This window comes from Petromyzon marinus, chromosome 48 (assembly GCF_048934315.1).
Source record: "Petromyzon marinus isolate PM22_M1 ecotype Great Lakes invasive population chromosome 48, UKy_Petmar_22M1.pri1.0, whole genome shotgun sequence".
Taxonomy (NCBI): Eukaryota; Metazoa; Chordata; class Hyperoartia; order Petromyzontiformes; family Petromyzontidae; genus Petromyzon; species Petromyzon marinus.
The window spans coordinates 6,759,030-6,822,500 of NC_133714.1; the positions used below are offsets into that span (position 1 = coordinate 6,759,030).

The window sequence follows — 63,471 nt, forward strand, 5'->3', positions numbered from 1 at the left end:
ATAACCGTCACTGGTCGTGGCCATGAGCGGGAATCGAACTTGGGTTGCGCGGTTCGTAGCGCGGCACGCTAACCGCTGCACCACCGCTCCCCACGCACACTCGCACACACGCGCGCGCACGCACGCACGCGCACACACATACGCGCACGCACATGCGCGCTCTCACACACACGCACACACGCGCACTCACACACACACGCACACACGCGCACTCACACACACTCACACACTCACACACACGCGCACACACACAACAACAACAACCGCCATTCGCCACTAAGTGGCGGTGACGTCACCACGACGCTTGTGCCAGGCTATGTGCACCCTGAGGCCACGTGAAGTGTCGAACGCCCGCTGGCAGGAGGTCACGGGGCAGACCAAGGTGCTACGGGTCGACTGACTGAGATGACTGGCTGATGCACCACCTGTGCCCCCTACTGTGCCAACCTGCTGTGCTTTATTCACCCGGCGCTCCGCTCGTTGTTGTGAGCGTCGCTCCTCCGCCCTCCGTTGTTGTTGGAGGGCGACTACCTCCAACTGCCTAGTAGCGTCCTTCACGAGCCTCCTCCACAGAGGCCGATCTTGACGCCACTGGTACCAGTCATCGGCAAGTCCACTCAGCTCCACGTCCTCCTGTACCACATCACTCCATCTCTTCTCTACCCCGTGCCGCGCCCGTTTAGCCCCCTTGATCCGGCCGAACAAAAGCTGTTTCGGCATGCGGTGGCTGGGCATGCGGACTACATGACCCAGCCATCGCAGCCTTGCCCGCCGGAGGAGCTCACCGATGGGACCTTGCCCAGATCTTTTAAGAATTTGTGAGCTCCTCACAAAATCCAGTCTGGTTAAACCCAGGATGGATCGTAGGCAGGCCAGCCTAAATATTTCTAACCGGCGAAGATGTTCCATAAGGGGGGTCCACGTTTCGCAAGCGTAGAGAAGGGAGGGAATGACCGTGGCCGAGAAGACCTGAAGCTTAGTGCGGAGCGACAGACCACGTAGCTTCCACACAGCGTTACGCAACCGATGAACTGATATTGCCGCTCGACTGATTCGGAGTGAGACCTCTGCTGTTAAACTGGAGCTGGTCATAAGCACGCTGCCCAGGTATGGGAAACTCTTCACTCTCTCCACAACTGCCCCATCACCGATTGGGAGTTGTGGGGGTGGAGTGTCCGATGGTACAAAATACCCAGGCAGGTGCTTAGTTTTGGTGGGGCTGATGGTAAGGCCCCATCTCTTAGTGGCACGCTCCAGTCTCAGCAGCAGCGTCTCCAACTCCTCCTCTGAATGAGCAGCTATTACCAAATCATCAGCATACATAACGTGGTTGAGCAATAGGGAGCCATCCCTTGACCGCACCCGGGCATCGATCAGCCTCCTATTATATCTGTACCATATGGAGATTCCCCCGTACATCTATTGAAGGCTTCACGAACTACGTGGTCGAAATAGATGTTAAATAATGTGGGAGCCAGAGGACATCCCTGTCGCACCCCAAGGTGTACAGGGAATGGCTCTGACTCCCGGCCACGTAGTTTTACCCGGGCCCGCTCACCATCATGAAGGTCCTTAATGATCGTGAGCAGAGGGTCAGGTACTCCAAAAGCACGAAGAACAACCCAGAGCCCAGTCCTATTGATGGTATCATAGGCCTTGACCAGGTCAATAAAGCAGAGATGTAGGTCTTTCTGGAATTTCCTACACCTCTGCTGTAGCAGACGGACAAAAAATATGGCATCTGTGCAGGACCGCCCTTTCCTGAAACCGCATTGGGGCTCCGCAAGCCTCTCCTCAGCGTGCCTGGCAAGGCGATGTTGAATAATCCTTGCCAGGACCTTTCCCGGCACACACACGCGCACTCACACACACACATGCACACACACACATGCACACACACACACGCACACACACATGCACACACACATGCACACACACACTCACGCACACACTCTCACACACACACAAACAAAGACAAAGATCCCCCATATAGCCTTAACAGACTGTAGGGGCAAGTGCTGTTAGCGGGCACCTATGAAGGCCGGTAACGGTACACGAGGGGGTGGGTGGCCAGCACCACGCCCGACCGCCTTTGTCTCCCTAGTGGCAATGTTTACACACTGCACCAGGATCTCATTTGAGGCTGAGTCGACCTAGGGGAGGCCCGGGACAGGTTAAGATAATCGTCACTGGTGTTGGCCGTGAGCGGGAATCGAACCCGTGTCGCCGGGTTCATAGTGCAGCGCGCTAACCGCTACCCTAGGGGAGTAGAGTGAGATGAGAAGGGAGAGGTTGGAGAGTGCGTGGAGGGGAGTGGAGTGAGATGAGAGGGGAGAGGTAGGAGAGTGCGTGGAGGGGAGTAGAGTGAGATGAGAGGGGAGCGGTAGGCAGGTTCTAGTCAGTGGAGGATCCCAGCCCGTGAGTGTGATCTGGATATTGATGAGAGATTCGCGTTGGGAGGCCGGTGGAGGGAATTCGAGGTGCTGGGGCCACGTGGTCTCAATATCGGTGCGGGTGAATGAGTCAGGCAGCAGCAGCAGCATCCCGGCACGGTCTCTCGGATTTTAATGGAAAGAAGAGGGAGAGATGGAGAGAGCGAAAAGTCTCTGCAACTCTTTACTGCCAAAGGAGACCTGGTTTCCGGACGCAGCTCTTTGAAGATGCATCGATTCCCGCCCACGTTCCATAGTGCAACATTTCCCGTCGCGAGTGGTTTCCTGTTCCTGGCAAACACATTTAATACACCGGCAGTCTGTACAGCTCAAGTGGAGCATCCTCGTTTGCGTGTGGGGAGCGGTGGTGCAGCGGTTAGCGCTACGCTGCGCTACGATCCCGGCCACCCGGGTTTGATTCCCCGCTCACGACCACCACCGGTGACGATTATCTGAACCGGCCCTGGGCCTCCCCTAGGTCGACTCAGCCTCAGATGAGTCACTGGTGCGGCGTGTAAACATCAGCACCGGGGAGACAAAGGCGGCCGGGCGTGGTGCTTGGCCACCCACCGCCTCGTGCGCCGTTGCCGGCCTTCGTAGGTGCTGCTCGCTACCAGCACTTGCCCTAGCATCCCTGTGTGGGCTATCTGGGGGATCTTTATCCGTGTGTGTGTGTGTGTGCGCGTGCCTCCCTGCAGATGACGGAGCAGCGCAAGCACAAGCAGCGGATTGGGCTCCTGCACAACCCGCCACACCTGAACGTCCCGGCAGCACCACAGCAGCCGGCGGCTTGAGCACTAGCGCGCACACGTGGTACGCACGCGCGCACACGTGGTACGCACGCGCGCACACGTGGTACGCACGCGCGCACACGTGGTACGCACGCGCGCACACGTGGTACGCACGCGCGCACACGTGGTACGCACGCGCGCACACGTGGTACGCACGCGCGCACACGTGGTACGCACGCGCGCACACGTGGTACGCACGCGCGCACACGTGGTACGCACGCGCGCACACGTGGTACGCACGCGCGGTACGCACGCGCGCACACGTGGTACACACGCACACGCACACACACTCAAAAGACAAAGGTCCCCCTTATAGCCTTCAGCACACCGTTGGGGCAAGTGCGGTTCGCCGAGCAACCCAGGGAGGCCGACACGCGGCACACGATGGGATGGGCGGAACAACATCACGGAACAACATCACGGAACAACATCACGGAACAACATCACGGAACAACATCACGGAACAACATCACGCCCGGCCGTCTTTGTCTCGCCCAGTGGCAACGCGGCGAACGCCGCGCAGTGGGACGAGCAACGGGATTCGTCGACGAGGGATCGCGGGAGTGCCGACCTCCACGGCGGCGGTGGTGGTGGCGGTGGCGGTGGTGGTGGCGGTGGCGGTGGCGGTGATGGTGGTGGTGGCGGTGGTGGTGATGGTGGTGGTGGCGGTGGTGGTGGTGGTGGTGGTGGCGGTGGTGGTGGTGGTGCTTCACGTGGCTTCAAAGTGCACCAGGCATGGCACGAGCGCAGTGGTGACATCGCCGCCACTTTATCGTTGTTTTTGGTGGTGGTGGTGGTGGTGGTGGCGGTGGTGGCGGTTGTAGCGGTAGGGCGCACTAACCGGTGACGCGGGACGCCTTTTGTCCAACAATAACCCCTTACTGAGAATAATTAATGCCAAGAATCGACGCGGCACGTGCCGCGGCTCCTCGCGAGGCGACGACTTCCACCGCGGCGCTGCCGACCGGTGGGAAGGCATCGAATCCGACCGCTGGGGAACAATGCAGGGGAACAACGCAGGGGAACAACGCTGGGGAACAACGCAGGGGAACAACGCTGGGGAACAACGCTGGGGAACAACGCAGGGGAACAACGCTGGGGAACAACGCAGGGGAACAACGCAGGGGAACAACGCTGGGGAACAACGCAGGGGAACAACGCTGGGGAACAACGCTGGGGAACAACGCAGGGGAACAACGCAGGGGAACAACGCTGGGGAACAACGCTGGGGAACAACGCTGGGGAACAACGCAGGGGAACAACGCTGGGGAACAACGCTGGGGAACATCGCAGGGGAACAACGCTGGGGAACAACGCAGGGGAACAACGCAGGGGAACAACGCAGGGGAACAACGCTGGGGAACAACGCTGGGGAACAACGCTGGGGAACAACGCTGGGGAACAACGCAGGGGAACAACGCTGGGGAACAACCGCAGAGGAACAACGCAGGGGAACAACGCTGGGGAACAACGCTGGGGAACAACGCTGGGGAACAACGCTGGGGAACAACGCAGGGGAACAACGCTGGGGAACAACGCTGGGGAACATCGCAGGGGAACAACGCTGGGGAACAACGCAGGGGAACAACGCAGGGGAACAACGCAGGGGAACAACGCTGGGGAACAACGCAGGGGAACAACGCAGGGGAACAACGCTGGGGAACAACGCAGGGGAACAACGCTGGGGAACAACGCAGGGGAACAACGCTGGGGAACAACCGCAGAGGAACAACTTGTGGCACAACGGTCGGCACAAAGCGGGGAACCCGCGCTTTTTCAATCCTAAACATTTTTCCGTTCCGTTTCACGGAACGGAATTATTTTGCATGAGGTTTATTTCGTGGTCGTGCTGCGTCCTGATTGCGATTATTGTCGTTATTATTGCTTGTTATTGATATTATTGTTGTCGTCGTCGTCGTTAACAACAATTGGGTGCGTAATTTTACCCTTGCTGCTGCTGCGGAAGAGGAGGAAGAGGAAGCGGAAGATGAGGTGGAGGAAGAGGAGGATGAGGAGCAAGAGTTCGATTTTCTCTCTGTCCATTGTCTTGCGCGTAACGGCCTCCTGCGGGGGGGGGGGGGCGGGGTGGGGGGTGGTGGCGGCGGCGTTTGAACGATTTCACCCTTCTCTGTGCGTGTGGACCTTCCGCACGGGTCCACTTTCCTTTGCTTCCTGGCCGCGTGCTACCGGCGTTGGGGCGGGTGGGGGGGGGATGGGGTGAGAGCGGGGGAGCGGGTGGGGGGGGATGGGGTGAGAGCGGGGGAGCGGGTGGTGGTGGGGGGGGGGCGAGAGTGGTGGGTGGAACGTCAAAGACCTCCGCACCGACCGCGCCGGCTCGCGGCTCTGCGGCGTCATCCGCTCTGCGGCCGCTTCGACGGACCGCGCGTCACGCGGGAGACGTTCCGGTTTGCGGCCTCCACGACGGTGGCCGCAACCGCGAACCGCCACGGCTGTCGTGCCACCTCCACCCACCCATCCAACCCACCCCTCCGTTTGCCTCAAAGGGATTCCTTCTTTTGCTCGACAGCAGCATCAGATGCCCCCACCCCCGTGCTGTCGCTCGTCGCTGCGGTAGCGGCAGCAGCAGCAGCAGCGGCAGCCCCGGGCCACGAGCGAGCGAGAGGTGATGCAGGATTGCTGCGGTGCGCCTTGGCTGGTCGCGTTTGCCCGCCTCGAGTGGGAGGAGTCGTGGTGTTTTATCTTCCCCGGCGGGGGGGTGGTGGTGGTGGTGGTGTGGCCTGTCCAGCTGACGATAGTTCTCCCGGAACGTTTCAAAACCTCCAGATCGCAAATGCGTACGATGGCAAAAGGTTTACGCGGTGGTGGGTTTTTTTTGTATCGTCTTTTGTTTTTGTTACGATGCCTTTTCAGAAAGGTACCGCCCGAGTGTGTGTGTGTTTTTTTTGTTCGGGTGAGCGATATAATTTGTTGGCTTCGAGGTCGGGATGGTCCTGCGAGGTGGAGGGGGGGCGGCAGAGGTTCGGCTCTCGCCGTGTTCGTGACCCTTCGTGGCTGAGCGGTTCTTGGGTGCAACGAAAAAATCCGCTTCGCTTGATGGAGAGACCCTGGGATGAAACAAGTATCATTAGTGGCATCGTCGTCGTCGTCACCATCATCACCATCATCACCGTCATCACTAGGCTGCACAAATTGATGAAAACTAAAAAAAATTAAAGACACTTGGGAAGCCAATTTCAAATTGATCCGTTAAACATTTTGTCTGCGACGCGGATCAATGCCGTTCCGTTTTGGTTCCTCTCCAGTGCGTCTCCACTCCTCTCTCCCCCCTGGCGCAGTTCGATCCGGGGGGTGTCAACCTACAACAACAACAGCAGCAGCAGCACGATAAAAAAAGTGTTCAAAACGCGCCGCCCGTAAAGCTTCTCTCGATTATTCTTACTTTCGTTTTCCTTTTAAACGGACACACATCTCCGTACCTTACCCGCCACGCACGTCTTATATATATTTAATATTTATATACAGGGAGGGGAGGGCAGGGAAATCTGTACAGGGACTGCCTCTACTTACGAAACGAGTTAAGTTCCAGAGGGCTGTTCGTAAGTTTATTTGTTCGTGAGTCCAACTTTTACTCCTGTCGATCACAAACGTGTTGTACGACGTGTACACTAAACACGGGGAATGGCTTTAGAATTTGTGTCATCTCCTGCAGACGTAGATGCCACTGGCTCTTCACGTTCTGCACATGTAGATGCCACTGGTTCTTTACGTTCTGTAGATGTAGATGCCACTGGTTCTTCACGTTCTGCAGATGTAGATGCCACTGGTTCTTCACGTTCTGCAGATGTAGACGCCACTGGTTCTTCATGTTCTGTAGATGTAGATGCCACTGGTTCTTCATGTTCTGCAGATGTAGATGCCACTGGTTCTTCACGTTCTGCAGATGTAGATGCCACTGGTTCTTCACGTTCTGCAGATGTAGATGCAACTGGTTCTTCACGTTCTGCAGATGGAGACGCCACTGGTTCTTCATGTTCTGTAGATGTAGATGCCACTGGTTCTTCATATTCTGCAGATGTAGATGCCACTGGTTCTTCACGTTCTACAGATGTAGACGCCACTGGTTCTTCACGTTCTACAGATGTAGACGCCACCGCCGCCATATATTGCGCGGCAGTTGAACTTACGACTCTCGGTCCGGACAGGCAACTGGACATATGGACAAGTTTGTTCGTATCTCTGAAAGTTCGTAAGTCGAACGTTCGTAAGTAGGGGAGTGCCTATATTGTTCTTAAGTAGAGGCGTGCCTGTACCACATAGGACAAGAAAATATCAGCTCCCCCCTTCCCTCCCCCGCTCTTGATTTTGTGATTGTCGGTGAATCTTGGACGCGTTCACGAATTGTCACCAGCCCGCGTTAGGCGCAACAGAATACACCGATTTAGTGTAAAAGCGATTTGACCTTGAACATTAAAAAGAAATTAACTATTTTCTTTTTTTTACTTGGATTGACCTTCCTTGCGTTGCGGTTTCACACCGAATTTTTGGAGGGGCAGGCCACGGGTGCCTCGGGGAGGTCACAGCCCTGAAGCGGCAACGGTGGGGATACGCCTGGGTTCGATCCCGGGTTTTCAGCTCCCCCCCCACCACCCCCGCACCGCCCCCCGCAGCTGCGATAAATCGAAGGAAGATCGATGACCTCGGCCCCTTCGTCACAGCGACGTCTGCGCTCGCGAAACTCCGTCGCGTTAAATTACGCCTTTACCCAATGAAGTCTCGGCGTGAGAATTAAAAAAAAACAAAGATTGGCTCCATCTCCGTGTAGTGACGGACCCCTCCTTGCGTGTTGGTTGCGAGGTTCCTTCCCCCGCACCTCCGAGCGTCGCCGTTGGCTACGTACGGTGCGAAAGAAGTCCAGCCAGACGTACGGTACGACGACAGCACGCATGCGTGTTGGACTTCTTTAGCACCGTACGTGGCCAACGGTGCTCAAGTCAGAGAAGGTGGCGCTTGCCCGCCACTCGGAGTGGAAATGCACTGCGAGGTGGACTGTACCACGTGCACGCAGGACACGAAGTTTCCCACAATGCAATGTGCCAGCAAAATTGTTTTATTTTAATTTGACCAAGTATAATTGTGTTTTTTTTTCATTTGTGTTACTCAGTGGCGATGTATTAGTGACGATTTTCTGAACCAGTCATAGGCCTCCCCTAGGTCAGCTCAGCCTCAAATAAGGACCTGGTGTGGTGTGTAAACATCGCCACTGGGGAGACAAAGGCAGCCGGGCGTGGTGATGGTCACCCCCTCGTGTGCCTTGTCGGCCGTCATAGGTGCCACTCGCTAACAGCACTCGCCCCAACAGTCTGTTGTCTCTTGTGGCGAGTGAGTAGGTGAGTGAGTGGATGGGTGAGTGTGTATGTTGTGACCTACAGTGTGGTGAGTGGGTGGGTGAGTGAGTTTGTTATTGTGAGCTGCAGTGTGGTGAGTGAGTAGGTGAGTGAGTGGATGAGTGAGTGTGTTGTTGTGACCTGCAGTGTGGTGGGTGACTGTGTTGTTGTGACCTGCGGTGTGGTGAGTGATTAGGTGAGTGAGTGGATGAGTGAGTGTATTATTGTGACCTGCAGTGTGGTGAGTGGGTGTGTTGTTGTGACCTGCAGTGTGGTGGGTGAGTGGGTGAGTGAGTAGATGATTGAGTGTGTCTGTTGTGACCTACAGTGTGGTGAGTGAGTGGATGAGTGAGTGTGTTGTTGTGACCTGCAGTGTGGTGAGTGAGTGAGTGTGTTGTTGTGACCTGCAGAGGGGTGAGTGAGTGAGTGTGTTGTTGTGACTTGCAGTGTGGTGAGTGAGTAGGTGAGTGAGTGGATGAGTGAGTGTGTTGTTGTAGGGTGGTGTTTGTGCACAGACTGCCCTATATGACATCATAACAAGTCTGGACCACTGGACCGGTTCCGCAGGATTGGAAGGATGCCCTGGTGGTCCCCCTTTTTAAGAAGGGGGACCGCACAGACTGTAACAACTACAGGGGCATCTCACTCCTCAGTGTGCCGGGAAAGGTCCTGGCAAGGATTATTCAACATCGCCTTGCCAGGCACGCTGAGGAGAGGCTTGCGGAGCCCCAATGCGGTTTCAGGAAAGGGCGGTCCTGCACAGATGCCATATTTTCTGTCCGTCTGCTACAGTAGAGGTGACCTGGTCAAGGCCTATGATACCATCAGTAGGCCTGGGCTCTGGGTTGTTCTTCGTGCTTTTGGAGTACCTGACCCTCTGCTCATGATCATTAAGGACCTTCATGATGGTGAGCGGGCCGGGGTAAAACTACGTGGCCGGGAGTCCGAGCCTTTCCGTGTACACCTTTAGGTGCGACAGGGATGTCCTCTGGCTCCCACATTATTTAACATCTATTTTGACCACGTAGTTCGTGAAGCCTTCAATAGCTGTACCGGAGGAATCTCCATATGGTACAGATATAATGGGAGGCTGATCGATGCCCGGGTGCGGTCAAGTGATGGCTCCCTATTGCTCAACCACGTTATGTATGCTGATGATTTGGTAATAGCTGCTCATTCAGAGGAGGAGTTGGAGACGCTGCTGCAGAGACTGGAGCATGCCACTAAGAGGTGGGGCCTTACCATTAGCCCCACCAAAACTAAGCACCTGCCTGGGTATTTTGTACCATCGGACACTCCACCCCCACAACTCCCAATCGGTGATGGGGCAGTTGTGGAGAGAGTGGAGAGTTTCCCATACCTGGGCAGTGTGCTTATGACCGGCTCCAGTTTAACAGCAGAGGTCTCACTCCGAATCAGTCGAGCGGCAATATCTTTTCATCGGTTGCGTAACGCTGTGTGGAAGCTACCTGGTCCGTCGCTCCGCACTAAGCTTCAGGTCTTCTCGGCCACAGTCATTCCCTCCCTTCTCTACGCTTGCGAAACGTGGACCCCCTGAAAGGAACATCTTCGCTGGTTAGATATATTTAGGCTAGCCTGCCTACGATCCATCCTGAGTTTGACCAGGCTGGATTGTGTGAGGAGCTCACAAATCCTTGAAAGATCTGGCCAAGGTCCCATCGGTGAGCTCCTCCGGCAGGCAAGGCTGCATTGGCTGGGTCATGTATCCCGCATGCCCAGCCACCGCATGCCGAAACAGCTTTTGTTCGCCCTGATCGAGGGGCTAAACGGGCGCGGCACGGGCTAGAGAAGAGATGGAGTGATGTGGTACAGGAGGACGTGGAGCTGAGTGGACTTGCCGATGACTGGTACCAGCAGTGTCAAGATCGGCCTCTGTGGAGGAGGCTCGTAAAGGACGCTACTGGGCAGTTGGAGGCAGTCGCCCTCCAATAACAACGGAGGAGCGACGCTCACAACAACGAGCAGAGCGCCGGGTGGATAAAGCACAGCAGGTTGGCACAGTAGGGGGCACAGGTGGTGCATCAGCCAGTCATCTCAGTCAGTCGACCCGTGGCACCTGGGTCTGCCCCGTGACCTCCTGCCAGCGGCCGTTCGACACTTCACGTGGCCTCAAGGTGCACATGGCCTGGCACATGCGTCGTGGTGACGTCACCGCCACTTAGTGGCGAATGGCGGTTGTTGTTGTGTTGTTGTGACCTACAGTGTGGTGGGTGAGTGTGTTGTTGTGACGTGCAGTGTGGTGAGTGAGTGGATGAGTGAGTGTGTTGCTGTGACCTGCAGTGTTGTGAGTGAGTGGATGAGTGAGTGTGTTGTTGTGACGCGCAGTGTGGTGAGTGAGTGAGTTGTTGTGACATACAGTGTCGTGAGTGAGTGGATGTGTGAGTGTGTATGTTGTGACATACATTGTGGTGAGTGGGTGGGTGAGTGAGTGTGTATGTTGTGACATACAGTGTGGTGAGTGAGTGCGAGAGCAGGATTGAGAAGTCTCATTTGCAAGAGTGACCTGCATCACCAACATCACAACAGAAAAGAAAGTACATCAATGAAGCAAATCGAAATCGGCGCAAAAACAACTGCGCCATCGCATGACAAATGAAATAAAATCGCACGAACAGAAACCAATGTTGAGTTATACATTCCCTGTTAGGACCAGGGCTGGATGGCTGAAATGGCGAGAGATCACTGGTGTGGTGTGCGATAAGAGGGTCCCAGTTTGGTTGAAGGGAAGTGTAGTGTATAGGGTAGTGTATAGTAGTGTATAGTGTAGTGTATAATAGTGTAGTGTATAATAATGTAAAGTGTAGTGTATAATAGTGTAGTGTATAGTAGTGTAGTGTATGGTGTAGTGTATAATAGTGTATAGTAGTGTATAGTGTAGTGTATAGTAGTGTATAGTGTAGTGTATAGTACTGTATAGTGTAGTGTATAGAATTGTATAGTGTAGTGTATAGTAGTGTATAGTAGTGTATGGTGTAGCGTTAAGTAGTGTATAGTAGTAGTGTATAGTAGTGTATAGTGTAGTGTATAGTAGTGTATAGTGTAGTGTATAGTGTAGTGTATAGTAGTGTATAGTGTAGTGTATAGTGTAGTGTATAGTAGTGTATAGTGTATAGTAGTGTAGTGTATAGTAGTGTATAGTGTAGTGTATAGTGCAGTGTATAATAGTGTATTGTGTAGTGTATAGTAGTGTATAGTGTAGTGTATAGTAGTGTATAGTAGTATAGTGTAGTGTATAGTAGTGTAGTGTATAGTAGTGTATAGTGTATAGTAGTGTATAGTGTAGTGTATAGTGCAGTGTATAATAGTCTATAGTGTAGTGTATAGTAGTGTATAGTGTAGTGTATAGTAGTGTATAGTGTAGTGTATAGTAGTGTAGTGTATAGTGTAGTGTATAATAGTGTATAGTGTAGTGTATAGTAGTGTATAATAGTGTAGTGTATAGTGTAGTGTATAGTAGTGTATAATAGTGTAGTGTATAGTAGTGTATAATATAGTGTATAGTAGTGTATAGTGTAGTGTATAGTAGTGTATAATAGTGTAGTGTATAGTGTAGTGTATAATAGTGTAGTGTATAGTAGTGTATAGTGTAGTGTATAGTAGTGTATAGTGTAGTGTATAGTGTAGTGTATAGTGTATAGTAGTGTATAGTGTAGTGTATAGTGTAGTGTATAGTGTAGTGTATAGTACAAGACGGTGGTGAGGCCGGTGCTGTTGTATGGGGCCGAGTGCCGGGGCACAAGAAAGAAGGAGGACCAGGCCATGTCAGTAACAAGTGAGGATGTTGCGGTGGATGTTGGGTTTTGACACGGAAGGACACGGGGTGAGAAATTAAGAAGTTCGAGGAAGACTCGAAGTGGTTGAAATCCCCAGAGAAGAGGTTAGAGAGAGAGAAGGCTCTGGCGTGGTTCCGTCGTGTTGAGAGACAGCAGGAAAATCACGTGGGTCAGACGGTCCAAGTGATGCAAGTGGATGGAACGAGATGAAGATGATGGCAGTAGGAGAGGTGGGTGTTGTGTTGTGTGTGTGGGGGGCGGTAGGGAGCGGTGGTGTAGCGGTTAGCTCGCTGCGCTACGAACCTGGCCACCCGGGTTCGATTCCCGCACACGGCCCGACACCAGCGACGACTATCTGAACCGGTTCTGGGTCTCCCCTAGGTCGAGTCAGCCTCAAACGAGTACATGGTGCAGTGCGTAAAAAAACATAGCCATTAGGGAGATAAAGAGCGGTCGGGCGTGGTGTTGGCCACCCACCCCCCCCTCGTGTGTATGAAGGCCGTTCCGGCCTTCATAGGTGCTCGCTAACAGCACTTGCCCCAACAGTCTGTTGAGGCTACACGGGGGGTATCTTTGTCTTGTGTGGGTGCGATCGGACATGGTGGCAGGCGAGATGGCCCAGGACAGGGCGGCGAGGAGAAGGTTATCAAGGGACAACTGAGCGTCACCCGCGTGAGTGGGACAAGCGCGTGGAAGAAGAAGAATAAGAATAAGAACAACACCCCCCTTGTTAGCGTGAGTTGTCTCGGGCATGATGCTTTGAAGACGGATAACCGCGCGATTGAATACGCGGAGTTTTGTTACCAGACGCGGGGGCGCGTAAATCGCGAGCGACTGCCGTGGAGAAGGGGGCCACTCGGACAATGGAAATGTCATTTCGGGTGATTGGGGTCCGGAATCATCATCTGGTGGCGTCCATTCGCCTGCAGGAGCCACAGAGGCAGGCGCGGCAAGATTGGCACGGAGAGGGAGCTGCGGATCGGGTCCTCCTCTGTGCCGCCAGATGAGGAGCAACAAATCGGAGATTCATCTCCAAGCGATGTCGACACGCCGGTGGCTTTGTTGGAGAATTTGGTGAATTTGCTGCTCCGCACGATAGACAAAGTATCCCCCGTGGAGCCTCAACAGACTGTCGGGGCAAGTGCTGTTTGCGAGCAGCACCTGTGAAGGCCGGCACGGCGCGCGGCGGGGGGTGGGTGGCCAGCACCACGCCCGGCCACCTTTGTCTCCCCAGTCGCGATGTTTACACATCGCACCAGGTCCTTAATTGAGGCTGAGTCGACCTAGGGGAAGCCCAGGACCAGTTGAAATTGTCGTCACTGGGTGTTGACCGTGAGCTACGCTCCACACAAACCCAACACCCACTCACTCATCAATCTGCTTAGCCACTCACACACCCGTGTACTCACCTACTCACCTGCTCCCCCGCCCACCCGCTCACCCACCCGCTCATCCACCCACTCACCTACCCAGTCACTCGCCCATCCACTCAACCACCTACCGACGTACCCGCCTATTCACTCGCTTACCCACCCACCTACTCACCCAATCCACTCGCCCACCTACTCACTCACCCACTCACCCATCCACTCACTCACCCACCCATTCGCTCACCCAACCGTTCAATTAATCACTCACAGACAAAAAGCAAAGGTCTCCCGTATAGCCTTAACAGACTGTCGGGGCAAGTACTGTTAGCGAACACCTATGAAGGCATGGCACGGCACACGAGGGGGTGGATGGTGGCCAACACCATGCCCGGCCGCCTTTGTCTCGCCAATGCTGACGTTTACACACCGAGTTAACCTTGGACTAGACCCAGGACCGGTTCAGATATTCGCCACCGCAGTTGGCCGTAAAACCAAAAAAAATCAAACTCGGTTTCGTAGCACGGTGCGACGTGCTCCGCACTACCGCACTACCGCACTACCGCACAACCGCAGAACTGCACTACCACACTACCGCACAACCGCACTACCGCACTACCACACTACCACACTACCGCACAACCACACCACCGCACTACCACACTACCGCACTACCACACTACCACACTACCACACAACCGCACAACCACACAACCATACTACCGCACTACCGCACTACCGCAGAACTGCACTACCACACTACCACACTACCGCACAACCGCACTACCACACTACCACAATACCGCATAACCACACCACCGCACTACCACACTACCGCACTACCGCACTACCACACTACCGCACAACCACACCACCGCACTACCACACTACCACACAACCGCACAACCACACAACCACACTACCGCACTACCGCACTACCGCAGAAATGCACTACCAGACTACCACACTACCGCACAACCGCACTACCGCACTACCACACTACCACACTACCGCACAACCACACCACCGCACTACCACACTACCGCACTACCGCACTACCACACTACCGCACTACCACACTACCGCACAACCACACCACCGCACTACCACACTACTGCACTACCGCACAACCACACTACCGCACAACCGCACAACCGCACTACCGCACAACCGCACAACCGCAGAACCGCACTACCGCACTACCACACTACCGCACAACTACACCACCGCACTACCACACTACCGCACAACCACACAACCACACTACCGCACAACCGCACTACCGCACAACCGCACAACCACACTACTGCACTACCGCAGAACTGCACAACCGCACTACCGCACTACCGCACAACCGCACTACCGCACAACCGCACTACCGCACTACCGCACAACCGCACTACCGCAGAACCGCACAACCGCACTACCGTAGAACCGCACTACCGCAGAACCGTAGAACCGCACAACCGCACAACCGCAGAACCGCACAACCACACAACTGCACTACCGCACTACCACACTACCACACTACCGCACAACCACACTACCGCACAACCACACTACCACACTACCGCACAACCACACGACCGCACAACCACACAACCACACTACCACACAACCACACTACCACACAACCACACTACCGCACTACCGCACTACCCCTCCCCCCACGCGGCTCCGTGTCTGTGAGTGGCGCCGATGTCAAACCAACCCGCTGTGATCCAATCACGCACATATACCCCCCCAACCCCTTCGTGACTTACTACACCTGAGAATGCGGTTTAATTGGGGTGCCACGATGGCTAGGAGATGTTAACTACCTCGCCTGGTATACAGGAGGTCGTGGGGTCGATCCCGACCCTGACGCCTGCTGCTGTATATTTGGAGTTTGCGTGTCACTCTCTCTCATCACGATGGCTAGGAGATGTTAACTACCTCGCCTGGTGTGCAGGAGGTCGTGGGTTCGATCCCGACCCTGACGCCTGCTGCTGTATATTTGGAGTCTGCGTGTCTCTCCCTCCTCCTCGCGGTCGCGTGGATTTTTCTCCAGGTCCTCCGGTTTTCTCCCCTCCAAATTTAGAATCAACGTCACGCGTGTAGACTATCTGGCTGCTATAAATGTCCACATGTCGATAAGCCACTTCGTTGAGCTATCGTTCGTGGCCAGAGTCGCTGATGCAAAACAAGAGCCACTCAGCTCAGTGGCGCCTTACCTGGTAAAATAAAATAAAAGTTTTGTTTCACAGTTTATTCGAAAAGACGCGCTCGCCGACAGCACTTGCCCCCCAGCTGTCTGTTAAGACTTCGCAGGGGAATCTCTGTCTGTTTAATAAGTAATTTTTTTTGCCCGCGTGTACGCCTTGGACCGCCGTGCATCACCGCTCCGTCTAAGCGACTCGCTACTGTCCGTCAAGAAATCACCGCCGCGGACACCGCAATCCATCACCGCAATCAATCACCACCGCACTCGGTCAACCCCCCTCCACCCCACCCCCTTCTACGCCAACTTGGCAGGGAGCGAAGCGCCCACAAAATATAATGAAAGTTGAAATTAGCAGAGATTCATTCGCCAGAGACAAGCCTCGCGTCCCCCTGACTAATCGCTCGCGTGACTTTGCGGACGATTCTCTTGATGAGTGCGGTCATCCCGCTAACAGCACTTGCCCCAGCAGTCTGCTAGAGGCTTTATGGGGGTGTGGGGGACCTTTGTCTTTGTGGCTATGCGCGCCTATGACCCAGAGCTTCGGAGGCGAGGGGGTTGGTGGGGCCACGTAGAGACGGGTGAGTGTGTGGCTCCGTTTGAGAGGATGCCTGCAGTGATTTGAGCAGAAAACCGGGTCGAAGATCCGCACAGATTGATTCACGAATCCACTTGGCTGTTCCGCCAGGGATGTTTGGTCAATAAAATCAAAGTATGGCGCTTCCACGCCTGTGGTTTAGCAGGTTGGGGCACCGCGGTGGCTAGGAGATGTTAACTACCTCGCCTGGTATACAGGAGGTCGTGGGTTCAATCCCGACTCTGATGCCTGCTGTATATTGTGAGTTTGCGTGTCTCTGTCTCTCATCATCATCACAATGGCTAGGAGATGTTAACTACCTCGCCTGGTATACAGGAAGTCGTGGGTTCAATCCCGACTGATGCCTACTGTACATTTGGAGTTTGCGTGTCTCTGTCTCTCATCATCATCACCACGGCTAGGAGATGTTAACTACCTCGCCTGGTATACAGGAGGTCGTGGGCTCAATCCCGACTCTGATGCCTGCTGCTGTATATTGGGAGTCTGCGTGTCTCTCTCTCTCATCATCATCACAGTGGCTAGGAGATGTTAACTACCTCGCCTGGTATACAGGAGGTCGTGGGCTCAATCCCGACTCTGATGCCTGCTGTATATTGGGAGTTTGCGTGTCTCTCTCTCTCATCATCATCTTCACAGTGGCTAGGAGATGTTAAGTACCTCGCTTGGTATACAGGAGGTCGTGGGCTCAATCCCGACTCTGATGCCTGCTGTATATTTGGAGTTTGCGTGTCTCTCTCTCATCATCATCACAGTGGCTAGGAGATGTTAACTACCTCGCCTGGTATACAGGAGGTCGTGGGCTCAATCCCGACTCTGATGCCTGCTGCTGTATATTGGGAGTCTGCGTGTCTCTCTCTCTCTCATCATCATCACAGTGGCTAGGAGATGTTAACTACCTCGCCTGGTATACAGGAGGTCGTGGGCTCAATCCCGACTCTGATGCCTGCTTCTGTATATTGGGAGTCTGCGTGTCTCTCTCTCTCATCATCATCACAGTGGCTAGGAGATGTTAACTACCTCACCTGGTATACAGGAGGTCGTGGGCTCAATCCCGACTCTGATGCCTGCTGTATATTGGGAGTTTGCGTGTCTCTCTCTCTCATCATCATCTTCACAGTGGCTAGGAGATGTTAACTACCTCGCCTGGTATACAGGAGGTCGTGGGCTCAATCCCGACTCTGATGCCTGCTGCTGTATATTGAGAGTCTGCGTGTCTCTCTCTCTCTCTCCCTGTAGTCGCGTGGATTTTTTCTCCGGGTTCTCCGCTTTTTTCCCTCCACATTTAGAATCAACGTCACGCGTTTAGAGTGTTTGGCCGCTGCTATAAATGTCCACGTGATGATGATGATGATCCACTTCGTTGAGCTGTCATTTGTGACCAGGGTCGCTTCTGAAAAAGAGCAACATGGCTCAGTGGGCCCTGCCTTGGTAAAAATAGCAAAATAGCAAAGCTGTTACAAATTAGGGTTCATGATAAAAGGGTGCTCGCGCAAAACAAACTCCCGCCACGCGATACCTTGCGGGTAGCCACACGCGATGGTCTTGGCGCACGTTGAATGCTATACAAGGGGTGATAATGGTAATATTTGTTGAAATGCCCGTTTGTACAAATCGCGAAGCACACGTGGTCTGACAGCTCACGGCAGAACAGTCGCTTGCGTGTCCGTCGGAGTAGCGGGACGGAATCCCGCGTGGGGTCAGTGGACAGAATGCCGCCGCCGCCTCCGATTAGCACGGGTTGGCTACGTACCGCGCGAAAGAAGTTCAACATACACATACATACACACACGTACGCGAGTTATTGTTAGTTATTTTTATTTTCGCACGATTCTGATTGTTTGTTTGTTTGTTTGGCAACACATATACAGGGTGCTTAAAAATGTTTTTAACACTTACATGTGACTGTCGTTTTTTTAATTGGAAAAATAATGGATAATAATAATACACTGTAACATGATAACAAATGTTCGTGAGTAGCTTTAAAAAACGTTCAGCCACAACTCGTTCGTCATCGTTGTCAACACGTGGCTTGGAATCTTCTCCAGGTGGTCTCCGCAGCCCGGAGGCGGCACATTTCTCGTGGTGTTGTTGCAAATTCTCAGTAAGTGTTAACATTTATTGAAGCACCGTGTGTGTGTGTGTGTGTACATTTATACAAAATTCGGACGCCTAAAAAAATTCGGACGCGGCGAGGTGGTTAGCGCTCGCGGTGCCGTAAACCGCCGAACCGCCGAGTTCAATCCCCGGTCCCCCCGGCTGACGAGCGACATCCGGGGCCATCACGGGCCCTCCGCTGGCATTAGCGACCCACACCGGGTCAAGCGTGGGAGGCCACCGCGGGGCAGGAGGCCCCTCGCGAGCGCGACATCGACGCGCGGCGAAGCCTTCATCCAGCAGCGGACAGGGAAAGGCGCCTACGCAGTACATTGCTATCACGGTGCATAGCGCACGCATAGTAAATGGAGAAAAAAAAATTAATTTCCAAAAGGGGGCACACGTATAAACACATTTTTTTGTTTGAATAAGGGAGAGAAAGAGAGAGATATATCACGAAAGTCGATGGTTACACTCCCACCGAGAGTATGGTAGCACCCCGATACACGTCTTACACCTTACGTACGTCGTTTCGCAACCACGCCCTCACTTTTATCGATTACTATCATCATTATTATTATTAACAACACCGCCACTCGATGTGCAGTCGCCTCAACTCCCCCCGTGCAGACTCCTCACGTCGTCGTCGTCCGTTTCTTTACCGTCACCCCGTCCCCTTCTCAGTCTTCACTTTGCACCACCACCGCCACCGACCTACCCACTACAATATGAAATCGCTTCGATTAATGTCATATCGATATTCCTCGCCGCATATTTCAAGGAACGCCGCCCCCTCCCTCCCAACCGGCTGGTTTGTCATCTCCAGAACGTTTCGACAGCCAATCATGAGACCTTTGCAACTCCCGCCAGCTGACCTGGGTTATCTATAACAGAACAAAAATAAACTGTTACCATTTAAAACTCGTTTTTGTTTTACCAGGTAAGGCGGCCCACACCGAGCTGTATAGCGGCCATATTCTTTGGGTCTTTCGGTAAAGTCACGTAGATAGGTTAAAAGAAAATAACAAAAAAACTACGATGTTTCGATCGCTACACAAGCGGTCGTCATCAGGAAAAGGGGGAGTTAGCCTCTAAAGGCAAACTGTTTATAAAGGTTTAAAATGGGCGTAGCCCAAGTGTCAGCAGCATGGGCGGGGCAGCTAATGTTAATGTGAGTGGTGGTCCACGGCAGTGCTCGTGGTGGGTTTCCACCAATCACAAGGGCTGCCAGTTAAAATGTATCATGTAAATGTAAGATCGGAGAGCGGCCTCCATGGCGAGCGTGCTGAGGTGGCTATGTTAATGTGAGAGATTAGCATGTTAATGTAAGATCGAAGAGCCGAAAATAACAACTAACATCAGAAGGTGGTAGGATTGGAACATCACAGTCAGTTATGACTTAAACTGTTGGGTAACGTCCCTCCAATGATTGCTAAGTTTGTACCCATCTTCTCGGTTGAAATTGTGTCTATGTCTGTATATATGGATGGCTTAATGAACGAATCTTTGTTATTAGCCAGTGGGTTTGCAAAGTACCTGCATGTCAGAGATCACATCCTTCACAGATAGGATCAGATCACGAATTTTACGTAGTGTGTTAAATCTAACGTGGATCTTGTGTTTGCTAATGATTTTGTGAAGGATGTGACCCCTGACATGCAATACCCCAGGGTCTACAAACTAAGCTGTGTCTGTGGCAGTAGTTACATTGGGGAAACTAAGCGACATGTCTCGGACCGTGTCCGTGAACACAAGGCAGATCTGAAACACGGTAGGACCAATACCTCGGCTGTGGCTGATTATTGTTTTAATGTGGTGGGCTCACACGAAATTGATTTCTCTAAGACAAAGGTACTTTGCAAACCCACTGGCTATCAACAAAGATTCGTTCATGAAGCCATCCATTTTTACAGACATAGAGACAATTTCAACCGAGAAGATGGGTACAAACTTAGCAACCATTGGAAGGACGGTATCCACCAGTTTAAGTCATAACTGGCTGTGATGTTCCCATCCTACCACCTTCGGATGTTAGTTGTTATTTTCGGCTCTCCGATTTTACAATAACAGGTTCAATTTCTCACACAGCCACCTTCGCGCGCCAACCTAGAGGTGGCTCTGCGATCTCCCATTAACATGCTCATCTTTCACATTAACAAAGCCACCTCAGCACGCTCGCCGTGGAGGCTGCTCTCCGAGCTTACATTTGCATGCTAATTTTTACCTGGCAGCCCTTTGATTGGTCGAAACCCTCCACGAGTGCCGCCCATGCTGCTGACACTTGGGCCACGCCCACTTTTTAACCTTTATAAACAGTTTGCCTTTAGAGGCTAACTCCCCTTTTTCCTGATGACCGCTTGCGTTGCCTTCGAAACGTCGTAGTTTTTTTTGCTATTTTCTTTGAACCTATCTACGTGACTTTACCGAAAGACCCAAAGAATATTAATTCTTGCTTTAAGTAAAGATGTATATAGTGTCTCTTTTTCAGAATCGACCTGGCCATCACAAATTAACGCTCAACGAAGTGGGCTTATCATCATCATCATCATCACGTGGAAATGTATAGCAGCCGAATGCTCTGAACCGCGTGGTGACGATGGTTCTACATTTGGAGGGGGGAAAAAAACCGGAGGACCCGGAGAAAAATCCACGCGACCACAGGGAGAGAGAGAGACACGAAAACTCCTACGTCTTGCTGGCTGGGATGTGGAGGAAAACACTGGGAGACTTCAGCTTGTTGAGAATGCAGCTGCTAGAGTGCTCACACCACGTACACCATTCCATGAGTACATTACACCAGGCACTCTTATCTCTTCATTGGCTACCGGTCAAATTACGAGTGGATTTTAAGATACTGCTATGAACCGATAAGGATCTAAAAGGGCTCACACCCCCCCCCTACATCACCTTCAGGAACTAATACATTTATATATTACGTCAAGGTTCTTGAGATCTTCTGATCTCCAACTGCTCAGCACTCCGAGGTCTAGGTTGCGCCCTTTTGTCGATCGGGTTTTTGTTAGCGTGGCACTCAAGCTGTGGAAACGTATTGCTACTTGAAATCAGGCAATCGGAGTGGGTAGATATATTCAAGTCTGCAGTGGGTGGGTGAACGGTGCGGTGGGTGGGTGGATGGAGGGATGGGTGGGGTGATGCAGTGGTTGGATGGATGGAGCATTGGGTTGATGGAGCGGTGAGTGGGTGGAGTAGTGAGTGGTGGACGGATAGAGCGGTGGGTGGGTGGAGCAGTGAGTGGTGGATGGATGGAGCGGTGGGTGGGTGGAGCGGTGGGTGGTGCGGTGGATGGGGATTAGTATTATTTTTGGATGACGGACCAAATGAGATGTCTTTTTCGGGGCAACAATATCAACAACAAAAAAATCCACGAAACAAAATCGATGTGCCTATGTCCCACGAATGTGTTTGCGTTCCGTTGGCACACAGGCGTGGTGAGAAATGAGCTCCTTCTGTGGTGGCGGGTGGTGAGAGGTCCACAGATCTGCCTCGCGGTGTGAGAGAGAGAGAGTGAGAGAGAGAGTGAGAGAGGGCTCGCGAGTGATCTCTGAACCGGTCCTGGGCCGTCCTCCAGGTTCAACGTCACCTGAAGTGAGTCCCTGCTGCACCGTGTAAACATCAGCACTGGGGGAGACCAGGGTGGCCAGGCGTGGTGGCTTGGTCACACTGGACTCGGCCCTGATAGTTGCTCGCTAGCGAGACAGAGGGGAATGTTGTGTGTGTGTGCGTGTATGATCACACTACATTTATTTATTTGAGAGGGCGTGTGTGTGCGCATGGTTTTGTTTGGTTCGATGTTAAGCGTGGCCACGCTTGCACGCGTGTTTGCGTGTGGATTTACAAAAGAGAGAGAGAGCTCACGGACTTGCGATAGGCGACGTATCGAGTGGCCATAGCTGATGGGGAGTGGCGATTGTGTGATGGGGAGTGGTGATGGGGAGTGGTGGTCACGTGATGGGGAATGGTGATGGGGAGTGGTGGTCGTGTGATGGGGAGTGGTGATGGGGAGTGGTGATTGCGTGATGGGGAGTGGTGATGGGGAGTGGTGGTCGTGTGATGGGGAGTGGTGATGGGGAGTGGTGATTGCGTGATGGGGAGTGGTGATGGGGAGTGGTGGTCGTGTGATGGGGAGTGGTGATGGGGAGTGGTGATGGGGAGTGGTGATCGCGTGATGGGAAGTGGTGATGGGGAGTGGTGGTCGTGTGATGGGGAGTGGTGATGGGGAGTGGTGATGGGGAGTGGTGGTCACGTGATGGGGAGTGGTGATGGGGAGTGGTGGTCGCGTGATGGGAGTGGTGACCACTACGGGTTGTGATGTTGCTCTTGGTTGGTGCGTGGTTGTGGTGTGTGGGGTGGTGATGAGCTATTTTGTGTGGTTGTGTGATCCTGCGGTCGTGTGATGTGTGGTTATGTGATCACGTGGTGTGATGTGTGGTTGTGTGATCACGTGGTGTGATGTGTGAATGTGTAATCCTGTGGTTGCGTGATGTGATGTGTGGTTGTGTGATCCTGTGGTTGTGTGATGTGTGGTTGTGTGAATCTGTCGTTGTGTGATGTGTGGTTGTGTGGTTGTGTGATGTGTGGTTGTGTGATCCTGTGGTTGTGTGATGTGTGGTTGTGTGAATCTGTCGTTGTGTGATGTGTGGTTGTGTGGTTGTGTGATGTGTGGTTGTGAACGGGGTCCGATTGTATAAATCCTCTCGAAATAAAATCTCACCGCAATCCGGTCAACGCAGAGTCGGACGTGCGGGCAGGCAACCCGCATTTTACCCCACCACAGCGCCATTCCATGTGTAGCGATCATTCATCGCTTTTTTGTTTTAATCATACATGTTCTATTTACCAACATTTTAAAGCGACGACAACAACAACAATCATATTAATAACGCGAGGGAAAACAATGGAACACTATGCAGAACTTTAATCTTTTTTTTAACCAAAGCATTAAATATTCCCCGTGTAGGACCTTAATTTTGAAAGGACGGGTGGATTTCAAGTTTAAAAGTGGACTCCCTAGCTGGTTGTACCGCCAAGGCAGAAGCTGTACAGATCGCTGTTGTGACTCGGACCATCCCAGTCAAAGTCTCTCCCCCCTCTCTCTCTCTCTCTGAATCATCTGCCTCCTTCAGACGACTTGGTATCAGCCACAGCGCGTGCCTGTGTCTGTGATTGTGGTGGTGTAGCGGTGAGCGCTATGCTGCGCTACAAACCCCGCTCACGGCCATCACCTGTGACGATTATCTGAACCGGTCCTGGGCCTCCCCTAGGTCGACTCAGCATCAAATGAGTACCTGTTGCGATGTGTAGACATCGCCACTGGGGAGACAAAGGCGGTCGGGCGTGGTGCTGGCCACCCACCCCTCCCCCCCTCGTGTGCCGTGTCGGCCTTCATAGGTGCTCGCACTTGCCCCAACAGTCTGTTAAGGCTATACGGGGGATCTTTGTATTTGTTTTTTTGCTGGAGAATGCAGTGACCTCGTGGATTAATTACAGCCGTGCAAAAGATTCGGAAAGAAATAGGGAGACATACAAGCTGATAGACCCAACAGATAGACAAGGACGTAGAGAGAGACAGAGAGAGAGACAGATGGATAGAGAGGCACACAAGCAGACAACCCCACAGAGAGCCCTAAAGACAGACAGACCAGCAGGCAGAAAGGCAGACAAGCAGATAAACCCACAGAGAAACAAACAGAGAGACATGCAGATGCAGACACAGAGACGCAGGCAGACAGGCCAAGAGACGGACCATGCACAGAGTGAAACAAACACACAGATAGCGAGGAAGACGTCACAAACAAAAACCCAGACCAAGACGCATACAGAATTACAAAGTGGCAGGACAGGTCTGCAGACAGAAGGAGACAGAGAGACACAGAGACCAATAGATCAACCCCACACACGTCGGCAGACGCCTTACGAGCGCGGCATGCGGTTGCCACCGTCAGCAATTCGGTGTGACCACCGTCGTTGTCGAACAGAAATCTCGACGGAGAACAAGAGACGCGTGGTGCACGGGTGGACAGACGGACAGGGGCACTCGCACCAAAGAGCCCCCGTGTAGCCTGTGATAGACTGTTGGGGCAAGTGCTGTTAGCGAGCACCACCTATGAAGGCCGGCACGGCACACGAGAGGGTTGGGTGGTCAACACCACGCCGACCGCCTTTGTCTCCCCCAGTGACGATGCTTACTACACACCGGACCGGGTAGTAATTTGAGGCTGAGTCGACCTTGGGGAGGCCCGGGAGCGGTTCAGATAATCGTCACTGGGTGTTGGCCGTGAGCGGGAATCGAACTGGGGTTCGCCGGGTTCGTAGCGCAGCGCAGCGTAGCGCGCTAACCGCTGCACCACCGCTCCCCCTAGTGTGGAATATATTAAGCACTCACACTGGCACGCGCACACACACACACGTTAGCGAGCACCTATGAAAGTGTGCGTGTGTGTTGTGGCGCGCTAACCACTACTACACAACCACTCCCCCACACACCGCTCACACACACGCAGAGGGCATTGCGGGTTGCCATCATTCGCCAGACAGTGGCCTGCGGCCCAAGCTAAGCAGTGGAAATGTGGCGTGGACACCGCTCGCGACGTGCGATGGCACTGCGTGAAGCAGCGTGCAGCTGCAAGGCTGCTCCTGCTGCTGCCGAGGTGACGGAACGTCGTAAGAGCGCGGGGGGAGGGGGTAATGTCCGTCGTCGCTTTGTCCGGCAGTGTCCCGAATTTGCGTCGTTTCGCAAATTTGCATCGCCTTGAACACCCCCCCCCCTCTCCCTCTATCCCCCCCCCCCACGCTGAAGATGGCGTGGCTTTCACCCCTTATTTACTCTGCACTGCGAGCGTGACTTGTTGCTGTTGTTGTTTTGTATCGGTTGTTGATGTGACGTCCTGAGCACACCGTGCCCAACCTACCGGAGAGAGAGAGAGAGAGACAAAAAAAAAGAACGAGCTTCATAGCTCATCGGATTACTCCAGAACGAGTGCGTGTTCTGATTACGTCTCCGGCAGCGTCCGTCCGCCCTGTCTCGTTGTGCGTCGCCTCTCAGCCAGCCACGCATCACCACCCACCCACCACCAACCGCCTTACCCACGAACCCTGTAAAATAAAAATAAATCGCTTCCACGTGCGTCGTTCCGACACCCCGACGTGAGCCCCCTGGGGCTCATCACTGTGGCCGTACTTTCTAAATGCTCCCAGCGGGGCCACCTCTTCCCGCCTGCCCCCCCCGGACCAGTCGACGTAGCCGGCTAATTCCCTCTGAATCAAGACGGACGAACGCGCGTGGATTCCACCGTGTCCCATCTGTATGGTGTTGAGAGCGGCTTAACCCCCAACCCCTCCATCTTCCTCCCCCGCACCCTCGTCCGCACGTGTGGCGGTAGTCCTCCTGGTGCTCCGGTTCGCCTCCCCACGTGTAGACACTCTCATTCAGTGGCCGGCACCACCGGGATAGATAGAGGAAGGCAGAGCTTGGGCAATTGTCATTGGCGACGGTTGACCGCGTGGCTGCTGCTGCCGCTGCCGCCTTCCCGCTCCTCGTCTGTGGCTCCTCCTCCCGGCGCCTTTAAGGTCGTCCCCTCTCTCTCTCTCTCTGAGTCGTCCTCTCTCTCTCTGAGTCGTCCCCTCAATGTCTCTAAGTCGTCCTCTATCTCTCTCTCTCTGAGTCGTTCTCTCTCTCTCTGAGTCGTTCCTTCTCTGTCTCTGAGTCGTCCTCTATCTCTCTCTCTCTGAGTCGTCCTCCATCACTCAGTTGTCCTCTCTTTCATTCTCCGAGTCGTCCTCTCTGTCTCTCTCATCGAGTCGTCCTCTCTGTCTCTCTCATCGAGTCGTCCTCTCTCTCTCCGAGTCGTCCCCCTCTGTCTCTCTCTATCTGAGTCGTCCCCTCTCTATCTCTGAGTCGTCCTCTATCTCTCTCTCTGAGTCGTCCTCCATCACTCAGTTGTCCCCTCTCTCTCCGAGTCGTCCCCTCTGTCTCTCTCTCTCCGAGTCGTCCCCCTCTGTCTCTCTCTCTCCGAGTTGTCCTCTATCTCTCTCTCCGAGTCGTACTGTCTCTCTCCGAGTCGTCCCCCTCTGTCTCTCTCTCTGAGTCGTGCCCTCTCTATCTCTGAGTCGTCCTCTTCTCTCTCTCTCTGAGTAGTCCTCCATCACTCAGTTGTCCTCTCTTTCTCTCTCCGAGTCGTCCCCTCTCTCTCCGAGTCGTCCCCTCTGTCTCTCTCTCTCTCCGAGTCGTCCCCCTCTGTCTCTCTCTCCGAGTCGTCCCCCTCTGTCTCTCTCTCTGAGTCGTCCCCTCTCTATCTCTGAGTCGTCCCCTATCTCTCTCTCGGAGTCGTCCTCCATCACTCAGTTGTCCTCTCTTTCTCTCTCCGAGTCGTCCCCTCTCTCTCCGAGTCGTCCCCTCTGTCTCTCTCTCCGAGTCGTCCCCCTCTGTCTCTCTCTCTCCGAGTCGTCCCCAACTCTCTCTCTCTCTCCGAGTCGTCCCCAACTCTCTCTCTCTGCACGAGAGCGAGCGAACATCGTGCAGTGGCGGCGCTGGAGCGTTGCCAGGTTGACACGACGAATGAATGTCCTCGCACGAACGTTGTGTGGACCACGCTTGGTCCTGTCGAGAAGGAGGAGGGGGTGGTGTGGGGTGGAGGGGAGGGTCTTGGGGGGGGGGGAGGCGAGTACGTGATCCAGCAGTGGATTGACACGAAGCGCTGTCCACTCGTTCCAGAGAGTAACGGAGCTTCCCGTCGCGCTCGGTAACACGCAGCGGGGTTTGCTTGCCGTCGATTCACAATTCACCCACCCTGGATACTTATTCTCGTCAGGCTGAGTCTCGAGATTTGTTCGCAGGAGGAGATATTCCGACCACGAGACGTCGAAGGGACCCCCACCCCCCCCCCCTTCTCCCACCACCCCCCCACTCCACGTGGATTCTCTCAACACACGGCATTGGGCAGCTCCGCGCAATGGGACGGCAGCGACACCGCTCTGAGCTCCACCAAACCCTCTCCGGCACCACCACCACCACCTCCTCGTCCGCCTCCCCGTCTCACACCACCACCTCTTCTACCCGGCGGCCTCGGCGGCCTCACCCCGAGGGCAACCCCCTGGTAGCGGCGTCTCCACAGCAGGTAGCAGCCCCCGAGGCAGCAGGCGGCGGCGCACACGTTGAGCAGCACTTGTGCCGCTAGGTAGGAGCGCAGCGCCCCCGTCACAGAGCGGCAGCCGACGCCGGCACCGGCGTGGAGCCCCGCGTAGGTGAGGGTGCGAGGCGCCGGCAGCGGTGGGAACGACGCGGCCGCCTTCGATTCGCTGCGGTCGACGAGACGGCAGTCGCAGATGCCGCCGCCGCCGCCGCCGCCGCCGCCGCCGTCGCCGCCGTCGCCGCCGCCCCGACTGCCGCTGTCGCTGTCGCTCCGGCCGCTGCCGCCGCCGCCGCCGCTGTGGCTGCCGCCGCCGCTGTGGCCCTTGCCACCCCCGCGGCTGCCCCCCTGGGTGCGAGGGTGGCAGATGGAGCTGGCGAGGAGGGCGCCGTGGTGGGCGGCGAAGCACGCAGCGGTGAGGGACAGCGCCGCGCCCAGCGTGCAGCACAGGAAGTAGGCGACCTGATGGGGTGAGGGTGCGGGTGGGTGGGTGGGTGAGGAGTGAGGGTCACTGAGTGTGGGTGGGTGGGGATACCAGCAAAACAACCCCCGACCTCCTTGTGGTGCCGCACGGGCAACGCGGTCGTGGGCAGTGCCGTGGGGGGAGGGCCAATTCCGATTGGCCTTTCCCCTCATGGTGTTTGTAACCACCACAGCGGCTAAATGGGGGCTCTGGATGGGTGCGAGGGGCTGGTAACCCCTCCACCTTCAATAAATTGCCACTAAACCACGACCACAAAATGTAATAAATAAGCTTGTGCCGGAGGCCCCGGGGGGACAGGCGTCTATGACGTCTCCTGGCCAAACCCCAATTGGTGGAGCCAGGAGATTGAATATCTACCCTCGGGGCTCCTCCAGAAACAACAAGAAACCACTACGGGTGGCCACGTGGAATGTTCGAACGCTCACTGCGAAGGAGAGCCTGCCAATCCTCTGTCGGGAGCTGGACTGGTACCGCCTGGATCTCTGTGGTATTCAGGAGGTCTGGTGGACCGGCTCCAGCTCCTGCCCCCATGAGGGGTGGACAGTCCTCTAATCGGAGCAGCAGACTGTCAAACAACAGGGTGTGGCTCTTCTTCTGAATAAAAGAATTAAGGGTGCGTGGGAGCGTGGCGGTAAGGTGTGGGAAACTGCAAGCCCCCGGCTACTTTGGGCTCGCCTTCCCATCAACCGGAGGCGAGGAGTGGTGGTCGTGGTTACTTATGCCCCCACCGAAGACGAACATCCTTGGAGGGATGCAGGCAAGTCCGATGAGTCAGATGCCTTCTATGACCTCCTGTCACAGGTGCTGGCTAAAGTGGCCCCTCGGGATAGAGTAATCTTGTTGGGTGACTTCAATTCCCGAGTTGGTCATGATGCTGGCACCTGTTCTGGAGTAATTGGAAGGCATGGGCCAGATCAGCTCAATAACAACGGCAGGAGGCTGCTAGATTTTTGTGCAGCCCATGGGCTTGTAATTACTAACACGCTGTTCCGGCATCGGCGCATCCACACCACATCATGGATGCATGCCGGGTCCAAGCAAGAACATCTGCTGGACTACATTGTGACGGAACAGCGAATGCAGGCCCATGTCCTTGACACCAGGACCTAACGTGGAGCTGATCTGCCCACTGACCATCGATTTGTCATCTGTAAGGTGCTGCGCCTGATATTCTTCCACGCCGGTGGTGGGCATACACCCAGGGCCCTATTCAAACCCTTAGTGGCATGGTCTCAGCTAGCTGATGAAAGTTGCAAGCGAGAATTTCATCATCACTTGCAGCTGGGGTTGGCATCGTCCCCAACTCCTCCTGATGTCGAGAGGAAATGGGCGAGGTTTAAGACTGTGGCTCATGCAGCTGCAATGGCTGTTTTGGGCACACGGTCCAGACCTCTCCATAGGCCCTGGCTGACAGAGAAGGTGTTCAAGCTGGCTTTAAAAAAGCGACAGGCCCACTCTCATCGGCTACAGCATCCCACGTCTGAGAATCAGGAGGCTTACCGCAGCCTTCACTCGGAGGTTCGGAGAGCCGTGAAGCGCTGCAAGGATGGGTGGTGGTCGCGGGTTGCTGAGGAGACGGAGTCTGCCTCAGTGGCCCGCGATCACAAATCTCTATTTAACTCCATCAAAAAAGTAACCTGCAGCGCCATACCTATTACCATCATGAGGGGAAAGAATGGTGGTCCAATCTCCGACCCCCAGGAACAGGTTTGTAGATTTGCTGAGCATTTCTGTGAGGTCCTGGGGGAGAGGAAATCCCTCAGCCAGGAAAACAACGTGGGACAAAGTGGGGATGACCCTGCTGAGGCTGCGGTGGCTAAAATTGGAGGAGAAAGTCACCCCCTGTGAGTGGCTGGCTGAGGTGCCATCCGTTGAGGAAGTACTGAAGGCAATCCAGAGTCTGAAACCAGGAAAGGCACCGGGCAGAGATGCTGAGGGAGGATGGATTTGTGCACAGACTGCCCTACATGACATCATAACAACAGTCTGGACCACTGGATGGGTTCCGCAGGATTGGAAGGATGCCTTGGTGGTCTCCCTCCTTCAGAAGGGGGACCGCACAGACTGTAACAACTACAGGGGCATCTCACTCCTCAGTGTGCCGGGAAAGGTCCTGGCAAGGATTATTCAACATCGCCTTGCTAGGCACGCTGAGGAGAGGCTTGCGGAACCCCAATGCGGTTTCAGGAAAGGGCGGTCCTGCACAGATGCCATATTTTCTGTCCGTCTACGACAGCAGAGGTGTAGGGAATTCCAACAAGGCCTACATCTCTGCTTTATTGACCTGGTCAAGGCCTATGAAAAATCAGTAGGCCTGGGCTCTGGGTTGTTCTTTGTGCTTTCGGAGTCCTTGACCCTCTGCTCACGATCATTAAGGACCTTCATGATGGTGAGCGGGCCCGGGTAAAACTACGTGGCCGGGAGTCAGAGCCATTCCCTGTACACCTTGGGGTGTGACACGGATGTCCTCTGGCTCCCACATTATTTAACATCTATTTTGACCACGTAGTTCGTGAATCCTTCAATAGCTGTACTGGAGGAATTTCCATTTGGTACAGATACGATGGCAGGCTGATCAATGCCCAGGTGCGGTCAAGGGATGGCTCCATATTGGTCAACATTGTTACGTAATGCTGATGATCTGGTAATTGTTGCTCACTCACAGGAGGAGTTGGAGACGCTGCTGCTGAACCTGGAGCTTGCCACCAAGAGGTGGGGCCTAACCATCAGCCCCACCAAAATTAAGCACCTGCCTGGGTATTTTGTACCATCGGACACTCCCAATTGGTCATAGGGCAGTTGTGGAAAGAGTGGAGAGTTTCCTATACCTTGGAAGTGTGCTCATGAGCGGCTCCGGTTTAACAGCAGAGGTCTCACTCTGAATCAGTCGAGCGGCATTATCTTTTCATCGGTTGCATAATGCTGTGTGGAAGCTACCTGGTCTATCACTCCCCACGAAGTTTCAGGTCTTCCCTCCCTTCTCTACACTTGCGAAACGTGGACCCCCCAAATGGAACATTTAGGCTGGCCTGCCTACGATCCATCCTGGGTTTAACCAGGCTGGATTGTGTGAGGAGCTCACAAATCCTTGAAAGATCTGGACAAAGTCCCATCGGTGAGCAGGCAAGGCTGCGTTGGCTGAGTCATGTAGCCCGCATGCCCAGCCACCGCGTGCCTAAACAGCTTTTGTTCGGCCGGATCGAGGGGGCTAAACGGGCGCGGCACGGGCTAGAGAAGAAATGGAGTGATGTGGTACAGGAGGACGTGGAGCTGAGTGGACTTGCCGATGAATGGTACCAGCGGTGTCAAGATCGGCCTCTGTGGAGGAGGCTCGTGAAGGACGCTACTGGGCAGTTGGAGGCAGTCGCCCTCCAACAACAACGGATGGCGGAGGAGCGACGCTCACAACAACGAGCGGAGCGCCGGGTGGCTAAAGCACAGCAGGTTGGCACAGTAGGGAGCACAGGTGGTGCATCAGCCAGTCGTCTCAGTCAGTCGACCTGTGGCATCTGGGTCTGCCCCGTTACCTCCTGCCAATGGGCGTTGGACACTTCACCTGGACTCAAGGTGCACATAGGCTGGCACAAGCGTCGTGGTGACATCACCGCCACTTAGTGGCGAATGGCGGTTGTTGTTGTGGGTGGGGGTGGGTGAGTGTGGGTGGGTGAGTGAGGAGTGAGGATTAGTGAGTGTGAGTGAGTGGGGGTGAGGGTGGGTGAGTGTGGGTGGGTGGATGAGCGTGAATGGGTGAGTGTGGGTGGATGGGTGAGTGTGGGTGGGTGAGTGTGGGTTGGTCTGTGAGTGTGCGTGAGTGAATGTGTCCGTGTATTAATGAGTGTATGAATGAGTGTATGAATGAGTGAATGAATCAGTGAATGAATGAGTGAATGAATCAGTGAGTGCGTGACATACGAGGGTGGTTCAATGCACTCGCGGACTCACAGAGAGCAGAGCTATAACTCAAGGCTCGTGGCAGTGGCCTCCCCTGCGTCTCACGCGGGCTGTGTCTCGTGCTGTGTCTCGTGCTGTGTCTCACACGTGCTGTGTTTCACACGTGCTGTGTCTCACACGTGCTGTGTCTCACACGTGCTGTGTCTCACACGTGCTGTCTCACACGTGCTGTGTCTCACACGTGCTGTGTCTCACACGTGCTGTGTCTCGCACGTGCTGTGTCTCACACGTGCTGTGTCTCACACGTGCTGTGTCTCACACGTGCTGTGTCTCACACGTGCTGTGTCTCACGCGTGCTGTGTCTCGTGCTGTGTCTCACACGTGCTGTGTCTCACACGTGCTGTGTCTCACGCGTGCTGTGTCTCGTGCTGTGTCTCACACGTGCTGTGTCTCACACGTGCTGTGTTTCACACGTGCTGTGTCTCACACGTGCTGTGTCTCACACGTGCTGTGTCTCACACGTGCTGTCTCACACGTGCTGTGTCTCACACGTGCTGTGTCTCACACGTGCTGTGTCTCACACGTGCTGTGTCTCACACGTGCTGTGTCTCACACGTGCTGTGTCTCGCACGTGCTGTGTCTCACACGTGCTGTGTCTCGCACGTGCTGTGTCTCACACGTGCTGTGTCTCGCACGTGCTGTGTCTCACACGTGCTGTGTCTCACACGTGCTGTGTCTCACACGTGCTGTGTCTCACGCGTGCTGTGTCTCACACGTGCTGTGTCTCACACGTGCTGTGTCTCGCACGTGCTGTGTCTCACACGTGCTGTGTCTCACACGTGCTGTGTCTCACACGTGCTGTGTCTCACACGTGCTGTGTCTCACACGTGCTGTGTCTCACACGTGCTGTGTCTCACACGTGCTGTGTCTCGCACGTGCTGTGTCTCACACGTGCTGTGTCTCACACGTGCTGTGTCTCACACGTGCTGTGTCTCACACGTGCTGTGTCTCGCACGTGCTGTGTCTCACACGTGCTGTGTCTCACACGTGCTGTGTCTCACACGTGCTGTGTCTCGCACGTGCTGTGTCTCACACGTGCTGTGTCTCACACGTGCTGTGTCTCACACGTGCTGTGTCTCGCACGTGCTGTGTCTCACACGTGCTGTGTCTCGCACGTGCTGTGTCTCACACGTGCTGTGTCTCACACGTGCTGTGTCTCACGCGTGCTGTGTCTCACACGTGCTGTGTCTCACACGTGCTGTGTCTCGCACGTGCTGTGTCTCACACGTGCTGTGTCTCACACGTGCTGTGTCTCACACGTGCTGTGTCTCGCACGTGCTGTGTCTCACGCGTGCTGTGTCTCACACGTGCTGTGTCTCACACGTGCTGTGTCTCACACGTGCTGTGTCTCGCACGTGCTGTGTCTCACACGTGCTGTGTCTCACACGTGCTGTGTCTCACACGTGCTGTGTCTCACACGTGCTGTGTCTCACGCGTGCTGTGTCTCACGCGTGCTGTGTCTCGCACGTGCTGTGTCTCACGCGTGCTGTGTCTCACACGTGCTGTGTCTCACACGTGCTGTGTCTCACACGTGCTGTGTCTCGCACGTGCTGTGTCTCACACGTGCTGTGTCTCACACGTGCTGTGTCTCATACGTGCTGTCTCACACGTGCTGTGTTTCACACGTGCTGTGTCTCGCACGTGCTGTGTCCACGGCGCAGCGCCTCCCCCCACCCCCCTCCACCCCCGTCCCGTGCACGAGTGGCTGATTTCCCGGTGCAGCACACAAGCAGCGTCACTCTGCTTGACCCGCGACCTCGCACAAGCGCTCCTCCTTCGGGGGGCCACACAGATGTCCCGTGTCCCCATGTCCCCGTGTCCCCATATCCCCGTGTCCCTGTGTCCCATTGTTTCCCGTGTACCCGTGTCCCTGTGTCCCATTGTTCCCGTGTCTCCATTGTCCCCATTGTCCCCAATGTCGCCGTGCCCCCTTACCCTCACATTGATCATCCTCGCCGTCTCCTCCTCGTGGTGGTTCATGGACTGCATGTAGAAGCCAAGTGTGGCAGCCAGACACACCTACACACACACACGGGGCACACCCACCCACCCCACCCCACCCACAGAGCCAGGCAGAGCACGATCAATCCACTGCTGGATGAAGCTCTGCCGATGCGACAGGGTCCGCCTCGCCTCCAGCAAGCACGCACGCACGCACCAAGCTGATTCCATTGCCAAAGGGTGAAATAAATAAAATAAAAAAAACTCGCAGAGTCCATTTCATTATGAGCGATTTCACATCGGAGCTTAAACTTTGCACGAGCCGTAACGGAACGAATGGCTTGCATTTGTCGAATTTCAAATGGCCTCTCTTTATTAAGTAATGCATAAAAATTTTAGACGCATGTATTTCAATATTGGAGACAAAAAAAACACACGAGTTCATGCAAGCAAATTATACGTGTGGGGATATGATTATGATGATAATGCTTTTTCTATGGTGTTGAGATTTATATAGCAGTATCGTCGTCATTCGCTTGAATTGCGTCTCTGGCAATCGCTGAAGAATCAGAAAATGTATTCATACTGCGGGAGGAATCCGATGAGCTATAAAGCTATTTGACAATACAACAACAAACACAACATAACAACAATACAACAACAATACAACAACAATACAACAAACACAGTACAACAACAAACACAACACAACAACAAACAACACAACAACAAACACAGTACAACAACAAACACAGTACAACAACACAATACAACAACAAACACAACACAACAACAAACACACTACAACAACAAACACAATACAACAACACGATAGCAGTACAAAGTGCAAGAGAGGTAAACACCCAAACACAGACGAATGCAACACGAAACCATCCCCATCCTACCAGACAAAGCCACCTAGCCACAAATGATAGCTCAACAAAGTGGCCCCATCATTTGAACATTCATAGCGGCTAAATAATCTACATAATCTAAAAATTGTGGAAGGAAGAACCGAAGGATTCGGCATACGCGAGCTGAAAGCAGCAGCTGCAGTCAGACAGTGAAGCCGATGCTACCAATGAATGCCTAAGCTCAGCAATCCTCTACACAGTACGCTGTTTCCACCCCCTCCAGATAGTTTCATAGTTTCATTTCATAGTTTCATTTATTTGGTATAGCCCTGTGAGCCATTCGGCTCTTGAATCGGGTGCAACCGCAACAAACAAAAATATGAACAAGAAAACATCTTAAACCGAAAATCCAGGAAAAAAAAACATCAAAATATTCCTGAAATAGCACCGTACACCAACGCTGTGTGCAAAAATCCCAGTGGGATGCAAGTCAAACAACAACAACAACAACAAGAAAACTTAGATTAAGGCCATCAGTCTACAGTGAGGGAAAAAGTATTTGATCCCCTGCTGAATTTGTACGTTTGCCCACTGACAAAGAAATGATCAGTCTATAATTTTAATGGTAGGTTTATTTGAACAGTGAGAGACAGAATAACAACAAAAAAATCTAGAAAAACGCATGTCAAAAATGTTGTAAATTGATTTGCATTTTTATGAGGAAAATAAGTATTTGACCCCACTGCAAAATACGAATTAGTACTTGGTGGCAAAACTCTTGTTGGCAATCACAGAGGTCAGACGTTTCTTGTAGTTGGCCACCAGGTTTGCACACATCTCTGGAGGGATTTTGTCCCACTCCTCTTTGCAGATCTTCTCCAAGTCATTAAGGTTTCGAGGCTGACGTTTGACAACTTGAACCTTCAGCCCCCTCCACAGATTTTTTTTATGGGATTAAGGTCTGGAGACTGGCTAGGCTCCTCCAGGACCTTAATGTGCTTCTTCTTAAGCCACTCCTTTGTTGCCTTGGCTGTGTGTTTTGACTCATTGTCATGCTGGAATACCCATCCACGATCCATTTTCAATTCCCTGGCTGAGGGAAGGAGGTTCTCACCCAAGATTTGACGGTACATGGCCCCGTCTATCGTCTCTTTGATGCGGTGAAGTTGTCCTGTCCCCTTAGCAGAAAAACACCCCCAAAGCATAATGTTTCCACCTCCATGTTTGACGGTGGGGATGGTGTTCTTGGGGTCATAGGCAGCATTCCTCCTCCTTCAAACACGGCGAGTTGAGTTTATGCCAAAGAGCTCAATTTTGGTCTCATCTGACCATAACACTTTCACCCAGTTGTCCTCTGAATCATTCAGATGTTCATTGGCAAACTTCAGACGGGCATGTATATGTGCTTTCTTGAGCAGGGGGACCTTGCGGGCGCTGCAGGATTTCAGTCCATCACGGCGTAGTGTGTTACCAATTGTTTTCTTGGTGACTATGGTCCCAGTTGCCTTGAGATCATTGACAAGATCTTCCCGTGTAGTTCTGGGCTGATTCCTCACCGTTCTCATGATCATTGCAACTCCACGAGGTGTAATCTTGCATGGAGCCCCAGGCCGAGGGAGATTGACAGTTCTTTTGTGTTTCTTCCATTTGCAAATAATCGCACCAACTGTTGTCACCGTCTCACCAAGCTGCTTGGCAATGGTCTTGTAGCCCATTCCTGCCTTGTGTAGGTCTACAATCTTGTCCCTGACATCCTTGGAGAGCTCTTTGGTCTTGGCCATGGTGGAGAGTTTGGAATCCGATTGATTGATTGTTTCTGTGGACAGGTGTATTTTATATAGGTAACCATCTGAGATTAGGAGCACACTCTTAAAGGGAGTGCTTCTAATCTCAGCTTGTTACCTGTATAAAAGGAGCACTCCCTTTAAGAGTGTGCTCCTAATCTCAGCTCGTTACCTGTATAAAAGACACCCGGGAGCCAGAAATCTTTCTGATTGAGAGGGGGTCAAATACTTATTGCCCTCATTAAAATGCAAATAAATTTATAACATTTTTGACATGCGTTTTTCTGGATTTTTGTTGTTGTTATTCTGTCTCTCACTGTTCAAATAAACCTACCATTACAATTATAGACTGATCATTTCTTTGTCAGTGGGCAAACGTACAAAAACATCAAGGGATCAAATACTTTTTTCCCTCACTGTAACTCCGTACTACAATTAACAAAAACATGGCCAAACCAAAAAACTTTTAGAAATCACCAAAATAAAGCCATAAATGCAATGTAACAGTGATCATAGGAACTGTGACCGAATTTTTTACAATAAACTAAATAAATAACATGTAACACCAAACCCTAGAGCCATAGCTGGCTGCATGAGTCACTCCACAAACAACAGGAGCATCAGTCGGAGTATCACATTTTTCAAGGCACCTTTAAGATCAGCACACTAAATCAAAATACAATTAATACTTTGCAGCGGTCATCCGGAGCGAAACATTTTATTTTATTTTAGGCCACTGAATAGCAGTGGCAGCTAGGGGTGTACAACTCCTCTAGAGCAGTTTTGAGTGAATATCTCATAGGTAGTGATTCAAGTTGCAGTTTATTGGCAATAGCATTCCAGACCCTGGGGGCATCAATAGCAAAGGCCCTTCCTCCGGTTTTTGTACGGCAATAAGAATGTGAAGCTGGTAGATGAGCGAAGACCTGAGGTCAAATTGTTCTTTGAAACAGAGAGGAGATCCAGCAGGTAGTCTGCGGATTTTTTTGTAAGTACATCGTGAATAAATAAGATCTGGTGTACAAGCCGTCGACATTAAGAGATGTTAAGTTTGACCCAATGTAGAGATCACAGTGGTGAGTCCTATATGGGCAGTTCAATGCAAATCTTAAGTCCGAGTGATAAATGGAATCAAGCTTCTTCAGTACCGTACTTGGGGCTGATTTATACACGATATCACAGTAATCAAGTAGAGGCAGTATGGTAGCTTTCATCAATTCCAAACGGAACATAGGGGGGAAGCAGTGCTTGTGTCGATACAGAAAACCAATTTTTATTTTTGTCTGCACCGAGTCAAACGGATCAAGGTGAGCTTTTACAGAGTGCACCCAGGAGTAGCTTTTTGACAAGGTGCACCCCAAAGTGTTCCTCGGATGACCACGCCCACTCGCCTGCGATTGGCTCAAGCGCACAGATGGTCACGCCTCCCGAGTATTACCTAGGAAAGGCGCCGCAGTGGCTAGGAGATGTTAACTACCTCGCATGGTATGCAGTAAGTCGTGGGTTCGATCCCGACCCTGACGCCTGCTGCTGTATATTTGGATAATTAAGGTTGTTGGGTTAGATAGCATAGATATTAATGGTGTCGTTAAACCCGCCACCACCCGACACAGCCAATCAGTGAACAAATCAGTGTCACGTAAACAAAACCGGGCGACCCGACTTCGAATCCAACGGCCAACACCCGGTGACGATTATCTGAAACGGTTCTGGGCCTCCCCTAGGTCGACTCAACCTCAAATGAGTACCCTGGTGCGGGTGTGCAAACATCGCCACTTGGGGAGACAAAGGCGGCCGGGCGTGTTGCTGGCCACCCACGCCCCTCGTGTGACCTTGCCGGCCTTCATAGGCGCTACTCGCTAACAGCAACTTGCCCCAGCAGTCTGCTCACAGGCTACACGGGGGATCTTTGTCTCTGATCCACCAACCCTCGCTGCCTGCACTCAATGCAGGATTGCAGGTCACGTGCCGCCGCCACCACGGCCGCACCCCGCAACTACCGCCCGGCTGATGGGGGGGAGCAAAGAGGCTTGTCAACTATTTCGAGAATGATAAAAAAATAGAATTGCACACGTAAAGAATCTTGGCGGCGGTCCAGACGTCTCTTGGACACACCCCTAAGTCAGCTCAGACTGAAATAAGCCCCCCCCCCCCCCTTTTTGCCGAGTGACTTTGAAGATTAATGTATTTCTTTTCGACAGAGGCCGACGGGTTGGGGGTGGGATTGGGGGGCGGTGAGCGGGGAGTGACACGGGTTGAACGCTCACTCACGCACTCATCCATCCATCCAGCCACTCGTGTCCTTTATTTAACAAGGTTACGCTGCTTTTCATACAGCTATGATGTGGCAGGTTATTATGGGTAATATTTGTGCTGTTGAAGATGAATAAATAACATTGCGGAGCCCTTTGTCTATTTATGGCTGGTTTGAAGGCTGGCTTACACCTTCCCCGTCAGTCATACGGGCCCCGCAGTAAACCCACTGTGGCTCTGAGCTCCTTTAACAGAGGAGGAGGAGGAACAGCGACACGACACGAACTCTGGTGAAGCCCTCTCGTCGTGGCCAGCAGCAGGACCTCGACATTGGCACTTAGCTCCTGCACTACAGTGCCGCCACACGGCAAGAATAAGAGTTTACGGGTTCTGTGTTAGCCTATGGGTTCTGTGTTAGTCTATGGGTTCTGTGTTAGTCTATGGGTCCAGTGTTAGTGTATGGGTTCTGTGTTAGTGTATGGGTTCTGTGTTAGTCTATAGGTTCAGTGTTAGTGTATGGGTTTTGTGTTAGTGTATGGGTTCTGTGTTAGTATATGGGTTCTGTGTTAGTCTATGGGTTTTGTGTTAGTATATGGGTTCTGTGTTAGTCTATGGGTTCAGTGTTAGTCTATGGGTTTTGTGTTAGTATATGGGTTCTGTGTTAGTCTATGGGTTCTGTGTTAGTCTATGGGTTCTGTGTTAGTCTATGGGTTCTGTGTTAGTCTGTAGGTCCTGTATTAGTCTATAGGTCCAGTGTTCGTGTATGGGTCCAGTGTTAGTCTATGGGACCAGTGTTTGTCTATGGGTCCTGTATTAGTCTATGGGTTCTGTGTTAGTGTATGGGTCCAGTGTTAGTCTATGGGTTCTGTGTTAGTGTATGGGTTCTGTGTTAGTCTATGGGTTCTGTGTTAGTGTATGGGTCCAGTGTTAGTCTATGGGCTCTGTGTTAGGCTATGGGTCCAGTGTTAGTCTATGGGTCCAGTGTTAGTCTATGGGTCCAGTGTTAGTCTATGGGTCCAGTGTTAGACTATGGGTCCAGTGTTAGTCTATGGGTCCAGTGTAAGTGTGAATCTATGGGTCCAGTGTTAGTCTATGAGTCTTGTGTTAGTCTATGGGTCCAGTGTTAGTCTATGGGTCTAGTGTTAGTCTTTGGGTCCAGTGTTAGTCTATGGGTCCTGTGTTAGTCTATGGGTCCAGTGTGAGTCTATGGGTCCAGTGTTAGTCTATGGGTCTTGTGTTAGTCTATGGATCCAGTGTTAGTGTATGGGTCCAGTGTTAGTGTATGGATCCAGTGTTAGTGTATGGGTCCAGTGTTAGTCTATGGGTCCAGTGTTAGTGTATGGGTCCAGTGTTAGTCTATGGGTCCTGTGTTAGTCTATGGGTCCAGTGTGAGTCTATGGGTCCAGTGTTAGTGTATGGGTCTTGTGTTAGTCTATAGTAAACCCATTGTGGTCTGTGCTCCTTCAACGGAGGAGGAGGAACACTGCAAAAATAAAATGTCCGAAGATAGCCAGCCAGCCCGGCTGTGAACTAGACGTTTACGTGTGGAGTTCACACGAAGCCTACCTACACGTTGGACGAACCCAGGAATCAATTGACTTCGACGGGAACCACCCCACGCCCTCCATGGGCCGTCTGGAACGCTCTTCCTTCCGATGTTTAGGAAGCCTCTGGGAGAGCTATGGCACTTTTAAATCATCATCATCAACTCGATTGACAAACTCATTTCCTAAAAACCCCTTTTAGTAGTTTAGTTTGTTCTCCTTCCCCAGCAACTCCGATTATTACGGTTGGCTACGTACGGTGCGAAAGAAGTTCAACGCATATGCAACACTAGCTTCAATACCCGGCTTCGCCCGGGACTTGGATTCACCACGCCCGGCCGCCCGCCTTTGTCTCCCCAGTGGCGATGTTCGCACACCACAGCAGTTACTCGTTTGAGGCTGAGTCGACCTAGGGTAGGCCCAGGACCGGTAAAAATAATCGTCACCGGTGGTGTCCGTGAGCGGGAATCGAACTCGGGTCGCTGGGTTCGTAGCGCAGCGCGCTAACCACTACACTACAATGCGTTACGCTTCCACACACACACAGACACACACAGACAGACACATACACAGCGCGCTAACCACTACACTACAATGCGTTACGCTTCCACACACACACAAACACACAGACACACACAGCGCGCTAACCACTACACTACAATGCGTTACGCTTCCACACACAGACAGACACACACACAGACAGACACAGCGCGCTAACCACTACACTACAATGCGTTACGCTTCCACACACATACAGACACACACACACAGACAGACACACAGACACACACACAGCGCGCTAACCACTACACTACAATGCGTTATGCTTCCACATGCGCGGGTCACGTGACAGATTTGACGTCACAGCTCACTTGCCGTGCGAAAAATCTATTAATTATTGAGCTCCCCCCCCCCCCAAACAAAAACAAAAGTGTATTTTTATAATTGTTGCATGGCGTACAGTCTGGAAAGTCCCCACATGGCAAATTTCCAGCTTGTTGCATGTCGGGAAGTACGCTAAACATTTTAAACAGACACACATATTCACAACTTTGCCTGTTATATATGTAGTGGAGTAGAAAGGTGCGTATTGCATGGAAACAGAGACAGTGCGGGTTATGTTGGGTCAGCCTGTAACGAAGGCAAATACAGTGCAGGTTACGTTGGGGCAATTAAGCTGGGAGAGCCAAGGACGGCTGTGAGATTGGTTGGGGCTGTTGCCGGGGCTGGAGGGGCGTCTTGAAGTCTGGCGAGGTGACTGGTGTACGGATCACGTGGGGTGCCGTTGGGACGCGGACTAATGAATTGGGGCGTAATGAGAGCGGGGATAAATTGGGGGGGTCGGCAATTGGAGCGGGGAGTTGGAGTTGGGAGCTGGACGAGGCAAGACGTGGAGTTTGGAGGAGAGTTTGGAGACAGAATTGGAAACAGAGTTTGGAGGCAGGGTTGGAGACGGAGTTTGGAAACAGAGTGTGGAGCGAAGCTGAAGAAGAGAAGCAGCTAGCAGTGGAGAGAGCGTAGCGATAGCGGAGCTGGAGACGAGAATAGCCAGTAGTGGAGAGAGCGTAGCGATAGCGAAGATGAAGACGCTGTGTGCGAAGACGCTGTGTGCGGAGTCGCTGAGTGCGGAGTCGCTGTGTGCGGAGCAAGCGAAGTAATCGTGGGGAGTGGAGAGACAAAGGTGGCGAGCGAGTCGAGTGAGTGAAGCATGGCGAGCGAGCCGTGGCGACCAGGATACCGTGGAATGTGGAGGACATGCTGAGAGTTGTAAATAACGCGGTGTTCGTAGAAAGACGGAAGTTGTCCGAGTGAAATCGAACACTACACATATATATGGAAGGGGATGAGGATCGCGATACACGGGTACCAGAGGCGGAGAAGCCACGTGAGCGTTCATCTGATGGGGGGTGTGGGCGTGTGAGTAAGTGGAGGACGTCAGAGCGAGAGCGAGAGTTCAGTGTGAGAGTGTTGGGGTCAGTGCGATGCGCGCGTGCGCGCGTGGTGTGTAAACAATGGGGGAGACAAAGGCGGCCGGGCGTGGTGCTGGCCACGCACCCAACGTCTCGCGTGCCGTGCCGTCCTTCATGGGTGCTACTCGCTAACAGCACTTGCCCCCAACAGTCTGTTAAGGCTATAGGGGGCGGAGGGACCTTGGCCAGTGAGGGTGTTGTATGTGTGTGGGTGTGTTGAACTTCTTCCGCAACACACGCAGCCAACCGCGCTAATCGGAGGCGTTAATAGGTACGTGCGAGAGAGTGTGCACGTGCTTGAATGCAAGTGTGGGTGTGTGCGTGCGGTGGTTGTAGCGGTCAGCGCTACGAACCCGGCGGCCCGAGTTCGCGTCCCCGCTCCTGGCCAACGCCGGTGACGATTATCTGAACCGGTTCCCTGGGTCTCGCCTAGGTCGACTCGGACTCAAATGAGTACCTGGTGTGCGGTGTGTGAACCATCGCCACCGTCGGAGGCAAAGGCGGCCGGGGGACTACGGTCATCTCGAGGCTATAGGGGGGTGGGGGGAAGGAATTCTGTCTGCCTGTGTCTTCTCTTCGTATTCGTCCTCTCGTGCGCGGCAGGGCAGTGCGCTTAGCGGAGAGAGAGAGAGTGAGAGAGAAAGATAGAGAGAGAGAGCCGGAAAAGCACAAGGATTTGCATGCGCACGAGACGGAGTGATTGAGATTCTGGTTGACAGATCCATTGAGATGCATCGTCTTGCGTCCGAGGAGATCTTGAATCGGTTGCAGTCACGCTCCGACGATGGTGGGGAGATATTTTTTTTATAATTTTTGTTGTTGTTGTTGTTGTACGGCTGCTGTGGGTTTTCGAGGGGGTATATTGTCCCCCCCCCAATCCCGGGTACAATTGAGAGTAATTTTGTAATGAGTTATTTACTCTCTCCGTTGCGACGACAATTGGAGACGAAGCAGCTGATCTCTGGCGAATGTCTCCTGCAGCGCTGACAAAGAGCCCACGGCATTTTTTAATCTCCAGGAGCGGTGGCGCAAATGGTTGGGTCGCACTCTGCCGCTGCTTTGACCAGCGTGGTGAAGTATGGTCAAACAGCACCTAACCCCCGCCCACCACCCCACCAATCACCCCTAAAACCCACTCGACCGACACGGCATGGAGAGACACGCAGTCACCATCCGTGGATAATTGAATGTTAATTATGCAAATTGAAATTAAGACCTTCACTGCATTTCAGTTTGGTTTTGTAATTGATCCGCACGCTTAATTCGTATTAATTCGAAATGTCCCGATTAATTATTCGCCGAACAAACTCATTTAGAGCCATCACCATCATCATCATCACGCACTGCTGGATGACGACGATGATGGTCTTCTTTGGTTCTTTCGGTAAAGTCACGTAGAATGAGAATAAAATAATAAATTGATAAAATAAAATAACACAATAATATGAAGGCCGCTTGTGTTGTGGCCGAAACGTCGTGAGAATATTATTGTGTTGTTTTATTTTATCAATAAATTATTTTATTCTCATTCTACGTGACTTTACCGAAAGAACCAAAGAAGATGAATCATTGCAGTCACGAAAGCTTTAAATTGACGATGATGATGATGGTGGTGGCCTCTCCACGTCGTGTCGGTCGTTGTTTGACCATACTTCACCCGCGCTGATCCAGGTGCGGAGCGCTGCTAAGGAGAGGGCCCACAGCTGTCTCAGGCGTCAATTCGCCACTGAACGGGTTCAGAGCGCAGCGCGCATAAGGGGCCGTCCATAAATGACGTCACGCGATTTTGGACGATTTTTGACCCCCTCGTCACACGGCGTCACAAAAAGTCAGACCCCCCCTCAAATATGACGTCACAAAGCTCTGCCCCCCCCAAAAAATGCTTCAAATCGCTTTAAACTATTGTCATTATAGTGCGTATTTAACGTGGCGCTGCACTCTGGTGTTGTAGGAGAAAACATTTATTTAGAAAGTCTATTTAATGAAGTAAAACGTGTTGTCTATATTTATTTAAAGTTGCGCATTTTACGTGACGTCACATTTCTCAACCCTCCCCCCTCGTCACAAATGTCTGACACCCACCCCCACCACCCTCCCCAGGTGCGTGACGTCATTTATGGACGGCCACAAACCATCACAACCACCGCTCCGTCAAACACACACACACCCCCATGCGCGTTCATTACACGCTGCGTTCACTCTGTACCCGTGCAGCGGCGAGCAATCTTAGAAGCCGCGTGGGTGAGCCCAGGTGATGGCTTTTGGCGGATTGGTCCCGCATGTCTCGCTCCGTCAGTCATTTGGGGAGGCGCTGGGCTCATTTGCAATGCTGAACTAGTTTCGTTTCCTCGTTTGTACGCGCGCGTGTGTGTGTGTGAGCGGTGCCGGATTAAGCTAGCGCTGGGGCCTGTAGTAAAATGTTACAAAGGGGCCCAAATTTTTTGTTTTTGTTCAAATGCAAAAAATATTAAAACGCAAATTTTAAACCAGCATAGTAATTGTATTTTTTTTTTCATTTGCTATACAGCCAGATGATACGACAAATCGCTAACCTTAAACACCCGGTCGTTCGTAAAAGTTGAAGGCGGTGTAGTACTATAGTAATAGAGCAAGTGCAGAATCGCTGAACCGGAATTGATAGCTTGAAAGCGTTTAGCGCGGGGCCCTTGAAAGTGCGCGGCCCGTAGCTCCTACAAATGTAGTAACTACTACACGTGTAGTAGCTACTTGTGCGACCAGGATAATTATCCAGCGCTGTGTGAGAGTGTGTGAGAGAGTGTCAGTGCGTGTATGTATGGGCCACCCACCACCCCCTAGTGCGCCGTGCCGACCTTCATACTGTAGGTGCTACTCGCTAACAGCAATTGCCCCAACATTCCGTTAAGGTTATACGGGGGATGTTTGTCTTTGTTTGTATTTGGAAAGCGGTAGTGTAGTGGTTAAGTGCCCTGCGCTACCAACCCAACTCACGTCCAACACCAATAACGATTTTCTGAATAAGTCATGGGCATCTCCTAGGTCAACTCAGCCTCAAATTAGTATCTGGTGCGGTGTGTAAACATCGCCACTCGGGAGACAAAGGCGGCCGGGCGTGTTGCTGGGCCACCCACCCCCTCGTGTGCCGTGCCGGCCTTCAAGGCGCTCGCAAAGAGCACCTCGAAGTCTGTTGAAGGCTATACGGGGGATCTTTTCCTTTGTCTGAGTAAGTGCTGGCACAATATGTAATCAGGATTTCTTTTAGACACGGAATTTCTTTGACAAACATGACCTAGAAAAAAATATCTCTTCCCGTCCAAGACAACACGAGATGTTCTAATGACATCAACTCCAGCGCCGCAGCTCAATGATGAGAGCACATCCGAGCTCGCAGCAGGATAGGCTCAGAAACATAATTTTAATCATCATCATCAATGAATGAATCAACCTCAAATACGTAATTATAATTATCCATCATCGTCGTGTATCAATCATTACCATCAGTCATCATCATCACCATTGCCACCGCCATCAATACATTCATCAAGCTAATCATTAACTCAGCTGTGAAAAAATAATTAATACAATTAATGAGAACACGTGTCGCCTTTACATATCGATCCCTGCGCAGATGACAACCAGAGTATGCTTTTGTTTTAAACACATCCCGTCAGCATCGCAAGAGTGTCCTGGAGAGCTCAAAACATTTCCCAACAGCGACGGATCGACCACAGAGCAAAGGTCTGGGACTCTTTAACGTCCCAGAGTCTCGGAGGCACCGCTCTACCACGACTACAAAAGAGAGAGTCCACAACTACTACTACTACAGAGAGTCCAGAGATAGTCCACTACTGCTACTACACAGAGAGAGAGTCCAGAACTACTACTACTACACAGAGAGAGAGTCCACTACTACACAGAGAGTCCACTACTACTACTACACAGAGAGAGTCCACTACTACTACTACACAGAGAGAGAGTCCACTACTACTACTACTACACAGAGAGAGTCCACAACTACTACTACTACACAGAGAGAGAGTCCACTACTACTACTACACAGAGAGAGTCCACTACTACTACTACTACTACACAGAGAGAGTCCACTACTACTACTACACAGTGAGTCCACTACTACTACACAGAAAGAGAGTCCACTACTACTACTACACAGAGAGAGAGTCCACTACTACTACACAGAGTCCACTACTACTACTACTACACAGAGAGAGAGTCCACTACTACTACACAGAGAGAGGCCACTACTACTACACAGAGAGAGTCCACTACTACTACTGCTACTACACAGAGAGAGAGTCCACTACTACTACTACAGAGAGAGAGAGACCACTACTACTACTACACAGAGAGAGAGAGTCCACCACTACTACTACACAGACAGAGAGACCACTACTGCTACTACTACACAGAGAGAGAGTCCACTACTACTACTACACAGAGAGTCCATTACTACTACTACTACACACAAAGAGTCCACTACTACAACTACTACACACAGAGAGAGAGTCCACTACTACTACTACACAGAGAGAGAGAGTCCACTACTACTACTACACAGAGACAGAGTCCACTACTACTACTACTAAACAGAGAGTCCACTACGACTACTACACAGAGAGAGAGAGTCCACTACTACTACTACACAGAGAGATAGGCCACTACTACTACTACTACACAAAGAGAGAGTCCACTACTACTACTACACAGGGAGAGTACACTACTACTACACAGAGAGAGACAGTCCACTACTACTACTACACAGAGAGTCCACTACTACTACTACACAGAGAGATAGTCCACTACTACTACACAGAGAGAGAGAGTCCACTACTACTACTACACAGAAAGAGTCCACTACTATTACTACTACTCAGAGACAGAGTCCACTACTACTACTACTACACACAAAGAGTCCACTACTACAACTACTACACACAGAGAGAGAGAGTCCACTACTACTACACAGAGAGATAGGCCACTACTACTACTACTACACAAAGAGAGAGTCCACTACTACTACTACACAGGGAGAGTACACTACTACTACACAGAGAGAGACAGTCCACTACTACTACTACACAGAGAGTCCACTACTACTACTACTACACAGAGAGATAGTCCACTACTACTACACAGAGAGAGAGAGTCCACTACTACTACTACACAGAAAGAGTCCACTACTACTACTACTACTACACAGAGAGAGAGTTCACTACTACTACTACTACACAGAGAGAGAGAGTCCACCACTACTACTACACAGAGAGAGAGAGACCACTACTACTACTACACAGAGAGAGAGAGTCCACCACTACTACTACACAGACAGAGAGACCACTACTGCTACTACTACACAGAGAGAGAGTCCACTACTACTACTACACAGAGAGTCCACTACTACTACTACTACACACAGAGAGTCCACTACTACAACTACTACACACAGAGAGAGAGTCCACTACTACTACTACACAGAGAGAGAGTCCACTACTATTACTACTACTCAGAGACAGAGTCCACTACTACTAAACAGAGAGTCCACTACGACTACTACACAGAGAGAGAGAGTCCACTACTACTACTACTACACAGAGAGATAGGCCACTACTACTACTACTACACAAAGAGAGAGTCCACTACTACTACTACACAGGGAGAGTACACTACTACTACACAGAGAGAGACAGTCCACTACTACTACTACACAGAGAGTCCACTACTACTACTACACAGAGAGATAGTCCACTACTACTACACAGAGAGAGAGTCCACTACTACTACTACACAGAAAGAGTCCACTACTACTACTACACAGAGAGAGAGTTCACTACTACTACTACACAGAGAGAGAGAGTCCACTACTACTACTACACAGAGAGAGAGTCCACTACTACTACTACTACACAGAGAGAGAGAGTCCACTACTACTACTACACAGAGAGAGTCCACTACTACTACTACTACAGAGGGAGTCCACTACTACTACACAGAGAGTCTACTACTACTACACAGAGAGAGAGTCCACTACTACTACTACAGAGAGAGAGTCCACTACTACTACTACACAGAGAGTCTACTACTACTACACAGAGAGAGAGAGAGTCCACTACTACTACTACTACACAGAGAGAGGCCACTACTACTACTACTACACAGAGAGAGTCCACTACTACTACTACTACACAGAGAGAGAGTCCACTACTACTACTACTACACAGAGAGAGTCCACTACTACTACTACACAGAGAGAGAGTCTACTACTACTACACAGAGAGAGTCCACTACTACTACACAGAGAGAGAGTCTACTACTACTACTACACAGAGAGAGTCCACTACTACTACTACTACACAGTGAGTCAACTACTACTACTACTACACAGAGAGTCCACTACTACTACTACACAGAGAGAGTCCACTACTACTACTATACAGAGAGAGAGTCCACTACTACTACACATAGAGAGTCCACTACTACTACTACACAGTGAGTCCAGTACTACTACTACTACACAGAGAGTCCACTACTACTACACAGAGAGAGTCCACTACTACTACTATACAGAGAGAGTCCACTACTACTACTACTACACAGAGAGTCCACTACTACTACACAGAGAGAGTCCACTACTACTACTACACAGTGAGTCCACTACTACTACTACACAGAGAGAGAGTCCACTACTACTACACAGAGAGAGAGTCCACTACTACTACTACTACTACACAGAGAGAGAGTCCACTACTACTACTACTACACAGAGAGAGTCCACTCCTACTACCACAGAGAGAGAGTCCACTACTACTACACAGAGAGTCCACTACTACTACTACACAGATAGTCCACTACTACTACTACACAGACAGAGAGGCCACTACTACTACTACAGAGAGAGAGAGACAGAGTCTAGATTTAAAGCTTTCGTGACTGCTAGGATTCTATTGGGTAAAGTCACGTAGGTGAAAATAAAATAACAAAAAATCACGACGTTTCGGCCACAACACAAGCGGCCTTCATCAGGTGAAGGGACGAGACTGTCTGGAGCACAGCGCTGGAGTGAGAAAAGCCACGCTTAGATCACGACCTATAAGCTGAGAAGAAAACAAAGCGCCTTGACAAAGGAATTAGCATATAATTTAGCATTGAAATGGCTCATTGAAATAACTAAGTTAAAGTACGCTGTGGGGGATCACGATATAATTTTCTCCGATACCAAGGTTCTTTGCAAACCCACGGGTTTTTATCAGAGATTTGTTCATGAAGCAATTCAGATCTACAAACACGGACACAATTTCAACCGAGAAGATGGTTTCAAATTAAGCAACCATTGGAAAGATGTTCTAAATCGAACTAAACATTAAACAAATTTCAATGGTACAGTATATTTTTTCAAGTAGTGGTACCCCAAACTTTCGCAGCTCTTATAAATTCCCTTTTCACACCATCAATAGGTAAACTCCCCCCCCCCCCCCGCGCCAAACGGCAAGTCCACCGGCACGTACACCACCTCTTTTCTAAAATCGGCCAATCAAATGCTAATTTTTATGCTAATTTCTTTGTCAGAACACCTTGTTTGCTCGCACACAGTTTAAAGGTCCGCTGTCTGGGCGTGGTTGTGTTTCGCTAAATTCTCCTGTTTGATTTGTACTAGGTGCCTCGGTGAATGTATATGCTCTGACTTTAACATAGCTATTTCTGTGACCAGTTACAAGCTAATCACTCAGCTATTTCAATGCTAAATTCTATGCTAATTCCTTTGTCAAGGGGTGCTTCTGCGGATGTGTATACTTTAACTTAGCTATTTCAATGAGCCATTTCAATGCTAAATTATATGCTAATTCCTTTGTCAAGGCACTTTGTTTCTTCTCACACAGCTTAAAGGTCGTGATCTAAGCGTGGCTTCTCCCACTCCAGCGCTGTCCTCCAGACAGTCACGTCCCTTCACCTGATGAAGGCCGCTTGTGTTGTGGCCGAAACGTCGTGATTTTTTGTTTTTTTTATTTTCACCTACGTGACTTTACCCAACAGAACAAAAAGAGTAGAGACAGAGTCCACTACTGCTACTACACAGAGGGCACTTTTGCCGAGAAGACATCGGCCAGTGTGTGAGTCGGAGCTTGCCGTAGCATTTTGAAACCATTCTTGGGTTTGGCAGCAGCACGACACCAACTGTGATGATGATGATGAAGTTGTTGGGGGGTGGCTGGGTGGCTGGGTGGCTGGGTGTTGTCACCATCTGTGTATTGTCGCACGTGGGAGGGAACGGGGGGTGGGGAGCTGTCCACACGTTCAGGGGTGGCCTGACACTGAAAGGCCACCAGAGGCCCTGCCAGTGGCACCGCGTGGCCTCGCCGTGAAGGGCGCTGCACTCGAGGGCCCTGGGTTAGCAACATTGACGACGACAACAACAAAGAAGAAGAAGACAACGGGAAATGAAAGCAAAAAGTAGCGCGGCGAGGCGAAGCAATTGGGAACAAAAACATAATGCGTAAGAACAACGCGCGAAACGGCGCGCCGAATAGCCGTCGGAGAACGTCTCATCATGCAGCAGTGGATTGAGATAAGGGGCCGTCCGTAAATGACGTCACGCGATTTTGGATGATTTTTACCCCTCCCACCCCCCCCCCTAGTCACACGGCGTCACAAAAAGTCAGACCCCCCTCCCCTCAAATATGACGTCACAAAGCTCTGCCCCCCCCCCAAAAAAAAATATAAAACATGCTTCAAATCGCTTTAAACTATTGTCATTGTAGTGCGCGTTTAATGTGCCGCTGCACTGATATTGTAGGAGAAAACATTTATTAAAAAGTCTATTTAATTAAGTAGAACGTGTTGTCTATACTTATTTAAAGTTGCGCATTTTGATGTGACGTCATATTTTTCAAACCCCCACCCCCCCCCCTCGTCACACATCGTCACAAAATGTCTGACACCCCCCCCCCCAGGTGAGTGACGTCATTTATGGACGGCCCCTTACTGCAGACTTGATGCCCTGCAAAAATGTATCTATCTGGCGTTTGAACATCTTCACACCTAAATAGTTTTTTTTAAAGCTTTCGTGACTGCAGGGATTCATATTCTTGGTTCTTTCGGTGACTGACACCTTTATTCAAGCCATCATGTTTGCAATAACCACAACACAAGCAGTCAAAATGCAAACAAAAAAGACAACTCTGATAATAATATGCACTGTCCTTGAATTTGATTGGTCCACACCCGAGACGGCTTTTCTTAGAGCCTAGTCTCCACTGGTGTTGGACCAGAAGACGCCAAAAGGCGTACAACTCAAAAACACCGCACTATCAGAGTATTGAGGGCTCGGGGTGAGCATTTACATTGAGACCTCCTTTGCCAGTAACAAGATATAGGAATAGGTTTTACCCTTTTAACTGGCACAAAAACTGTGCCAGTTAAAAGGGTAAAACCTGTTACTATATCTTCTTACTGGCAAAGGAGGTCTCATAATGTCTTTCGGTGACGTTACCGAAAGAACCAAGAATATCTGCACACCCGTGTTAGTGCCAGAAAGGGGTGAAACCTCTGATCACGTTTCATCAGGTTTTTTTAGATACTGGCAAACACGAAAAGGCCCCATTACATGGTAACAACACAGCTCAAAATAATCGTGATATTTGTTCGAGAGAACATGGAGTAACGACGAGTGATCACTCATCCGTAGAGCCAAGGGGCGGCGCTGCTACGCGTCGCGCATAGCGCCTGCGAGTGGTGGTGGATGTTGACACTGCACCAGCAGGCGTGAGACTGACGATTCCATCATCGGAGGCTGGATGTCAGCATCCGATGATGGAATGTTGACACTGCAACAGCAGGAGTGAGACTGACGTTTCCATCATCGGAGGCTGGATGTCAGCATCCGATGATGGAATGTTGACACTGCAACAGCAGGAGTGAGACTGACGTTTCCATCATCGGAGGCTTTATGTGAGCCAAGTGAAGTGACTCAACGCACAGCGACTCCCGCATGCAAGGCTGTTCCGAAGTCGGTGACTTGGGCTGAAACCTTCAACTGTCTCACCCTTGTAACGATAGGTTTAACCACTTTCTGGCCATATTAAAACAGTTGTGTTAAGATGTTAAAGCGCCAGACTGAAACCTTTCGCAAGGAATCTGGTCCGCATTAACCACACGTACTTGTGGTGAACATGCAAACAAACAGAAAAACATGCTCTGGTAGAATATGATGATGCATTGTCTTTGAAACTGATTGCTCCACACCAGAGACGGATTTCTTTAGAGCCTAGTCTCAGTTTATTTAGAGCCTAGGCTCACCACGTGCTCTCAATGTCCTGACAGTGGCATTGTCTTTGTGCTGTTCGCCTTTCGGCGTCCTCTGGTCTAACGCTGTTTGTGACAAGGCTCTATAGAAAGCTGTCTCTGGTGTGGACTAATCAGTTTCAAAGACAATGCATCATCATATACTACCAGAGCATGTTTTTTTTTTGTTTGCATGTTCACCACAAGTACGTGTGGTAAAGGCAGACAATAATCCTTGCAAAAGGTTTCAGTCTGGTGCTTTAACATCTTAACACAACTGTTTTATTATTGCCTGAAAGGGGTAAAACCTATTGTTATATTTTGATACTGCCAAGAGAGGTCCCGTGATGACTCCCCCTTGTGAACCAAGCCTAACGCGGCACCACGGTGGCTAGGAGATGTTAACTCCCTCGCCTGGTATGCAGGAGGTCGTGGGTTCGATCCCGACCCTGACGCCTGCTGCTCTATATTTGGAATTTGCGTGTCTCTCTCTCTCTCATCATCATCACGGTGGCTAGGAGATGTTAACTACTTCGCCTGGTATACAGGAGGTCGTGGGTTCGATCCCGACCCTGACGCCTGCTGCTCTATATTTGGAATTTGCGTGTCTCTCTCTCTCTCCCCGTGGTCGCGTGGATTTTTCTCCCGGCCCTCCGAGGTTTTTTTTTCCCCCGACACATTCAGAATCAACTTGAAGCGTTTAGAGTCTTTGGCTGCGATACCTTTCCACGTGATGATGACAAGCCACCACTTCGTTGAGCTACCATTTGTGATAGCAAGGTCGCTTCTGAAAAAAACGCTAAATAGCTGCTCAGTGTGGCCCAACTTGGTCAAAGTATATCTCTGTGTGAGTCTATGGATATCTCGATCAGTGGATGGGACTCTGTGAGTCTATGGGTTACTATGCGAGGTCCATGGGTAGCTACGTGATTCTATAGGTTCCTATGTGAATCTACGGGTATCTACGTGCGTGTATTAACCTCTTCAAAGCTACTGGTCTCACTGCGAGGCTATGGGGACTCGTATTTCCATGGACTCTTCCCGCGTCTATTGATCTCTGTGTAAACGCATCGGAGTCTAAGTCATTCAACACATTCGTTAATAGCACTGCCTTAAAAAAGGGGGGAGGGATCCATATCACAGCCAACGTTTCGGGAAAGGGGTCTTCTTCATGGCAAATTATTGTAATAAATGTTTTTGGGTTAGATCGCGTTACTTATAAATGTGTCGTAACCCTCCACCACCCGACATGGCCAAACAGTAAAAAAATGTGTCACGTTTACAAAGGACAAATAGTTCACTACTTTAGCCCACCGGTGTGTTGAAGAGTGAATCAACATCATTTAAAATTTGAGTACGACGTTTCGCTGGTAATTACATCCAGCTTCATCGGGCAATTCGCGAATTTTAAATGATGTTGATTCACTCTTCAACACACCGGTGGGCTAAAGTAGTGAACTATTTGTCCTTTGTAAACGTGACACATGTTTTACTGTTTGGCCGTGTCGGGTGGTGGAGGATTACGACACATTTATAAGTAACGCGATCTAACCCAAAAATCTTTATTATGAATATTGGTCACGAAAGCCCACGTGTTAAACTGCAAATAATTGTGTATGCGCATTAAAGAGACGCTGTTGCCCGAACCGTCGCCTATTATATATCACAATCAAAATATTTACGTATATTGGAGGAATCCGATGAGCTATAAAGCACTTTTACACGGTAGATATATATCCTTGTAATGTAACACTCACACAGGGTGTAGTTCATTAACGCATGGATATATTTTTATTTGCTAAAATGCAGTATCACTCAATGCATGGCGTTATCTACGCCACCGTTGATCAGGCGAGGCTGCTGGAAGACAAACTCGCCACACTTTCGAGAAACCCGGTTTAATCATCACTCACTCGACGTCAGCCGATACGTGAGTGCACTGGACTGTGTGTGCAAGTCTACGGATCTTCCTGTGCAATATGTGGGCATCCATGTACGTCTATGGGTCTCTATGCAAGTCTGTGGATCTCCCTGTACAATTTGTGGGTCTCTATGTGCCTCTATGGGTCTCTATGCAAGTCTATGGATCTCCATGTAAGAATATGGAGACACAATTTTACCGGATTCCTCCAGTATAAATACAAATCAATATTCGGTTATTAATTTCCATGCAAGTCTATGGACCTCTATGTGATGCCAGGGGTCTCTATACAAGTCTGCCGAGTTCTACATATGCCCGTGCGTTTATGCAAGCGTATACATATATAGAGAGAGGTCTCTCTTATTTGCTCCGCGGGTTTCTATGCCAGTATCTCTCACTGGAAATCTATGGAACCTCATAGTAAGTCTATGGGGCACTCGTTGTAAGCCTGCACCATCTAAAATCCATCATCGAGGGGTGTTTTTTGTGTGTGGGGGTTAGATCGCGTAAATATATAAATGTGTCGTGAAACCCGCCACCACCCAACACAGCCACTTAGTAAGGGTTCTCGTGCGGATGAACTAGTCACGAATTTGCCACTTTTTGTCCACGCGAACGAACTCCTCGCCAATTGGAGGTGTCGGGTTTAACGGGACGCAGTTCGACTTGCCCGATCTGAGCCAAAACTAAAATTTTACATTTTTAAAATAAAAAAAGCCTCTGTCATGGATAGCATTGTGGCCGCGAAAAGCCCCGACTCCTACCGTACGCGTTAAACCGGCGTCTGAAGTGAAAGTCGCCGGTCACCTTTGCCGAGTCGCGTCGACTCGACGTCGCTTTGCGTAACGACCGCGGAGAGAGACACAGAGACAGAGAGAGAGACAGAGAGAGAGACAGAGAAAGACACACAGAGAGAGAGACAGAGAGAGAGACAGAGAGAGACACAGAGACAGAGAGAGAGAGACACACAGAGACAGAGAGAGAGACACAGAGACAGAGAGAGAGACAGAGAGAGACAGAGAGAGAGAGACAGAGAGAGAGACACACAGAGACAGAGAGAGAGAGACAGAGAGACACAGAGAGAGAGAGACAGAGAGAGACACACAGAGAGAGAGACACAGAGAGAGAGAGAGACAGAGAGAGAGAGAGACACACACAGAGAGAGACAGAGAGAGAGACACAGAGAGAGAGACAGACAGAGAGACAGAGAGAGAGAGAGAGACAGAGAGACACAGAGAGAGAGACAGAGAGAGAGACACAGAGAGAGAGAGACACATACAAAGAGAGAGACACACAGAGAGACAGAGAGAGACAGAGAGAGACACAGAGAGAGAGACAGAGAGAGAGACACACAGAGAGAGAGAGACAAAGAGAGAGACACAGAGAGAGAGACAGAGAGAGAGAGACACACAGAGAGAGAGAGACAGAGAGAGCGAGACACACAGTGAGAGAGAGAGACAGAGAGAGATAGACAGAGAGACGTCGCTCAGACGCTTGTCGTGAAACTGCCCCCCCTTCCCCCCGCCGGCGTCGAGGAGGAGCCCCTTGGGCTCGCCAGCAGCAAAGCGTGGGCCCAATCGCCATCTGTTTCCATCTGTACGGTCGATAGAGTCGTTGGCCCCCTCGCCCCCCCCCCCGAGTCACGTGGTTTTCTCCGGGGTGCTGTGATTTCCTTCACACTCATCTTACACAGATGTAGACGGCGCCCTTAGTCCGCCAGGCTTCACAACAATCACCAAGTTGTACACGTCGATGGCAGTGGTGAGAGAAAATTAATGAAGAGAGGGGTTGTTCGTAGTGGTGGTGGCGGCGGTGTAGCTATGGTGACAGTAAGGACTGGCGGGGGGGGGGTGAAGGAGGGGCTGGGGTAGAGATGGGGGTTTGGGGTGGTGGTAGGGGTAGTGGTAGGGGTAGAGATAGGGGTAGTGGTAGGGGTAGTGATAAGGGGTAGTGATAGGGGTAGAGATAGGGATAGTGGTAGGGGTAGTGATAGGGGTAGTGATAGGGGTAGTGATAATTGTAGTGATAGGGGTAGTGATAGGGGTAGTGATAGGGGTAGAGATAGGGGTAGTTGTAGGGGTAGTGATAGGGGTAGTGGTATAGGTAGTGATAGGGGAAGTGGTATGGGTAGTGATAGGGGTAGCGATAAAGGTAGTGATAGGGGTATGGATAATGATAGGGGTAGTGGTAGTGATAGGGGTAGTGATAGGGGTAGTGATAGGGGTAGTGATAAGGGTAGTGATATGGGTAGTGATAGGGGTAGTGATAGGGGTAGTGATAAGGGTAGTGATAGGGGTAGTGATAAGGGTAGTGATAGGGGTAGTGATAGGGGTAGTGGTAGGGGTAGTGATAGGGGTAGTGATAAGGGTAGTGATAGGGGTAGTGATAGGGGTAGTGATAAGGGTAGTGATAGGGGTAGTGATAGGGGTAGTGATAAGGGTAGTGATAGGGGTAGTGATAGGGGTAGTGGTAGGGGTAACGACTTGCACGGTTGGCGACGTACGGTGCGAAAGAAGTTCAACAGTTACAGGACTGTACATACACAGAGCGTGGCTTCTCTGGATCAACGAGAACATTGAGTCGGGGGCGGAACTCAGGAATCCTGATCACCAGGGATGGATGGAGTGGGGTGATGGGGTGAGTTTGGTGATGGTGGGTGGGGTGGGTGGGGGTGAGTTTGGTGATGTTGGTTGGTGGTGAGTTTGGTGATGGTGGGTGGGGTGAGTTTGATGATGGTGGGTGGGGTGATGGGGGAGAGTTTGGTGATGGTGGGTGATGTGGGTCGGGGTGAGTTTGGTGATGGTGGGTGGGGTGGGTGGGAGTGAGGTTGGTGATGGTGGGTGGTGTGATGGGGGTGAGTTTGGTGATGGTGGGTGGGGTGGGTAGGGGTGAGTTTGGTGATGGTGGGTGGGGGTGATGGGGGTGAGTTTGGTGATGGTTGGTGGGGTGATGGGGTGAGATTGGTGATGGGTGGGTGGGGTGATGGGGGTGAGTTTGGTGATGGTGGGTGGGGTGGGTGTGAGTTTGGTGATGGTGGGTGGGTGGGGTGATGGGGGAGAGTTTGGTGATGGTGGGTGGGGTGGGTGTGAGTTTGGTGATGGTGGGTGGGTGGGGTGGGTGGGGGTGAGTTTGGTGATGGTGGGGTGATGGGGGTGAGTTTGGTGATGGTGGGTGGTGTGGGTGGGGGTGAGTTTGGTGATGGTGGGTGGGTGGGGTGGGTGGGGGTGAGTTTGGTGATGGTGGGGTGATGGGTGTGAGTTTGGTGATGGTGGGTGGTGTGGGTGGGGGTGAGTTTGGTGCCCTCCTCTCCCACCCCTCCCTCCTCCTCCTCCTCCACCTCCTCCTCACCGGCAACCCAGCCCAGTAGGGGGTGTCGCGGGGCCGCAGTGAGGGACTCAGGTCGCTGGTGGAGAAGGCGACCGCCGTCACCACGGTGCCGATCAGCATCTGGAGCAGCACCACCCCAGTGAGGGCCCCGACTCGCCGCCGTTGGGGCCGCAGAGGCGACGGCGGACGCGAGTCGCGCGGTCCGTCCGCGTCTCCTCCTCCTCCTTCCCCACCTCCTCCTCCTCCTCCACCTCCGCCACCTCCTCCACCTCGTCCTCCCACCCGGGGAGGACGACCCCTGCCCAGCCACTCCTCGGTTTCCATCGCGCGTTCAGCGTCTTCGTCTGCCCGCCCGACTGCCCGATCCCTGCGTCCCACCGCGACCTTGCTCCACTCTGGGGATGCGCGGTCGAGCGACGATGACTGCATAGTCCTGCTGATGGTGGTGCTGATGGTGGTGCTGATGGTGCTGATGGTGGTGGTGATGGTGCTGATGGTGGTGCTGATGGTGGTGATGGTGGTGCTGATGGTGCTGATGGTGGTGGTGATGGTGGTGGTGGTCACAACGATGATGGTGATGATGGTGGTGGTGGTGGTGATGACGAAGGAGACGGTATTGAAGACAACTGTGACCACAGCGATTATGTTGTTGTTGTTGATGATGATGATGACGACAACGACGAAGACCAGGATGATGAAGACCACGCGATGAGAATGATGATGATGGTGGTGGTATTAATGGTGTTGATGGTGTTGATGGTGCTGGTGATGTTATCCACCGCGTTGCGTGCGTTAGCATCGCGTAGCTGTGAGCTAACGCAACACCACACGCCTGGCGTAAAACATCGCCCGTGTCTCTGTATCTCTCTCTCTCTCCCGTGCTGCTCTCTCTCTCTCTCTCTGCCTGTGTCTCTCTCTCCTCGTGTCTTCTTCCGTGTGTCCCCCTCCCCTTCTCTCTCTCTCCCCGGCCGTCCCTCTCCCTCTATCTCTCTCTGCTCTCCCTCCGTCTTGCCTCTCATCTGCAACGCTCCGCTATCGGCTGCACGCCGTAGCGCGCCTGCTTTGCGACTGGCCGATCCCGCGTGCAGGAATGAATAGCAAGAGGGGAATGGGGTTGGGATGGGGAGAAAGGGGTGGGAGGGGAGGAGGGGGGGGAGATGGAGCAGGGAGGAGGGGGGAGCAGGGAGGAGGGGGGAGCAGGGAGGAGGGGGGAGATGGAGCTGGGAGGAGGGGGGAGATAGAGCAGGGAGGAGGGGGGCGCAGGGAGGAGGGGGGAGATGGAGCAGGGAGAAGGGGGGCGCAGGGAGGAAGGGGAGATGGAGCAGGGAGGAGGGGGGGAGCAGGGAGGAGGGGGGAGCAGGGAGGAGGGGGGGAGATGGAGCAGGGAGGAGGGGGGAGATGGAGCAGGGAGGAGGGGGGGAGATGGAGCAGGGAGGAGGGGGGAGATGGAGCAGGGAGGAAGGGGGGGGGGACTGCTTGGGTCACGGGCTATGTCAGTAGAACACGTTCATATTTACATGCATAACAAAGACAAAGATCCCCCGTGTAGCCTCTGACGGAATGTTGGGGCAAGTGCTGTTGGCGAGCGACTATGAAGAGCGGCACAGCACGCGGGGAGGTGGGTGGCCAACACCACGCCCGGCCGCCTTTGTCTCCCCGGTGGCGACTTTTTTTGTTCCACACCGCACCAGGTACTCATTTAATGCTGAGTCGACCTAGGGGAGGCCCAGGAACCAGTTCAGACAATCGTCACCGGCGTTGGCCGTGAGCGCAGCGCGTCGCCTTACGAGACGCACAGACGCTCATCACATGCGCTCTAAGCACACTCGTCTTAATAACACACACACACACAATCTGTCTTGACACGAGCACACACGGCGGCATCACGACTCATTACAGACACAATGATTATTGTCTAACGTCTGCCATAATTCTTGAGACGAACTCTGGACCCGTACATGTTTAATACTTACCGCACGAAGTTCATGATTGAGGTTCTCTTTTTTTTTTTGGGGGGGGGGGGGTTAGATCGCGTAAACATGTACATGAGTCATATTCTTGGTTCTTTCGCTAAAGTCGGGTGGTGGCGGGGTATAACGATAAAGTCACGTTGAAGGGAAACAATAAAATAATATATATATAAAACAATAAAATTCTCACGACGTTTCGACTGTAACGCAAACAGTCATCATCAGGTGATGATGACTGTTTTTTCACACCTGATGATGATTATCGAAACGTCGTGAGAATTTTGTTTTATATATATTATTATTTTATTGTTTCCCTTCAACGTGACTTTACCGAAAGAACCAAGAATATGAATCACTGCAGTCACGAAAGCTTTAAATCAAAATGTAAATGTGTCGTTATACCCCGCCACCACCCGACACAGCCAACTAGTCAAGGAGTTGTCACGTAAAACAGAACGTGGCCAATTCGTCACTAGTACAGCACAGCGGTTTGTTGGAGGTGTTCTGGCTTGGCTCTCCAACACACCGGTGTGATGCACTAGTGACGAATTGGCCACGTTCTGTTTTACGTGACAACCCCTCAACTAGTTGGCAGTGTCGGGTGGTGGCGGGGTTTAACGACACATGCATATATTTACGCGATCTAACCCCCTCCAAAAAAAAACACCTCTATTGCGGATGATATTGGTCGCGGAAGCCTACGGCGTGTTAAACGAACGAGGTTAACTTTGACTCGAAAATATCGCGTCCGTTCTGCGGCACTGCTTCGTCTGCCACGGCTACTTTGAACGTCGAAATTCGGTCCAGAGAGAGCTGCCTTCAGCGGCGTTCACCTGTCGATGACATGCCCCCCCCCCCCCTACCAGACGGCCTGTTCGGGACCCCCGAGTGAGTTTTTTGTTGTTGAAGAAATTCACGTAAGCAGGGGCGGAGCCAGGATTTTGACTTGGGGGGGGCTGACTTCAATATTCTGAGATATCCAGTGTAATGTTTTCCAATGGGCGCCTCAAATGTATAAAACAAATTTTATTGGATTTGAACGCGGAGTTTATTAATAGGTCGGAGCCGCTGATGTGGCTAATTAGTTCGATAAGTTCGAAAGGCTGCCGCTCAAGCAGCTTGCAGGGCAGCACAAGGTGGCAGCCTGCAGGGCAGCACACAAGGTGGCAGCCTGCAGGGCAGTACAAGGTGGCAGCCTGCAGGGCAGCACACAAGGTGGCAGCCTGCAGGGCAGCACGAGGTGGCAGCCTGCAGGGCAGCACACAAGGTGGCAGCCTGCAGGGTAGCACAAGGTGGCAGCCTGCAGGGCAGCACACAAGGTGGCAGCCTGCAGGGCAGCACACAAGGTGGCAGCACAAGGTGGCAGCCTGCAGGGCAGCACGAGGTGGCAGCACAAGGTGGCAGCCTGCAGAGCAGCACAAGGTGGCAGCCTGCAGGGCAGCACAAGGTGGCAGCCTGCAGGGCAGCACGAGGTGGCAGCCTGCAGGGCAGCACACAAGGTGGCAGCACAAGGTGGCAGCCTGCAGGGCAGCACGAGGTGACAGCCTGCAGCATTTTGCAGCAGCCGAATATCCGGTTATCCCGATTACTGACTTTCCCAAAATTTCAGGGGGGGCTAAGCCCCCCCCAGCCCCCCTAGCCCCCCCCTGTGGCTCCGCCCCTGGACGTCAACAAGCCAGAGCGCCGCGTGATGCGCTCCTTCACTTGCCCACAAACCTGGTGGGGAACATTGTTGTTATCTTTTATTATTATTTTTTTACCTGGCCATCTGGCCACAAATCGAGTACAATGTAAAACGTGATACGTTCATACGATCGATCAATTCGTCGGCCTTTTTCTTTGTTCGGGATCGCCACGCCGAGCGGCAGGGCCATGTTTCAGGAGCACACCGCCCACTACATCGAGATCCTACTTGTAAGATGTCCATTAATGATGACTTCATAATTCACGTGCGGAGGAAAGTCGGAGCAGGCGGAGAAAACCACCTGGCTTGCGCGAGGGGGCAACGCTATATCCCCGTACAGATGGAAACAGACGGCGATTGGCCCACGCTGTGCTGTACTGGCCTTCCCCTGGCGAGCCAGGGGAAAACAGCACCTCCGAGACGCCCACGGGAAAGTGGAGTTTCGCAACAACATCTTTGTGAGATCCATCAACCCTCTCTGCTGCTGCTGCTGCCTCGACAGCGCTGGGCCACTGCAGGCGTGCATCGGCGATAGCCACCACCGGGTGAGCAGTGGTTGAGATAAGGCAAGAAGACGCTCGAAGCCATCAGTTAAACCCGTGGGTACGTTGGCAAATGTGGTTCCCACGCTTTGGTGGCGAAACGCCTGCGGCCCAAGCGCCCGTGGAGGCAACGGCAGTCGGCGGAATCGCACGAAACTCCCCAGACAACGGCAAAACATGTGGACTTGCCTTCCGTTCCTTCTGTGTGCGGGGATCGAGCGTTGCCCCCTCGCCTCGCCGACTCCCGCACGCGTTGGGGTTTTCTCCGGGTGCCTCCGGTTACCTTCCGCATTTAAGCGCGCTCGGTAGTTTTGTGATTTTACGCCGGACAGATCAATATTGGCAGGAGGTGGGGGCATTATTTATGTATTCATTAATTTATTTTTTGTTCATATTACGTGAGAGCGGGAATAGAACCCGGGTCGCCGGGTTCCTATCGCAGCAGCGCACTAGCCGCTGCACTACCGCTTCCCCCTCGTGTGGAATATATTTAGCACTCACACACACACACGCACGTGTGAGCATGTGTGTGGGGAGCGGCAGTGTAGCAGGTTAGCGCGCTGCGCTACGAACCTGGCGGCCCGGGTTTAATTCCCGCCCACGGCCAACGCCAGCGACGATTATCTGAACCGGTCCTCGGCCTCCCCTAGGTCGACTCAGCCTCAAATTGAGTACCTGGTGCGATGTGTAGTAAACATCGCCACTGGGGAGACAAAGGCGGCCGGGCGTGGTGTTGGCCACCCACCCCCTCGTGAGCTGTGCCGACCCTCATCGGTGCTGCTCGCTAACGGCGCTTGCCCAAACAGTCTGTTGAGGCTACACGGGGGGTCTTTGTCTTCTCGTTGGGGTGGTGTGACTAATGACCCCGCATTGCAGACACACATCTCATTTGCGCAAGAGAACACCCCCCCCTCCACCCCCCCTCCACCCCCCCTCCACCCCCAACAATATCTATTGGCGAGACGAGAGGAGCGCATCTCAACTCGAGGCGCCATACCCCGGCGTAGGCAGCAGACGGCAGCAGAGCAGAGCGGTGTTGGGGCTCCGCCTACGCGGATGCGGCCGCGACAACCCAGCAGGCACGGGGCACAGGGGTCACGGGGGTCACATGGTACAGGGGTCACAGGGCACAGTGGTCACAGAGGACAGCGGTCACAGGGGTCAAAGGGTAAAGTGGTCACAGGGTTTTGGGTAAAGTGGTCACAGG

The 63,471-nt window shown here is 52.1% G+C and overlaps 2 protein-coding genes across 5 annotated transcripts in view; one reads left to right on the top strand and one right to left on the bottom strand.

Moving 5' to 3' along the window:
* LOC116952798 (inositol 1,4,5-trisphosphate-gated calcium channel ITPR1-like) overlaps nucleotides 1–5,314 on the top strand; it is a 275,732-nt gene extending 270,418 nt beyond the window's left edge. For 3 of the 4 annotated variants that reach the window (XM_076074483.1, XM_076074484.1, XM_076074485.1), the window contains one exon: nucleotides 3,131–3,651. In XM_076074483.1, the coding sequence (XP_075930598.1) occupies nucleotides 3,131–3,226 (96 nt within the window). In that variant the 3' untranslated portion in view covers nucleotides 3,227–3,651. Of the gene's footprint in view, nucleotides 1–3,130; nucleotides 3,652–5,189 lie in introns of those variants that run through there. The other variant, XM_032972456.2, reaches the window with a different exon arrangement.
* Nucleotides 5,315–27,544: 22,230 nt separating this feature from the next.
* Nucleotides 27,545–58,497, bottom strand: LOC116952743 (sarcospan-like). Its single transcript, XM_076074415.1, has 3 exons — nucleotides 58,090–58,497; nucleotides 34,138–34,221; nucleotides 27,545–28,229 (listed from the first exon to the last, which is right to left on the bottom strand). The coding sequence occupies exons 1-3, from the start codon at nucleotides 58,495–58,497 to the stop codon at nucleotides 27,561–27,563; spliced, it is 1,161 nt and encodes a 386-aa protein (XP_075930530.1). The 3' UTR covers nucleotides 27,545–27,560.
* Between the last annotated feature and the right edge of the window lie 4,974 nt (nucleotides 58,498–63,471).

Bases quoted from the DNA above. Each gene is read 5' to 3' on its own strand.
- LOC116952743 (XM_076074415.1), bottom strand. From the start codon at position 58,497: ATGCAGTCATCGTCGCTCGACCGCGCATCCCCAGAGTGGAGCAAGGTC. The intron at 34,222-58,089 runs GTGAGGAGGAGG...GTGTGTGTGTAG, and splicing joins CCTACTGGGCTGGGTTGCCG to GTGTGTCTGGCTGCCACACT. The intron at 28,230-34,137 runs GTAAGGGGGCAC...TCACCCCATCAG, and splicing joins CGAGGATGATCAATGTGAGG to GTCGCCTACTTCCTGTGCTG.